We start from the raw sequence: 60,086 nt of genomic DNA on the forward strand, positions 1-60,086 counted from the left end.
ACCACACTGTTACTATTTAGTTGCTTTTAAACTTTGGTATCACACTTTTCAAACTTGACTAAGTGTGGGATTGTTAGCCGCCTTGAGTCCCCACGGGGACAAAGGAGGGATATAAATAAAGACATTGAAATACACATATTAACACATATTTCCACAAAATACATATTAAAATACACATACAAGGGTTAAACATAAGATGCAAGCTTAAAAGTAGTCATTAAAACTGCCTGGAGTTTCATTGTCTTTTCTCTCTCTTTGCCCCTCTTCCTTTCCTTTCCTCCCCTTCTGTCCTGATCCGCAGTTGGGCTGCTTTTGGTCCAGTTGCTCCTGAGTGCTCTTCACCCAACTCCAGTTTGGAAGAGGTCAAGTTGACCTCCTTTTCCTGAGTTATTTGTCACAGGCCACAGAGATTACATTGATGAAGGCCTGCTGATATGAGCAGCAGCTGGGAATCTCTGTGTAAAAAGAGGGCAGGAGGAGGTGCCTCTTTGGGAAGAGTAAGGTGGAATTAAGGGACCTGTATCTTGGCTGGTCCATGCAGTCATGCTGGCCACATGACCTTGGAGGTGTCTACGGACAATGCCGGCTCTTCGGCTTAGAAATGGAGATGAGCACCACACCCCAGCGTCGGACACGTCTGGACTTCATGTCAGGGGAAAACCTTTACCTATCTTGGTTGGTACCCCTGGGTTGGATCTCAACACCTAGACCTTGGTTCTTGCAATCCTGTCTTGGAACTCTGCTGTATCCTGAAACCCTGCTTGATGTCTTCTTGTTCTTGGAAACTTTCAACCTGAATTCTGGACTGATTTTCTGGCTTGACTTATAAACTAAAATTCCTGTTTGTATCTTTGGATTACGTACTTGTTTTTGGAATTCTTTAGAACAGGCATGGGCAAACTTTGCCCCTCCAGGTGTTTTGGACTTCAACTCCCACGATTCCTTACAGATTGTTAGAAAGTGTGTGAGTTGAAGTCCAAAACACCTGGAGGGGCGACGTTTACCCATGCCTGCTTTGGAACGTGGAACTCAACCATGTGCTATATTTCTTTTAGTTGGTCCTTGGCACAACTTTATGTTTGAGTTCTTTGCCTAAGTAAAATACGTTTTGGCATATCCTGGGTTTGTTTGGTTAAGCTCTGCCCTCGTTATCGGGTGAGAGCCTTAGAACACACTATCTCTCTTTTCCTTCCCTCCCTTCCTTTACTGAAAAATTTCCACCTGATTTTTTTTTGTCGTGTCAGGAGCAACTTGAGAAACTGCAAGTTGCTTCTGGTGTGAGAGAATTGGCCATCTGCAAGGATGTTGCCCAGGGGACGCCCGGATGATTTGATGTTTTTATCATCCTTCTGGGAGGCTTCTCTTATGTCCCCATATGAGGAGCTGGAGCTGATAGAGGGAGCTCATCCGCCTCTTCCCCACCTGATTCAAAATATAGAGTGTGCACCCTCAAACTCTGCCCCTCCAGATGTTTGCGCTTCCAAGTCCCAGCAGCTCCTATTGCCTGCTTGTTTAATGGTCAGGGATTCTGGGAATTGGAGGCCCAAATAGCTGGAAGACTGGAGTTTGAGGATGTCTAGTATAGGGACTCAACATCTGTATAAAAATTATTAAAATTATTTGTTTTTAATCCTACTTTTCTCCAATGAGTGGGATTCAAAGCAGCAATACTTGCATGATGGTATGGAGGGCATACTTATCAAATTTGCACTTTGCCCCAAATTGGGAGAGATAGCCAGTACCCCAGAGGACAGGATCAGAATCCAAAATGGCCCTTGGAGAGCTCGGCTCCAGCCTAACCAAATGAATTGCAACACAGAGAAATATAAGGTTGAGCAGAAAAAGGGAAATACAGAGGTATAAGATGGAGATGCCTGGTTCAAGAACAGTTGAAGGAGATCTAGGTGTCTTAATTGGCCACAAGCTGAACACGACCCAACAGTGGGATGCAGCAGCTAAAAAAACCAGAGCTAAGTAAGATGGGTGCTACAGTCCAAGAGTTGCCAGGACACAGCAACTGGATTTAAAGTGGATGGATGCTGTAGTGTGATGAAGTCCTTAGAGGTTAAGCCCCAACCATAACATCATTTCCGTTGCTACTTCATAACTATAATTTTGCTACGGTTATGAATCATAATGTAAATATCTGATATGCAGGATACATTTTTATTCACTGGACTAAATTTGGCACAAATACTAGATACACCCAAATTTGAATACTGGTGGGGTTTGGAGGGGGATTGATTTTGTCATTTGGGAGTCGTAGTTGCTGGGATTTATAATTAACCTCCAACCAAAGAGCATTCTGAACTCTTACCAACAATGGAATTGAACCAAACTTGGCACACAGAACTCTCATGACCAACAGAAAATATTGTAAAGGTTTGGTGGGCATTGGACCTTGAGTTTTGGAGTAATAGTTCACCGACATCTAGAAAGCATTGTGAACTCAAACAATGATGGATCTGGACCAAACTTGGCATGAATACTCAATATGCCCAAATATGTACACTGGTGTAGTGTGGGGAAAATAGACCTTGACATTTGGGAGTTGTAGTTGATGGGATGTATAGTTCACCTACAATCAAAGAGAATTCTGAACTCCACCAACAATGGAATTGAACCAATCTGAGCACACAGAACTCCCATGACCAACAGAAAATACTGGAAGGGTTTGGTGGGCATTGGCCTTGAGTTTTAGAGTTGTAGTTCACCTATATCCAGAGAGCAGGAGGAGGGTTTTTGGTGGGAGGATGTGCCGTCTGTTTCCAAAAAAGGAAGAGAAGGACAGGCAGAGAGATCTTCAGCCTTCTCTGCCAAAGGGGTTTCTAAGACCATCAGAAATGTGTTTTCTGATGGACTTTGGTGACGCCTCTGAGACCCCCTCTTGCGACCCCTGCTAGGAGTCCCGACCCCCAGATTGAGAAACACTGCTCTATAGCAAATCAAGCAAGAACAGTCCTTAAGGAAAATTTGTATTTGATAAGTGGGGATACTGATAATCATGATCTTGAGCTCAACCTATTTACTGGTACTAAATATTGTACACAGTTGTATCAAGGAAATTATATCAAGTGTTGATTTGTCATTCAGCAATCCCAGTTGTTAGATTTACGTATGAGGTCCTGCATATGTTACTGTACTGCAATTTCTAGCAATCCTACCCAGTATTAACAAAGAGGTGGAAGGTGAGGAGCTGTAATTCATGAACATTTGAAAGTCTTGGGATTCACACTGATAGGCATGATTCTCAAATATGGTAGCCACACAAAAATCTCCAACAGTCACAAAATCTTTGCTTTCCATTTGGTTACATTATATCCTAATTTCACAGAATCAACTGAACTGGATATCAAAATAATTTTTTCAGTGTTTATTATAGCAAAATAAGCTCAGCTATATCAATATATACACACACAGCAAATTACACACAATGAAAAGATTAGAAATTCATCTTTTGATTCTGAAGCTCAGGTTGAAGAGTGATTAAAGAAGCTTTAAGGCATATCTGTTGGTATTCTCAGTAATTCTTCAACTTCTTCTTGCAAAGCCTCGGCTTTTTCTGTTAGGAGCATCTGTATCCAAAACACAAGCATTTTAAGTAAAATTATTAAAGGACTAGCCATTTTTTCTGATATATATTTGTGGGAAAAGTAGGCCCTTCCCAAGATGATATATATTTCATTCCCCTGGAGCAAAGGCTGTTTCACAAACAGAAGGAACAGACTAATCCATGTAATTTTTTGTTTCTGCATTCCTTGGAGACTAGGACGCGGAACAATGGCTTCAAACTACAAGAGAGGAGATTCCATCTTGTTTTCTGCTTCCTTGGAGACTAGGACGCGGAACAATGGCTTCAAACTACAAGAGAGGAGATTCCATCTGAACATGAGGAAGAACTTCCTGACTGTGAGAGCCGTTCAGCAGTGGAACTCTCTGCCCCGGAGTGTGGTGGAGGCTCCTTCTTTGGAAGCTTTTAAGCAGAGGCTGGATGGCCATTTGTCAGGGGTGATTTGAATGTAATATTCCTGCTTTTTGGCAGGGGGTTGGACTGGATGGCCCATGAGGTCTCTTCCAACTCTTTGATTCTATGATTCTGTATTTTATTGTACTGTATTGTACTTTTGAGCTCGGCCTCATGTTAGCCGCCCCGAGTCCCCATCGGGGAGATGGTGGTGGGCTATAAATAAAGATTATTATTATTAATAAAAGGAATCCATGTCTCTCTCTGCTTCTTTTGTCACAGTTCCTCAATGCCTGAGGGCATCATAAGCACAGACTAGATTTATGTATATATATATATTTAAAAGAACTATTTCTGTATCAAATCTTGGCTTTGCTGTATTGCAAACTCATACACACACACACTTGCCACATTACTGAAGACTTGTCATTCAGACTCACACAAAAAACACTGCTGCATTGAGAGCAAAACCTGCCATTCAAAAGGAATGCATGTCTGCCCCTCTGCTGAGTGAACAGAAATACACTACAACTTGTAGAGATAGATTCTTTCAATTTACAGTTATTCTACTAACACAAACCAAACATTATACTACCAGCAAAACCCTGTCATTTCATATAAAACTGTTCATTACTCTCCCCCCTCCCCAACCCAAACAGAAAGGAGTTTCTTCCTCCATTATGTCATCACTCCATTTTCTCCTTTGTAGCTCAGGTAGCCAAGAAAACTTTACTGTGGTCTAACTGTAAGTTTGGTTTGATCATGGTAACTATGAAAAAACTCTGGGAAATTGAAGTGTACGACTGTAACAACAACAACAACTTGACTGCGACAAAGAACTGGTGGGATCACAACCCTGAAAAAGTTACAGAAAATGAACACGTCAAGCTACTCTGGGACTTCCGAATTCAGACTGACAGCGTTTTGGAGCATAATACTCCTGACCTCATGATCATGTTAAAAAACAAAGAATGGATTGTCGATGTTGCAATCCCAGGTGACAGCAGGATTGAAGAGAAACAACTGGAAAAGCTGACACAATACGAGGATTTAAAGATCGAACTGCAAAGACTGTGGCACAAGCCACTTAAGGTGGTCCCAGTGGTGATCGGCATACTGGGTGCAGTGCCTAAAGACCTTGGCCTGTACTTAAACACAATCGGCATTGAAAAAATTACCATCTGTCAGCTGCAAAAGGCCACCCTACTAGGATCTGCACATATTATTCGCCGATACATAACATAGTCCTAAACACTTGAGAAGTGTCAGATGTGTGATCCAATACAACAACCAGCATAGTGATCTTGTTTGCTGTGTACTCATCTTGCTGTGTTTCAAATAATAATAATAATAATAATAATAATAATAATAATAATAATAATAATATACTCAAAAGGACCTTATTACTCCTAATTTCCTTCCAGAGCAGGGATAGGAAAAATAGGGACTTTGTTGACTTCTGCAGGAAACTGACGCCTGCATCTCCTGCTGTAGCCATTTTAAAATCCCTAAATGTCCTTTCAGGGATTCGGCCTGAAAAGGACCCAACTCTGCTCTATACCTACTTAATACAGATTCTTATTTAGAGAGCATTTTGTTAAGGATTCACAGCAATTTCGTTCACCTTTGCGGACGAAACTATTTGTCTGGCCTGATTTCTGGACAAATGTTCGATGGTCCTCACCATCACCTGTGGATCTGCATTAGCCAGCTGTGCTAAAGTTTTGTATCCTGAGTTGTAAAGCTGTTTGGCTCGAGCCTGTGGAGGAAGATGACAATTAATTGCAAGAGGAAGCAATCAGTGAAACAAAGCATGCTATAACAACATGGATGTAAAACATTCTTAGAAAGCAGAATGGTTTAATGCACAGCTTTCCAACCTTTTCATGTTGGTGACAAGCTTTATGCATCGTTTCGCAACATGGTATTTCAGTTTTACAAGCAAATTGGAGATTAAACTAACCCCTTGTAAGGGTTTCATCCCCCTCCCCCTTCTACAAACACACACACACACACAGTCTCATATAATCTTTACTGTATAAATGAGGTTTGGGTAGTTTTCCTTTAACACTTCTCAAGTACTACAGTTCATTCTTGTGTAGTTTTCTCTACAGCCACTCAAGTCATTCATCACAAACATCATTGTCAACAGATTTTCTTTTTTTAATTAGAAACTTTAGTGGTAGTTACTGCAACCAAATCAGTAAATTGTGCAAAATATAGAAGTTATAACAGTACCTACACTGTAACAGCACTAGCACTCCACTTCTGTAGTGATTAAAGCTTTCTGGAATATTTAAATGGACGTTGGATGACCATGCAGGGGTGCTTTGATTGTGTGTTCCATACTGGCTTAAGGGGTCTGGGCTAGATGCCCTTTAGGGGTGTCTTCCAGTGGTTTATCTTTCTCTTGAGGTTTCTGAACTGAAACTGTCAGTTGGGAGGTCTTTGACTCTGTCTTCCTGCCTGGCTGAAGGAGGCTGGACTAGATGCCCTTTGAGGGTCTCCTCATTCTCCAGGGGTGGCCAACATGCTCCCTCCATTGACTGGCAGTCAGCTTTTGTTTGTGGGGGCATTTCATGCGACACACCTGTGGGCTGCAGGAGACACACTAGTGTGTTGTGACACGTAGTTTGGAAAGCTCTGATTGGGTTTTGGAGACAGTGAATAATAGAATAGAATGTGTGAATATTATTGTGGATGTTTGCATATGTTTTGCTCCTGTGCCAGACACCTATGAAATCCAGTTATACTAACCTCTAAAACACCGTTCACCTCCATCAGAGGGATGAGCTCTGCCTTAACACAATAGCTCAGTTTCTTGGTAAGTTCTGTCAACAGCGCTTTGTAAACCCAAAATTCATTCAGCTCCTGTAAGTTAATAATAAATAAAGTGGTCAGTGAAATTTCTGTTTATGATTATATTACTTGGAAAATTGCTGACTGAATCACGCTGTTTCTGGATGATACAATATTTTGCATCAATGACTTTAGTCCATCAAATGCAGCCCCCATGTAAAGGGTAGAAAGTCAGAAAAAAGATTACTTGGATGCCACTTGAAACTACAATTATAAGTTGGCAACAGTACAAGCCAACAAAAGAGGTCAGTGTCAATCTATTTGCCACAACTTCACTGAAGTCAAAATAGTTCTTTGAAGAAAGATTTTCAATTGCATTATCACAAAAACTCTATGAACTTATTGTTAATTCTCAATCTGAGGATTCCTGGTAAGTAAGCAAATAAAACAGAAAGGAATGGTTTCAATTTCAGCTATACTTAGAGAAAAGATCCACTAAAAGGAATGAAAAGTAAGTTAGCCATAATCAAGTCTCATTAAATCAAATGCATCTAATCAGACTAAAGTAGGAACCATCCCAGTATACTGAATGAAGATTACCTTTCAAGTAACATTGCATTGTTCAATTTGGGAATTAGAATAGGAATAACATGGAAAATTTTGGAGAATTATGAGTAATGAATGACGTTTCTGTGTTTTAGTCGTGATGCGATCTGCTATGACACATTACCTCACAGAAGTGCAGAACTGAGGAGGAGAATGAAGAAGCTGAATTGAGAAGAGTTTGAATAAATCCTCGTGACAGGTTAAATTTTTCTGCCACCCTCCATATATTGGTCTCTTTTAACAAGGAAAGAAGAATGAAGGACAAGTAGAGTCTAGTGACGGTGTTGCTGTCCACATCCTAAGAAGACAGAAAGTTATAATGTAAAAAACCACAGAAATCCACAAACATGTGGACAATTTCAACAGAAATGAGGAAACCATGAAAATGAACAAAATCTGAATACCAGTATTTAAAAAACCCTCTAAAATCAGGACAGTAAATAAAGAACAACACTCAGAAAACAGAGGAATTCCAGGCATGAAACAATCAAGGCCAGCTAATACTTCCCAACAAAGGATTCCCCCAGGCAGGAAGTAATCAGGCATTGAAGCTGCAAGGCTATTAAATGCTAACTAAGGTGGCCAATTGCAACATTCACACTTGCATCAAACAGACAATAATTATTTCTTCCATGCTGGACATTTCACAGATATATAAATTTCAGGTGCCTACTTTCCAACAGACCTCACAACCTCTGAGGATGCCTGCCATAGATGTGGGTGAAATGTCAGGAGAGAAAGGTTCTGGAACATGGCCACACAGCCCGAAAAAATCACAGCAACCCAAAAAATGTGAGAGATTGAATGAATGATTTCTGGAAACTTATAACTGTTTTACAAAGCAAAGCATGTAATCACAGGAACTGTCTATCTATATTAATAAAAATGTAATGTTTATTTGAAGGATTAACATAACTCAAAAACTACTGGATGAATTGACACCAAATTTGGACACAATACACCCATCAGGCCAACGAGTGACCATCACACATAAAAACACTGAAGAATACAGCAGAAGAGATTTAAAAAGCCAAAAAGTAAAAACATAACATTACAACACAAACTACCCACCCACCCACATACATACATACACACACCCATACACATATATATGCAAACACACATATATACACATATACACAAATATATACACACAATGCACATATACAGAGACTGGGCCACAGCAATGTGTGGCAGGGGATGGCTAGTTAGTCAATATAATGTAAAAACTAGGGTTCAAATCCATAAACCCTAGAGAAACCTACTGGCTGACTTTGGGCAAGTCAACCTCTCTCAGCCTCAGAAAAAGGCAATCTTACCAATAATACTCTGCGATAGGGTGATTTTAGGGTCAATGTAAGTCAATAATTACTTGAATGCACAATACAAAATAAATATCTCTTTCTTTTACCTTTTTGATTCCTTGTCCGGAAGCCTTTTTCATAATAAAGCTCTCAGGCACTCCAACAAGATCAGCAACGTGCTGTTCTACTGGACTTAGCTGACTGTACTAGAGAATACAATTGGGAATTAATCGGCTACATTACAAACCAAACACATGATATGATCCATCTGGACAAAAATATGAGAGGACATTGGCACTCAATAGCACTTAGAGCTGTACATACTTTAGCACCCAAGGAATTACTTGGAATGGGAATGCCTTTAGCCCCAGCAGTAAGTAAGTTGCCAACAAAATGCGAAAGAGAGCTGTTTGGGAAGAGATACCCTCAACAAGGATCTCCCACTGCTAACACCTTCTCTTGTTTACATTCAACTCAGCGTGTGGAAGGGAATAGGCTCTGAGGATCCCTTGTTCAAGAAAAACGCACTGAAATGCATCCTGTAGATATTTTTATAGTCTAAAACAAGATAAAATTCTTAATTTGAAATAAAAAAAACTTGCCTCTTTAAAATACACGATCCAGTCTGGGGTACACTGAGAAGTCATCTCATATGGTGTTGTCAAATATAGTAAATGCAGGCAGCTTTCAAGGATAAGCCCTTCTAGCCCTTTCTTCAAGTCTCCGTAGAGTGCATTGCAATGTGCCAAATCAACAGAACCTAAACAGTATTCAAAAATAAATATTACACGTGTTAACCAACTCAGCAGACTTATATTTTATTGTTTCCATTGCCAAGGAGAAACAGCTTCATGTGGCATCTCAATATGCTACCCAACCTCTAACCTCACTACCTAAAAAGAACTTTCCAAATGTAGAGAAAAACAAGGTAAAGGTGAAGGTGACATGAAGTCTAGTTGTGTCCGACTCTGGGGGGTGGTGCTCATCTCCATTTCTAAGTCGAAGAGCCAGCATTATCCATAGACACCTCTAAGGTCTTATGGCCAGCATGACTGCATGCAGTGCCGTTACCTTTCTGCCAAAGTAGTACTTACTGATCTCACATTTACATGTTTTTGAACTGCTAGGTTGGAAGAAGCTGGTCCTAACAGCGGGAGCTCTTCTTGCTACCTGGATTCGAACCACCAACCTTTTGGTCAACAAGTTCAGTAGCTCAGCAGTTTAACCCGCTGCATCACCGGGGGGCAAACAAACAAACAACTATTTGTTACCAATTTAGTGCCATTAATTCAAAGATATATTCAACCACCACAAACTGGACAAAACTTGCAATTCTTCCTGATCCGTGGCTGTACTGATACTGTAGGGAAATATCTATGACATTCCTATATAATGCTGAACAAAACATTGCAGTTTATTACTAACTTGATTCACAGTTTGTGTAATGGCTACCTGTGATCCTCCTTGTAACGCATGTCTACCTTGGCTGTGCTTTAAATATTAAAAACATATCTGCATCATGCTGCCAATATCAAAGAGATTCATAAGATTTTAGTGTAGTTATACTTTTACAGTTCAGCTGCTGAACAGCTCTCACAGTACAGAAGTTCTTCCTAATGTAAAGGAGATTCCACTTGAACATTAGGAAGAACTTCCTAACTGTGAGAGCTGTTCAGCAGTGGAACTCTCTGCCCTGCAGATTATTTATTTATTTATTTACAGTATTTATATTCCGCTCTTTCACCCCGCAGGGGACTCAGGGCGGATTACAATGTACACATACATGGCAAACATTCAATGCCATAGACACACAGCACATATAGGCAGACAATCAGAGGCTATTTAATATTCCAATTTTCTGGCCACCAGGGGAGCTGTTGCTTCACTGTCCATCTGTGACACTGATGAAGTACTTTCCACATTCCCGGTATACTTTTGCTGGAGATTTTTATGGCCTCGTAAATTTGTTAAATTAGCCTCCCCACACATAGGTGATAACTAAATGTCCTACTTGACAGGCTGCAAAGGTCGACAACAAGCTACACAAATTGACCGGAAGCTCACTCCAACCCGGGCTGGCTTCGAACTCATGACCTTTCGGTCAGTAGTGATCTTAATGCAGCTGACACCCAGCCAGCTGCGCCACAGCCCTGGTGCTTAGGTGTTTTGCTCCAGGATGGAGACAGTTCTACGTCAGAGGACTGTATTTACTTATGTGTAATGTTTGTGTCACTTTACTTCCTTCATGTTCACAGCTGCATGTTGGGAATTTCAAGTGCAACATGCCATTTAAGAACATCATCTCACTTAGCAACCGGAAATGTATGACATGCGACAGGAAATGGAAAGACATTCTGCTGACACTTGGTTCATCTTCCTCATGCAAAATAATTCTTACTGTGCCTCAGTCACAGTTAAGTTAGTGTATTTTGACCAAAGGTCTATAATCATAATCATAATATAATCATCTATTTATTAATTACTTGCCTCTCCATTCAGCTCAAGGTGGGGCACAACACAGTTAAACTGAATACATCTATAAAATTACATATTCAAACATAGTAAAAATGCAACCATAAAGGCATATATGAAAACGTACACATTAAATACCTGAGACAAAGATTACCTTTGTAAGTTGCTTGTCCCAATGGAGTGATTTCTAGGTTATTCTGAAAACTTTGTATGCCATCACAGCTTGTTTTCTCTTTCAAGAGGGCCTTATCTTTCAGCCACTCCAACACCTCCATTGTTACATCACGCAGAGTCTTTTCTGTAGGCAGAAGCTGTGGTTGGACACTAAATAAGGTTATACGCATGAACTGGTAAACCTCTTCGGGATTATTTGCTATCTGTAATGGAACAATACAAATACAAATATAAGGCCACTTAATAGTACTTTAAGAAAGCAAACCAGTGACGAGCAACTAGTTGATACTTTATCTAAGTTTCCCCTCCCAACCAGCCATCTGTGTTCTTAAGGTAGTTGAATTTATTACCATGTCGGAATTACCTTTAATCCAACCAATGATAAGAGTAAGCTTCGGATGCCCTTGTTCAGCTCTACCAAGAGATTGCTATAACAACTTTCAAGAGGACTGTATATTAAAGTTTGGACCTAAAAATGATTAAAACAGTATCAATTGAAAGTCAGGTATCAAACCACATTTGCTTCCAACATTTCCCAAATGAGGCTCTCTCCTTGCTCTCCCATCAGTCCTCCTAACAGCATTCCTTTAATAATGTCATTTTATACATTAAGTGCACTGCTCTAGATTATCCCTACTGCAACTAAGAATTATGGGTTCTCAGAAGTGGCTCCAGATTTATATACTAACTTCTCTCACGAGCTGTGATTGTGTCATCTCCCTTCTAACTTTCCAGTGATGTAATTATACTGATCCAGGAAAATTGCAGGCAGAAATCTCTTTAGTGCTGCTTTTGAGTTTTTATACTGTAGGATGTTTTGCTGATGATTCTGTAATTACAGAAGCATGTTTTTGTAAGTTTTGTGATTTAATGCTGGTTGAAAGTTTGAACCTTTTGTTTTGGAAAGGTGGGATATAAAAAAGACCCAATCTGGTACAGAGGTTTAAGTGTTGGATCAAGGCTCTGGAGACCAGGGTCAGCCATGGATACCCAGTAAGTGATCTTGGCCAAGTCACACTCTCTTGGCCTCAGAGAGAGACAAAGAGAAACCTCTGTGTGATCACTATAAACCAGAAACTATTTGAAGAAACACAACCATGATATAAAAGCTAAAGTGAAAACAAACAAAATGAGCACAAAAAATATCCCAGCTTTGAAGATCTATCACTTTTCAGTCTTTTTTCACTGCTGACTTTAATAATAATAATAATAATAATAATAATAATAATAATAATAATTTTTGTCGTGTCAGGAGTGACCTGAGAAACTGCAAGTTGGTTCTGGTGTGAGAGAATTGGCCATCTGCAAGGACGTTGCCCAGGGGACGCCCAGATGATTTGATGTTTTATCATCCTTGTGGGAGGCTTCTCTCATGTCACCGCATGAGGAGCTGGAGCTGATAGAGGGAAGCTCATCTGCCTCTCCCCAGATTCGAACCTGCGACCTGTCGGTCTTAAGTCCTGCCGGCACAGGGGTTTAACCCACTGCACCACCGGGGGCTCCATAATAATAATAATAATCATAATAATAATAATCTTTATTTATACCCCACCACCATCTCCCCCACCAGGGACTCAGAGCGGCTTACATGGAGCCAAGCCCGAACAACAAATTACAATACAAAAATACAAATTGCAGTAAAATAAACACCATTAGACATTTTATTCTGGCATGCAGAATATTATAAGATTAAAGTCCCCATAACCCCTGACTACTGGTCATGTTGGCTGGACTGAAACATTTAAAAACGTTTTTTAAGGATTTTTTAGGATTAATAATAATAATAATAATCATCATCTTTATTTATACCCTGCCACCATCTCCCCGAAGTGACTCGGGGCGGCTAACATGAGGCCAACCCCAAATGATTACAATAAAGCCAAGAAAGTACATACAAAGAGACAATAACATCAAATAAAAATGCTTAACAATAAACATAATAATGACTAAATAGTGACTATATCATAATAAAAGCAAAATATAAAATGCTAAAGGAATTTAACAAAGGCGAATTGGGCCAAATGCAATGGGTAAAAATTGTAAAACCCATGAGTGAAACTGATAGAAAGTGCATTGTCTAGTGGGTGGTTCGGGTGGGATAAAAAATAAGGTTAATCTCCACTGAGGGATGAGATGAATCTGAGATGAAGATCTCAGATTCTCCACCTGGTTTTGACAGTTTCATGGCTGATATGACTGTATTACAGCTGGAGTGTCACATTGCCTATCACTGCAGACTGTTGCCCTGATGGTTGGTTATCGAGCCAACACCACTGGGAGGAGGGATCGGGTTTTTGCTGGTTTAGTGGATAAAGGGACTATTTTAACAGTAAACACCTTTTATAAACAGATACTTAAACAGATAATTTATAAGCAGGATTTTATTTTTACTACTCTATGTTATCCTGAAACCTAGGAGAAATGAACTATGCCACACAACTGAGGCAAGAGGATCTTCCTGTTATCTCCATAGACTGGAGAAAATATTAGGATTTCTTCACACTGTTTAGCATCTGACTGAGTATATGACTGGAATGGGGGGAAATATTAACATTACTGACACATACAGATATATTGTATCCCTTGGCATACCATGGGAAAATAATTGGTTCAACATGCAGAGAGAGGAATGGGAATTACACTAATTTCACAGAGTGAGACTGGAGAATGCAGCAGAGCTGTTATTGCAAGGAGAAATCTGACTCCTGACCTCCAGAAGATCAAGAGATTCCTGCCCATCTTAGAGTTTCCCATACCATCCCAGGCCCATGCCAACAGGATTAGCATTCTGATTAAACAAACAAAATATTGGAAATCGAGATATGATTATGTAATTATGTACTTTTCAAGGAGAGATACTAAGCCTTGCTATACTTGTAACCAAGGAAAAAGCACCCTAACGTATACTTACTAATAAGAGGAGAACCAAACTATTTCAGGGTAAGCTTGTGTTCTATAAGTTTTGAGTTCCTCCCTATACTACACCATCGACTTATCTTGATGACTTGGAAGTCCCCAAATTATCATTTTGTCGCTTAAGTTACCAGGTGCCTGTCCTTCTCTTGTGCTATAAGAATGCTTTCACCAGCTTTGTCAATGCCAGCACGACCAGCTCGGCCAACCATCTGCTTATATTGATTCTTCTTCAAGAACTCTGTGGCAACATATGGGGCTCTTAAAATCACCCTGAGGAAAGATTGAAAATACATGTTAATTATAGTGCTAACAGTTTCCAAATATATTTACAATACATTGTTCTTCCCACGATAAAAAGGCTTGAAGTTACTCTTATGACTTTTAAAATCTAATGATGTAAAACAATCTTTTGTAACATATAACATGATTTAAAAAATCATTCATTATTGCAATTAGTACAAAGGTCGGCTGCCAGATTACTAATCGGGGCCAGCTATAGGGAGCATAAAAAAGTAGAAGTAAAGGTTTCCCCTTGATAATGGGGGGTGGTGCTCATCTCCATTTCTTAGCTGAAGAGCTGGCATTGTCCATAGACACCTCCAAGGTCATGTGGCAGGCATGAAGCACCGTTACCTTCCTATTGATCTATTTACACTTGCATGTTTTCAAACCGCTTGGTTGGCAGAAGCTGGATCTAACAGTGGGAGCTAACCCCGCTCTCAGGATTTGAATCACCAACCTTTTGGTCAGCAAGTTCAACAGCTCAGAGGTTTGACCCACTGCACTACCGGGGGTCCTATAGGGAGCATACCATACCTCTATTAAAGCAGCTCCACTGGCTCCCAACAAGCTTCCGACCCAATTCAAAGTGCAGGTTATGTTCAAAAAGCTTATTTTCTAATGGGGAAACATGCAATCATATGTGCCCCTCTCTCTTCAGTTCTAGTACTGGACTTCTTTCTCTGGATCCATGACATTAAGTGAAATGGAAGAACGACCCAGTTTTAGTTGTTTAAAGGCTAACCTTCGGGCTGGCAGGTTAACTCCAGCAGCAAGGGTTGATGTACAGGTAAGGAGACAGAGAATCCCTGAAGAATACGCTTCTTCTATCCGTTTTCTTTCATCGCTGGTAAGGTCACTGTGGTGGTAGGCAATTCCAAATGGAATAGTTCGTTTCAGTACTGGACAAAGTCTTCCATTACATATGTTTGTTAAATCCTTAATAAGATCTTGTTTTTCATTCTCCTTGAGCTGTCTGTAGTCTCTAGGGAGAGAAAACATGTTTGCTTATCACATGGCTTCAGATTTGTGTTGACAAGAAACATTTAATTCATAGTGATCATGTTGATCTGCTATAAACATGGCATGTATGATTGAAATATTTATGCAGAACAAAGATATGAGATGGAACTGTGAAGGTCTGATTTAGATCTGAATTACATTTGGGGAATATACCTGTTCAAGTATTTGCATATCATTTCAGCAACATTTTCACAGTTCTTTTTAGTGGGACAGAAGACAAGGCAGGAGTAATTTGGTATAACTTCTGTCACCAATGCAATGAGGTGGTCAGGGTCCATCTTCTGGAGACTACTGGAATACTAAAAAGGGTTTTAAAAAACCAAGGTTATAAAAACTGAAGCAAATTGTGTGACTCATATTCATCCAGATCTTCTACAAGCTGTCACAAAGATACATTATATATTTGTCAATGACTGATGCTTCAAACTTTAAACAACTATATTTTGTGTAAGAGATTTTTGTGCTCTTTATTTATTTATTTATTTAAAACATTTATATTCCACTTTTCTCCCCCCGAAGGGGGCTCAGGGTGGAGCACAGCATATACACGGAAAACATTCAATGCCAGGACACAGATTCACATACAATACATAAACATTAAAAATATTTATCAAAATATTAAAATACACCATTTAAAACCGTCCTAGTCATTTGTGTCAAATCATTGGCCTGGCCATCTTTCCTATTGCCGCTTTATTGCCCTGACCCGAAAGCTTGGTCCCACAGCCAAGTTTTTACCATTCTTCTAAGGGATAAAAGAGAGGGGGCCGACCTGATCTCACCAGGAAGGGAGTTCCATAGCTGGGGAGCAATCACCGAGAAGGCCCTGTCTCTCATCCCCACCAATCGTGCCTGTGACAATGGCAGGATGGAAAGCAGGGCCTCCCTGGAGGATCTTAATCTCTGTGATGGTTCATAGCGGGAGATGCAGGTAATTTGGGCCAGGGCCGTTTTGGGATTTATAGGCCAAAGCCAGCACTTCGAATTGTGCCCGGTAGCAACTGGCAGCCAGTGGAGCTGGCATAACATCGGAGTTGCATGCTCCCTGTATGCCGCCCGAGTTATTTATTTATTTATTTATTTACTTTGCTTATATACCGCTGTATCTCAAGCCCGAAGGCGACTCATAGCGGTTATTAACCTGGCTGCCTCTCGTTGGACTATTTGAAGTTTCCGAGCAGTCTTCAAAGGCAACCCCATGTAGATTGCGTTGCAGTAGTCTATCCTAGATGTAAAGAGAGCGTGGACCACCATGGCCAAGTCTAAGGTATGGGCACAGCTGGCGCACAAGTTTTAATTGTGTAAACGCTCCCCCGGCCACCGTTGCAACCTGGGATTTCAGGTTCAGTGATGAATCCAGGAGAACTCCCTTGGTTTTCATTTGAATACATGATTTATTTCTCCTGCTTGCTGTATCTTGGTTTTATACTTTATTGTTTTTAGGTAATGCTCTACTGAATTACTGTTGCATTTTGTATTTTTAATAGATCTTACATTTCACAGACAAATCTGTGTGATTTAAAAATGCAACCAACCAACTGTTGCTCAATGTGTCACTTTAATAAAGGGAAAAACACATGATTCTTTGTCATGTTATATTAGCATCCATCACACAAAAATATTAGAATCCAGGTCATTCAATCAACTTATGGGGAACATACAACTCCTCTGTTGCATCAGCTCCCTGGCTGCTGGTTTGCTATTGGGCACAATTCAAAGTGCTGGCTTTGGCCTATAAAGCCCAAAATGATTTTGGTCCAACCTACCTGTCAGAACGCATTTCCCCTTATGAGTCAACTAGAGTTTTAAGATCAACTGGGGAGGTACTGCTCTCGGTCCCACCCTCCTTGCAAGCACGATTGGTAGGGACGAGAAACAGCCTTCTCAATGGCGGCTCCTTGGCTGTGGAACTCCCTCCTCAGTGACATCAGATAGGCCCCATCCCTTCTGGTCTTCAGAAAAAAGCTAAAGACCTGGCTTTGTAAGCAGGTGTTTAGAGAACAGAGCATTACTCCCCCCTTGTACAAAGGTATGTTTATTAGACTGTTTCTCTATGAGTTCTCCCATGCAAATAATCTGCTCCTTTTACCTCACCCTGAGTTTTTAAACCATTTTATCGTACATGCGGCCCGCTCACTGTTATGTTTGTTTATTGCTTTCTTATGCTTTGTGTATATTGCTTATTGTAGTCATATGTTTTCATATGTTTTTGTATTTTACTGCGATGTTTGTTTATTTTATTGTAATTTGTATTTTATTTTATTGCAATTTGTTGTTTGTGGCGGGGTATAAATAAAGTTTACTATTACGATTATTATTATTATTACAGATTTCAGCACCTTCTGAACAAGGATTATGGATTACTGAAATTAAGAACTTTATATTTTTTAATCAGTTTTATTGTTCTGTGTTTTAATTATTTTATAGTTTGATGGGGTGTGTTTTATTTTTATGTTTATATGTGGCACTGAATCTGGTCGGAATCTGCAAGCCACCTTGAGTCCCCTGCGGGTGAGAAAGGTGGGGTATAAATGAAGCAAGTAAATAAATAAATAAATAATAAACTTTGATCATAGTTGCCATAGAACACCTAAATTTCTTGAGAAGTGCTCTCTAAGGTTAATTTTTTTCAATTAATGGTTTTTCCACTTCCATGGGGTCCTGCAACACCATTCTTTGCAAAAGTGGAGTGTATACTGGGCTCTGTTCGTAATATTTATGATTGTTATATTCTGTATCAAAAATCTAGGCACATTTATCTGCATTACCTTGAATTCTAGGAGACGACAAAATGTAAGACCATTTTCTGCTTTGCTGTCCACTTCATAGATGCTGTCTTTTATTTTAACAAATTCTTTCAATTCCACCTAGATTTTTAGAAATTAAATTTGTATAAAGATGAATATATTTTGGAAATGAATTTAAAAAGGAAAGGAAAAACATTCTTATTATGACATAATGAATGATATGCTATAAATTACCTATCTGTTAACATTATGCTTAGCTCATGATGCTTTTATTTTAAAGGCAGCTAGATCAAGATACTTCCTGAGCCTGTCATGCTAGTTCATCATTGTTTTATACACTATATTTACTATATCTACTGGTACAAAGAAAAAATAATAGATACCTTCTTTCTTTCTCCCATTGTGACTATAGGGGAAGATTTTTCAAACCTCCGAGTATATCAAAATGACCTAAATATTTATAACCCCTTATGAATGCAATCATCTAAGAGTTAAACATTGCATGCTGATAAAGTTCAATAAAGTTTTTTTAAAATATAAAAATGAACAATAAAAATTATATATAAAAAGTGTTTTCACATACATACTGGCCTGAAATTACTTGTGTAGTAGTCTGCTTTCAGGAACTGCTGCAGATCTTCAACGTTGCTTAACGTTGCACTCATTCCAATTATCTGAGTGGTTTCTATACAAAATGTATTAAAAATATTAAATTGTATCATTATTAATAATTAAGAACCACTTTCTTTAGCAGATTAATTGAAAATGCAACATCCATTTCTGATTCTGTCCCACTCTTTAAAAAAAAATACTGAATTCTAATTGAGGCAGCATAAAAGAAAGACTTGTATGCAGACAGCAAAGAACCTCAAGTGGGTGAGCAGAAGGATCAGATATACAGTTTACATAGACATTATATATAATAATAATAATAATAATAATAATAATAATAATAATCTTTATTTATATCCCACTGTCATTTCCCCAATGGGGACTCAGAGTGGCTTACATGAGGCCAAGCCCAAATAACAATTATAATAAAAAAAAACCAAAACACAAACCGAAAACGCAAACAATAAACAATAACATCATAGTTGCATGAAACAAATGAATACATAACAATGTGAAAATTACAGTAAACACATGTTCAATAACAGTGGGCGGGCTACATGTCATGATTAAAAGACAAACTAATTAAAACTAATTAAAAACTCGAGCGAGATAAAAGAGAGAAGCAGGTTATTTCACACTGACATTATTATAGAGATAATATCACATGAAAGCTGACTGGCACAACCTGGGGATCACAACCAGACACAGTGAAGACATCTGTCCTTGTGCTTTGCTACTCTTCTGCTGAGTATGCATGCTCAGTGTGGAATACATCTCACCATGCTAAAACCCTGCATGAGGAGCTGGAGCTGATAGAGGGAGCTCATCCGCCTCTCCCCGGATTCGAACCTGCGACCTGTCGGTCTTCAGTCCTGCCGGCATAGGAGTTTAACCCACTGCGCCACCAGGGGCTCCATCAAATCATCCGGGCGTTCCCTGGGCAACGTCCTTGCAGACAACCAATTCTCTCACACCAGAAGCGACTTGCAGTTTCTCATGTCGCTCCTGACATGACAAAAAAATCCCATGCTAAAACAGTGGATGTGGCTCTAAATGAGACATGACGCATTATCACAGGATGTCTATGCTCCACACCACTGTTTAGCCGGGATTGCTCCACCTGACATCTGCCGGGAAGTAGCAGCCAATAATGAAAGGACTAAAGCAGTGACATCTCCGTCCCATCTTCTGTTCGGATATAAGCCAGAATGCCAATGGCTTAAATCAAGAAACAGCTTCCTAAGATCTACAGAGATACTCACAGGAACACCTCAGCAAGCGGGAGTCCAAAAGTGGCAGGCTAAAACCCAGCACCTCAATCAGTAGCTGAGACCAGATGAGAAACTCCCCTCTGGGCACATAGAAGACTGGGCGACCTGAAAGGTACTGAATAGACTGCGCTCTGGAACCATGAGATGCAGAGCCAACTTTAAGAAATGGGGCTACAAAGTGGAGTCTACGACATGCGAGTTTGGAGAAGAGCAAAGCACAGACCACTTACTCCAATGCATTCTGAGCCCTACCACATGCACATCTCCTCACTGCGACACCAGAAACACTCAAAGTGGCCAGTTTCTAGTAAAAGGACATTTAGTATAATGCCAAGTTTTAAACTTTGTTTGTGGTTATAAATACACTATAACTGTACCCTCAATTTGCTTCGGACACGATAAATAAATTGACATTTTAAAAAACTTCTGTTAAAATGTCCATAAAGCATACAATAACATCTTTGCAAGTTCGATTCTAAAATCTTGTGCATGTTTACTATTAAAAAGGTTCCATGTAAATTGGTATTTGTTTTCCATAAAAAATAAATAATACAGAGCTATTTATTTCCTGTAAACAAGCACAGGATAGAACAGGCTCAGCCTGTAAATGTGCTTGTTGCTTTTGGTTCTGCCTCCAAACACCCCCAAAGTTAACCCAAATGCCATCTACTTTATTTTGCTGTTCTGAAACTAGTCCTTTCTCATTTACAATCCAAAGCAGGATTCTTTCCCTCTCATTGTCTTACCGTTTATGATTACACACTTTCACACTTTTTTCACTGGCATGTGTAATTACTGTAGCTTATAAAAAGGATGGCACACAAAGCAGATTTCGCAATATCTAAATATACGGTATTAGTGGTTTCTTTGAAAATGCATTGACCCTTAATTTCTTGAAAGAATTCTAAAGCTATTCTTAAGACAAAATTGACCGATGTTGTTTTACAACATTCTCATGCTAACGTATACTACTAAGGTCAATTTCTAAGATTTCAGAACCATTGTAACTGAACTTGTTAAAATGCATTAATTTGATTAGATGAGTTCTGGACTTTATGACGAAATTACTTACTGCTTGTATAGAGAATCTTGGCAAGCACCATTTCCAGAATAGCCCCACGACTTCCTTCTCCAAGCATGTGCAACTTTAGAGAAAAATAAATTATAAAATCATAAATGCATACAAGCAGATACCCTCTAAACTTCCAAAATATTAACTCGAAGTCAGCTTTATTTTGATCCAATTCCACATTATGCTGGAAACAAAGACTCTTCTGTGTCATTTAGTATAGGTCACAATTGGAAATTAAATGCAGTTAAAATAGCTCAACCTTGTGAAAACAATGGATTCTGGATTGTGGTAAAATTGTCATTTCACTGCCAAAGGCTACACACATTTCAAACACCTGTTCCACCAAATTGCACCGATTTGAGCCACTGCTACTACTGAATCAGCAACTACATGTTAGGAAAAATGTAACAAAATTCTCAGATTTCAGAGGCAACACACCATCAAATAAATGTGTAATTTCTCTACAGAATTATTGAAAGCTGGGAGAAAAATAAAAATTAAGAAATATCTATTAATACCAAAGGCATAGAAAATAACAGCACTCACAATAACTGTTGAAAACTATCAAAATTATTTCCCAGTATCACTTCCAAAGCTTTAATTGCCTGTGTTTGGACTGACATGTAATTTAGTGGGTTCAGGAAATGAAAAGCATGTAATCCAGTGTAATTACAAATAAAAATTATTTTTTTAGAATACTATGGCACCTTACATTATAACAACAGCAGCAACATTAATTGGTGCAATATTTCAAAACAAGACTAGACTGACATTGTTAAATATTTCAGAAAAGCTTCAAGAGTTTGATAACTAACCTCATCAACTACAACTAGACCCAGGTCACAAATTTGACCCGTCTCTATTAAGGAATTCACCAGGCTATGTCCCTTTTCAATGGTAGCAACATAAAGGGACTTCTTTTGTCTTCGTTTGATTGGTGGAATCCTTCCTTTGCTTCCTGCATATTCTTCAACCAGAAAGCCAAGTTCCATTCCAAAACCTGATAATCCACCAACCTGTAAAAAAACAACAAATATATGAAGAAAAATTAAATCTACAGTGAACATTAGGAGCCCCCGGTGGTGCAGTGGGTTAAACCCCTGTGCCAGCAGGACTGAAGACCGACAGGTCGCAGGTTCGAATCCGGAGAGAGGCGGATGAGCTCCCTCTATTAGCTCCAGCTCCTCATGCGGGGACATGAGAGAAGCCTCCCACAAGAATGATAAAAACATCAAATCATCCAGGCGTCCCCTGGGCAATGTCCTTGCAGATGGCCAATTCTCTCACACCAGGAGTCACTCCTGACACGACAAAAAAAAAAAAAAAAGGAACTGATTCTTAAATTTACTTTATGTGGATGTGTTAATTTGTACACTAGTCTAAGGCCAGATTATGAACACATACTCAATGTCACAGAAAAAAACCCAAAGAAAATCTTGTAAATGCCCTCATCAAAAGAATATTACACAGCAATGAATATGAAAATAACACCTGCCTTACAAACATTCCATGAAGTTCAATTGATTTTCTTTGTAATTAAATGTGCATAAAATTACAACCTGTCACTATTGCAAAAGGGCTGGGGGTAAATAAAATGCAAGGCTGCCAACAAATATAATACTAATTTTATACCTTCTCCTGCACTATCGCCACATAAGGAAGGATCATCAGAACATCCATTTGTTTGCAAAGTAGTTCTTGAAGGATTAATATTTCAGCAACGAGTGTTTTTCCACCACTGGTTGGCAAGGAGTATATCAAATTCTTTCTCTGTTGCAATGATTCTAATGTCAAACAAGTATGTTGCCAATCTGTGCAAATTAAAAAAAACTATTTAGTTCTCCCATTTTAGTATGTCTAACATTCAAGTCCAAACTAAAGTTCTCTTATAAAATTCTACAAAAGCTCTCTAAAGGATGAGAGTTCAGCAGAATCACACAGCTCTAAGTGATCGACATCCATTAAGTTCCACCATCTGCCAAAGCAGGCATCATTTTTCTACAGTACATCTGAGAAGGAAAATTCAGTTTCAGTTTAGAGTCCATAGTCTGCTGATTTGTGAGTGAACAAAAGCATCAAAATTTGGCAATTTGCTCATACGGACTTGCTTACCCCCCTCACCCAGCATAATTACCATCCAGTATCAAATCGACACATTTTACATTATTCCTGATGTTTCTGTGATCTCACATTAGTTAGTGTAGAACAAGGATGACTCTATAAAAGCTGATTACTGCTCATAGCAAGATTTTTTAAAGAACGGTAAACAATGAGAAATTTGAAAACAAACCACTGCTGGAAATATGCAATGCCTACTGTGTAAACTCAAATGGGACTGGCATTCCAATAATTATAAATTTGGGGTGACATATGAGGATGTAATGGAATACAATGGAAAATTAAGTTTTACTATTTGTTTTGCAATTAGCTTAACTGACATGTTCTTTGACAGAAGGCAGTAAAGCTGGTTATGTTCAGAATGATAGCTGTGATGGATGACGTATTGGAATAGGCAGCCAATCTGGATTCCTGGCTAAAAGAATGGAACTTCCATCTCCACTTCAACAGTTCTTGTTATCTGTGTGTTTTAAAAAGCGTATTCTTGCTTAAGCACACTTCAGATCAATGGTTCTCAACCTGTGGGTGGAGCCCCCGGAGGCGCAGTGGGTTAAACCCTTGTGCCAGCAAGACTGAAGACCGACAGGTTGCAGGTTCGAATCCGGTGAGAGTGTGGATGAGTTCCCGCTATCAGCTCCAGCTCCTCATGTGGGGACATGAGAGAAGCTTCCCACAAGGATGGTAACACATCAAAACATCTGGGCGTCCCTTGAGCAACGTCCTTGCAGATGGCCAATTCTCTCACATCAGAAGCAACTTGCAGTTTCTCAAGTCACTCCTGACACACATACACACAAAACAAAAACCTGTGGGTCCCCAGATGTTTTGGCCTTCAACTCCCAGAAATCCTAACAGTTAGTAAACTGGCTGGGATTCCTGAGAAATAAAGACCAAAACATCTGGGGACCCACAGGTTGAGAACCACTGCTTTAGATTGTGGTTCTGTTAAAATGCATAACAACATAAGAACAACAATCTCATTTTGACATTTTAATAAAATTTCATACCATGTTATATTTTCAATAAGTTTTCTGTCTCAAAAGTACTCATGTTTTTGTCTTTATATTACTTAAATATATAATTCAATCCCAACACAATGAAGAAAGGTACAAATAAAATAACTCAGTTTCATTTACAATGTAAAACCTTTAGCAAAGTGAAACCTTTAGCACAGAATACAGTATAACAATGAGGAAAGTGATATTACCATAAAGTTTCTCAATTTTTCTGAACTGAAGTAGTAGCTCCTTGACTTTGGTGGGTAAACCATAAAAAGGGCCAATATCAACGAAGGGAGAAGTGTTTGTTTTCTCAATAATGCCAATCTCTTCAGAAACAACAGCTTCTTTGAGCTGTTTACTTTTAGATACTAACAGAGTTGAAGTTCTGGCATTTCCAGTCATTGTACTTTTGAGACGGTCTTTGAGACTTTTCCTCCTACTTGCTTCAAACGAAGCACTTGCAGAAGAATCGGTAACTTTGCTCTTTTCTATATCATTGCAATAAAGGAGATCTGCAACCTTGTCAAGACTGTCATTTAAACAGTGGGCCCCTTCTCTCCCATATTCTGCTCTGTGAGGGCCAACAAAACATTCATCTGATTTTTTGAAAAACAAAAGCTGTGATGATGGCAGGCTTTCAAAACTATCATTGAGATGCTTTAAACTTTGATCCTCTTGTTCTGTCACGATTCTCAATAAATCACATTCATTTCTGTTTCCGTCGCTCTTTGCAGTTTTGGCCACATTCTTATCATTCTGCAACTGAACATCTCCACAGACCGGCTTCATAGTTGCATTACGGTCCAGTTTATTGCAATCCCGAACATCATCAGCAGACTGCAGGCAATTTTGCTCCAGATCGTCTGCCAACAAAGAGTCATTGCCAAAGCTGTCATAATCTCCAAAGAGGTCATCTTCGCTGTCAACGCACTGCAAGGAAAGAGAATATATGTATTAGTATTTTTAATATAAACAGGATCAAAATTTAGAAAAGAAATGTAAGCCTGTTAGTATAATGAAACTTCGGCCCTCCAGGGGTTTTGGACTTCAACTCCCACAATTTCTAACAGCCTACTAGCTGTTAGGAATTGTGTGAGTTGAAGTCCAAAACACCGGTAGGGCTGGCCAAAGTTTGCCCATGACTGATCTACACTTTAGAATAAATGCAGCTTGATGCCACTTTAAACTGTCATGGCTCGGTAACACGGAATCATGGGGATCTTTTCTGCCAAAGAGAGCAGGGGCCTCACCAAACTATAACTCCCGGAATCCTTAGCACTGAGGCCTAGCAGTCAGAGTGAAGCCTAACTGTATTAATTCAATGGCTGTTGGAGCCACTGAATGAACTGTTTAGAGCTTTGTAGGCTAAAGTCAGCACTTTGAATTGTGCTCGGTAGCAAACCGGCAGCCAGTGGAGCTGGCGCAACAGGGGGGTTGTATGCACCCTGAATGTGAGCGATCTGGTTACCGCCTGTTTATTATTTATTTATTTACTGTATTTATATACCGCTTTTCTCAGCCCGAAGGTGACTCAAGGCGGTTTACCGTCAGCGGACCATTTGTTGGACCATTTGAAGCTTCCGAGCAGTCTTCAAAGTGCATTGTAGTAGTCCATATGGGATGTAACCAGAGTGTGGACTACCATGATCAAGTCAGACTTCCCAAGGTATGGGCGCAGCTGGCGCACAAGTTTTAACTGTGCAAATACCTCAACGATGAGCCCAGGAGAACTCCCAATCTGCGAACCTGTGTCTTCAGAGGGAGTGTGACCCCATCCAACACAGGCTGTAACCCTTTGCCCTGTTTGGTCTGTATTGTCTGGATTCAATTTCAATTTGTTCGCCCTCATCCAGACCGTCACAGCTGATTTAAGTCGTTGACATGCTGGCTGATACCCATACAAGGGATGAGCTGGAGGTGTCACTGCCTTGGTCCTTTCACTATTGGCTGCTACTTCCCAGCAGATGTCAGGTGGTGCAATACTGGCTAAACAGTGTAATTTCTCCAGTGGTGTAGGGCGCAGACACCCTATGATAATGCGGCATGTCTCATTAAGAGCCACATCTACTGTTTTAGTGTGGTGAGATGGGTTCCACACTGGGCATACATACTCAGCAGCAGAGTGGCATACTGCAAGGGCAGCTAATCACCTCCCAACATCTCCAGCTCATCCCCTGTTTGGATATCAGTCAGCATGTCAACGACTTAAATCAAGAAATAGTTTTCTAAGATCTACAGAGACACTCGCTGGAACACCTCAGCAAGCAAGAGTCTCAATGGCTGATACCAAATGAGAGACTCCCCCCTGGGCACACAGAAGACTGGGCGACTTGGAAGGCACTGAACAGACTGCGCTCTGGCACCATGAGATGCAGAGCCAACTTTAAGAAATGGGGCCACAAAGTGGAATCCATGACATGCGAGTGTGGAGAAGAGCAAACTACAGACTACCTGCTGCAATGCAACCTGAGCCCTGCTACATGCACAATGGAGGACCTTCTTGCAGAAACACCAGAAGCACTCCAAGTGGCCAGATACTGGTCAAAGGACATTTAATCAACTACCAAACTCACATAATTCTATGCAAAATAAGTCTCTCCAGAACTTTGTAGAGGTGGCACAACAGGGAGATTGGTCTATAGCTTTTTGGATCATTACGGTCTTTGCCTGGCTTCAAGATGGCGATGACTCTTGCTTTCCTCCAGATTTTGGGGATCTGACAGGATGCAGTGCAGTTGTTCATCAGCTCCAGCAGCCAGTGCCTTGCTTTTGGGCCAAAGTTCTTGATTTGTTCCATCCATAGATCATCCAGGCCAGCTGCTTTGCCATTTGTACATGCTGCAATGCAACCTGAGCCCTGCCACATGCACAATGGAGGACTTTCTTGAGGCAACACCAGAGGCACTCCATGTGGCCAGATACTGGTCAAAGGACATTTAACCAACTGCCAAGCTTGCAAATTTTGTGTTTTGTTTGTTTGTTTGTAAAATGCAATGCAACTGTTTGTTCTGTCCCTGACACGATAAATAAATAACCTCCCAACAAAGGATTCCCCCAGGCAGGAAGAAGCCAGACCTTGAAACTGCAAGGCCATTAAATGCCAATCAAGCTGACCAACTGAAACATTCACATCTACCTCAAACTGACAAAGAGTTCTTTCTCTCACCCTGGACATTCAGCAGATATATAAACCCCATCTGGCTGGTTTCCAACAACCTCTGAGGATGCTTGGAGTAGATGTAGGCGAAATGTCAGGAGAGAATGCTTCTGGAACATGGTCACATACAGCAGGGAAAACTGACAACAACCCAATGATTCAGGCCATGACAATGAAGGAACACCTCCATAACTCAATAGGTTGTGATTCTTATCCCATTAATGGCTGCCTCACCTCAGGCCTGGGCCTCTCGAAGGCTTCCCCAGAGCCTGACTTCTTGCGGGCTGGAGAAAGAGGAGAGCGGCCCCGTGCCCTCGCCCTGCTCCTCCTTCTCCTCCTCACAGCGATCCCGCCGCCTTCCATAAGCAAAGGCCCTGCCTGGCATAACTCAGGCCTGGTTCAGTCGGTTCCACAGTCTTTACTGAGGCAAACCGGGCGCTCCATTTCTTTTTTGACCCTTTCCCCCCTTTTGGACGAAATGGGACAGTCCAAGACGAGGCACGGTGCGGTTTAAAGAAGAGCAGGGAATGTACCAACTCTTTCAAAGGAGGGGTGAAAGGATTGAGAACAACGCTTCCCCCGCTTATTGTAGTAGTGAGTCAACGTTATACGTCACTTCCTTTTATCCCTGGGAAAAGTCGCCGTCAGCTTCATTCGTTTTGGTTTCTACTTCTCTCTCTCCTCCCCCCCCCCTTTGGATAAAATAGAACAGCCCAATGCTGTTTAATGACAAGGAAGGAATATACCAAATAGGACACAAGAGGGGGGGGGACGGGATGAATGGTAGAAACCAATATACTTGCAGAGCCTAGGTATATAAGACGTCACTTCCCCTTATCGCTTCGAAAACTAGGCGCAGATGAGGCGATCCATTGTTGGACTTCATCTCCCAGAAGCCTCAGCTGCATTGAGCAATGATTTGGGAATCTGGGAATTGAAGTCCAACAACTCGAACGTTGCTCATCTCAGCGCGCCGCCTTTGGAAAGCGTTGGGTTAAACCACGTGATCTTCACAGTGGCTATGAGAAGGGGCGGGGCGTTGAGGGAAATACCCTTTGATGATTGGTGGATTGATTTTGGTTGACAGTTCGAGATGGGTTGGGTTTTATCTCGCAGCCACGGAGCATGCGCGTCACCCTGAACGGAAGTGTTTGACAGAGAGGAAATATGGCCGCCGTAGTCGGCTTGGTTGCCGTGCTGAAGGGTTCAGGAAGGTTTTGCTCTGTCTTTGCAGGATTCAGGAAGTCTTCTTGTGCTTCTGGGGCAGGTAAGGGAAAGCAGGCCTTGCCCAAGCCTTGGAGGCCACTAGTTTCCATATCTTCTGCCTAGTTCTGTCATTTGGGAGAGGAACAAGCTAGCTCTGGAGATAAAACATAAAACTATTGACATTTTAAAATACTACATTATAGTATGTAAAGGCCTATCTATAGTATTCAGTCTCTATATAATGGAAATGGGAACAAGGGAAGCAAACAGCACCTCTGAAACCAGCAAATAGTTTATTGTCGAAGGCTTTCATGGCCGGAATCACTGGGTTGTTGTAGGTTTTTTCGGGCTATATGGCCATGGTCTAGAGGCATTCTCTCCTGACGTTTCGCCCGCATCTATTATTATTATTATTATTATTATTATTTACTTTATTTGTATACCGCTCTTCTCAGCCCTTGGGCGACTCAGAGCGGTTTACAACAGTTTAGGTATACAGGATACAAAATCATTATGCATTTAAAATACAGAAGCATCACAAGTCATTAACATCATTAACATAGGCATCAAAACATCAATACATCAATATAACAAATCCATCCGGTCTAGTCGGTGAAATCAGAATCCAAAACTCGTTGTCCGTTATTCCAGGTTCCAATAATCAGTTAATCAGTCACAGGTCTTTACTTTCCTCCGGAATGCCAGCAAGGAAGGGGCCGATCTAATATCTGCAGGAAGGGCATTCCACTGTGAGGCCGGCGGGATCTGGAGCAGGGCCTCCCCGGACGATCTTAATGTCCTAACTGGTTCATAGGAGGAGATGCGTTCGGACCAGAACCGTTTAGGGCTTTAAAGGTCGGGCCAGAACCGTTTAGGGCTTTAAAGGCTAAAGCCAGCACTTTGAATTGTGCCCGGTAGCAAATTGGCAGCCAGTGGAGCTGGCACAACAGAGGAGTGGTATGGCAAGCATCCTCAGAGGTAGTGAGGTCTGTTCCATATATCTGTTGAATGACCAGGGTGGGACAAAGAACTCTTGTCTGCTGGAGCTAGGTGTGGATGTTTCAACTGACCACCTTGATTAGCAGAAATGATGGACCACTCTCACAACCACCATGTCAGACTACACAGAGAAGCCATTGAAATCCACAAGCATGTGGACAATTTCAACAGAAAGGAGGAAACCATGAAAATGAACAAAATCTGTCTACCAGTATTTAAAAAACTCTAAAACTACAACAGCACAACAACAGAGAGGAAACAAACAAGGACATCTAATCACCTCTCAACAAAAGTTTGCTCCAGGCACTGTCAGGCCATTATATGCTAATCAAGGTGGTCAATTGAAACATCCACACCTAGCTCCACCAGACAAGAATCCTTTGTCCCACCCTGGTCAATCCACAGATATATAGACCCTTTTTCCTAGTTCCAACAGACCTCACTATCTCTGAGGATGGTTGCCATCGATGCAGGCAAAACGTCAGGAGAGAATGCCTCTAGACCATGGCCATATAGCCCGAAAAAACCTAAAACAACCCAGCAAATAGTTTGCTTTTAAAGTAGCTTTTTTGGATGCATTGATGCATTTGGATGAATTGAAGAACAAAATTGAATCTGAAGAAGTGGGTCGATGTCCACAAAAGCTCGTTCGAAAGTAAATCAGTCTCAGGAGAGCCTTTCAGTTCCTTTGTTTGCCTCTTTTATGTTGAAACATATTCAAACTGTTTTCACTTAAAGTATGAAACATTATCTTGTGAACTTTGGTACAGAACAAAATGCCAGTGTATCAGGAGAGAGATATCTCCAGGTAATTTTATTTATGATTACAGTCCCGAGTTAGGATTATTGTCCCCGAGTTACAAATAATAATAATAATAATATAATAATAATCATCATCATCATCATCGAATCGTAGAATCATTGAGTTGGAAGAGACCTTGTGGGCCATCCAGTCCAACCCCCTGCCAAGAAGTAGGACGATCGCATTCAAAGCACCCCCAACAGATGGCCATCCAGCCTCTGTTTAAAAGCCTCCATAGAATGAACCTCCACCACACATTGGGGCAGAGAGTTCCACTGCTGAACAGCTCTCACGGTCAGAAAGTTCTTCCTAATGTTCAGGTGGAATCTTCTTTCCTGTCGTTTCAAGCCATTGCTCCGTGTCCTAGTCTCCAAGGCAGCAGAAAACAATCTTGCTACCTCCTCCCAATGACTTCCCCTCACATATTTATGCATGGCTATCATGTCTCCTCTCAGTCTTCTCTTGTCACAGGAAAGGAGATTCCACCTGAACTTCAAGAAGAGTATTTTATGAAATCTGTTTATAAAATACTCTCCACAGCTTGTGAGATACTTTGCTACCCTGCTGCTGAATACGCATGCCCAGTGTGGAACACATCTCACCATGCTAAAACAGTGGATGTGGCTCTTAACACCACTGGAGAAATTACACTGTCTAGCCGGGATTGCTCCACCTGACATCTACCAGGAAAACTCATTGTTCCCTCTTTTAATAGGCAGTTACCAATTTGTATTTGAAAAGGGATAGAAACATCATTGGGAACCATGTTACCTGTTTTCTTCTGCCAGGAATAGTTTCCTTGTTTACTTTAATGGAATTGTATGCACATGTTTCTTTTCAGTTACATCATGGAGACGAGAGTGTAGTTCCCAGAGCCCCCAGGTGTCCAGTCAGGGAGATATGGTAAGAATTCCTGCATTTTGTAGTTTCTGTGTTAGTAAGTCCTTTCTGATATACTGCACTCGATAATGCAGCTAATACTTATAACTGGAGGTGCCAGAAATGGGCGCAGAAGTGTTTGGGGATATAGTTGGAAACAGTTAATGATGGTAGTTGTTTGTACACTCTTAGAACAGTCAATTTAGTTATATGAACACATGTGCATTTTGTAACTAGTAGCTGGGTACAAAGGGAATTTTTTGTAATTGTTGTTCGGGCCTGGCCCCATGTAAGCTGCTCCAAGTAGTAGTATTATATAACAGCTTGAGACTGAAAAATTAATTTCTAGCACAAGCTTTTGTGAATGTGTTTGTTTTTATAAAAAAAATCTAAAAGCAGAACTTCTGTTTCTTAGTTTTAGAGGCTGAAACAAAGTTACTTTGTAGAGTGAAATAACTCCAAATTGGAAGGTGTACTTGATCGTTTGTTTTTCTAGTATGTGCATGCAAGAAAACAGATAAGTGCTTGTGCGAGTCTGATCTAGTCTTAGTTTTTAATATTGCAAGGTCCAAATGCTGAATAGAATAGTGTCTTGCTTGCTTAAGTAATTGGGTGGGGTTAGCATTGAAAAGGTTACTACAAAATACTGCTTTTGTTTCAGCCTGTAGCAATGGAAAATCCCTATAAGGAACCTCCTAAAAAGTGCATCTTATGTGGGATGACGGTTGACTACAAAAATGTACAGGTACATTCCTTTTTTGTTTTATACTCATGAGGTATGTTACAAAAAGCCAAGGAAAGCTACATTTAGGATGAAGAGGGATAATACTATTTATTTACTATTTCACATACCTGATCTCCTAAAAAAAACAAACACTGATTTGGGGGGGGGGGGGGCACTTATAGGTAACCACTCTGTTCCTTTCATGTACTTCCATTTACAAGTACTGGAAATAATAACAAGATTTTCAAAAGATACAAAGTTAGGAGTAGATCTAAGGAAACCATCCCCAGACCAACCTCTTATCAGATGGCAGAAAAGGTAGGATGTAAAGTGAATACACATCCGATTCATAGGATCTAAAAGTCTGGGAAGTCTGATTTGGTCACGGTGGTCCACGCTCTGGTTACATCCCGTATGGATTACTGCAACGCTCTCTACATGGGGTTGCCTTTGAAGACTGTTCGGAAGCTCCAAATGGTCCAACAGGTGGCAGCCAGGTTGCTAACGGGAGCGGCGCCCAGGGAGCATACAACTCCTGTTGCGCCAGCTCCACTGGCTGCCAATTTGCTACCGAGCACAATTCAAAGTGCTGGCTTTAGCCTATAAAGCCCTAAACGGTTCTGGACCTGTTTACCTGTCCGAACGTATCTCTCCTTATGAACCCTCTAGGAATTTAAGATCTTCTGGGGAGGCCCTGCTCTCGGCCCTGCCATCTTCGCAGGCTCGATTGACGGGGACGAGGGATAGGGCCTTCTCAGTGGTGGCCACTTGGTTGTGGAATGCCCTTCCCAGGGACATTAGATCAACCCCCACCCTCTTAACGTTTCGCAAAAAAGTTAAAACCTGGCTATATGAGCAGGCCTTCCCAAACGCAGTGTAGCTATTAAACTCTGATCTCAGAACAGTTGGATAACGTGACTGGATAATGACTGGTAATTAAATGCGGAGGACTTATGGTTTTTATTGTGTTTACTGATGTTAATTGTAATGAATTTTTTACCTGTGTTAAATGTTTTTAATGTTTAAATTATTTTTGTACTGTTGTGGGCATCGAATTGTGCCGTTTTGTAAACCGCCATGAGTCGTCCTCGGGCTGAGAATGGTGGTATAGAAGCATAGTAAATAAATAGTAAAATAATAAAATGGGGTGAAGACAGGAGCATCAAGCATACTAAGCTTTGAATATATGTGTCTGCCATGCAGCACAATGGCTCCAAACTGAGTAGCCCCACCCTTTCATAAAGTAAATTATCTGACTCCAAGCTACTTGTGGCTATGTAACTTCCAAAGTGTAGGTGAAATGGAGATAATCACACCATGTTCAAAAGCAGCACTGTATTTGGAATAAAACAGTACAATACAATGTGTTTCTTGTCTAACATTTACTGAATTTGAAGACTGAAACATTTTGTTTTTCCAACAGCTTTTATCACAGTTTGTTTCTCCATTTACTGGTCGAATCTTCGGTAGACACATAACAGGTATGTAACAAAGAACAGCTTCAGCAGTGTTATGCTTACTCTTATACCCATTTGATGCTTTTTCATCCCCTTTAAAACTCAAGAACTGTGTGACCTTTTATGTTGTTTTTTCCAAAACCAAACAAAACTTTAAAAAGTAGTTTGAGTTGAACATTTGATATTGTCAAACTGGCATTCAGAATTATTATTTGGTTTCACAGGCTTATGTGAAAAGAAACAATCTGAACTCGCAAAAGCTATTAGAAGGGCCCGAAAGACAGGTATGGTTCCTTTTTATAATATGGAAAGTTTACATTTTTCACAGTCCTTGTCTTTGAAAACTTAACCTCTTGATTATTATTTTGCAGGATTTATGTCGGTGACATTTAAAGACCCAACATTCCTCAGTGACCCTAAGATATGTAATATTAAGTATCCAGAATAAATTGATAATTGTACTTAATGAGTGTGTTTTTGTAGTTATTTTATGCTGATTATTAATAGAACCTCAATAAACAAGCTACCTCAGCAAAGGGATTCCTATTTCCTTTTGTATATTTGATACAAAGGAAAGTATTATTTGTAATATCATCTCACCACTAATGATTTTATACCTTCTTCCAATTGAATAGCCTTATTTATTGAAATTACAGTAAGCATTATCAAAATATAGCTGCTTCATGTGGGGAATTATGGCAAGTGGTCCCCAATCTCATATTTGCATCTTTCCTAAACTAGCTAACATGTAGTAGTTGGGTTCTGATTAAGTCCCTCCCAAATCCACAATGGGGAAAAAGCCTAAAAATATGCTGGGAAAGTTAAAGAAAACTGGAAATGATGTTGTACCATTATTTTGGAAAGATATAGCTAAAGGCTCCTTCCACTCAGCGGAATAAAATACCACATTATCTGCTGTGAACTGGAATATATGACAGTGTGGACTCGGATAACCCAGGGTCCTTCCACACAGCCCTATATCCAAGAATATCAAGGCAGAAAATCCCACAATATCTGCTTTGAACTGGGTTATCTGAGACCACATTCATATAATGGTGTATTTTCTGCCTTGATATCCTGGGATATAGGGCTGTGTGGAAGAGCCCCCAGTTCAAAGCAGATATTGTGGGATTTTCTGCCTTGATATTCTGGGTTATATGGCTGTTTGGAAGGGTCCATAGTTGCTTATTTCTGATACACACAATGAAAAACATGCCATTACACCCAGTGTTACATATCTCTGGAAGTATGTCTGGACATGCCTGGTTTCAACCTCAGTCTCACTTTTAAAATCATGGCTCATCTATATTCTGCATTAATAATGTACAACAATTCAAATATTGGTCCACAACAAAAAAACAAAACAAAACAAAAACGATGCAGTAAATGGAATCTCAGAAGTTTGGTTTCCTTCCATGTTTTCTGGATGGCAAAAGTATAACCACATTTCTTTAAGCATACTCAATACACCATTGTGTTCTCCATACAAAATTTATAAAATAACCTTTCTCAGACTATTCTGTGCTGGTGCATTCATACTGCAATAATCCCTGAGAAGATAAACAATGCAAAGTATGAAGAGACTACTTTGGTTTCCCTGAATTGTAAAGACAATGCTGGTCTGGATTTGGATGAGTGAGTTTTCCTCTTTTACTGATATTGCCCAGGCAGGCATCCTGAGTTACCACAGAATGGTAATTATCTATGCAGCAATTAGAAGGTAAATATAGATGTCTCTAGAAGAGATTACATAGTTGGAGAATGTGCGTATTCATTAGGTTCTCTTGCTTCATCCTCATCTAGTTCAGCGTTGCTTGCATTTCCATCTTGGTCACTGTTGTCAATGTCTTCTCGAAATAGTTTTTGACAGAGTTGGAATGATCGTAGCCTTTTGAAAGGCTTTGTTCCGCTTGTGCTCACTGTCGCTTTTCGCTTCATTACTTGCCTTGTTTCAGTTTCACTAAAACTGCATTCTTTGAGCATTAATGTCAGTTGGTCTGCTACTCGGATGTTGTGGTCAACAGTGCAGCAATGCTTAGAGATCTGCCTTCCTTTTAAAGTAACAACACTTGTCTGCAATCCAGAGTTTGGGAAAAAGCTCTGTAAAGCTTGACAAAGGAAAATATTCTCTCTTGGCTCCTCTGGGTGGCTTTTCTTTTCCTCTGAAATACAAAAGGAAAAACTAAGTAAGGAGATGTAAAACTAGCAGATAGTGTTATGACAGTGACAATAAATTCATTTCCCCAACCACAATAAAATGGATGAGGGATGATTTAAATGAAGATAGCTATTAACCCAGCATGCTTTCCTGATCATTTTTGGATTGTCTCCTAATAATAATTATTATTATTATTATTATTATTATTATTATTATTATTATTTTATACCCCATCACCGTCTCCTGGAGGGAGTTGCGGCGGCTCACAAAGCACTCAAAGGTGCAAACACGCAAAATTCAAAAATTGCAGAAACAATAACAAAACAAAAAAAGCCAACAAATATCTCACTTCACAACCGTCCCCTGGTAAAATCAATAAAAAACAGCAATAGCTGCAGGTATAAACAACTGTATTCTATCTCAGTCATGTAAAGTGCTTGGTGAAATCTATGGGTCCTAAACAGTTGTTTATGGGCCAGGGGAAAGAATTAGCTGTGGAAGGAATGGTCATTTTTGCTTCTGTCCATCATCTCTCTAGGCGGCTAAATAGCAGACTGCTGGACATCCTAAAAGCAGCACACACACCTTGGAAAACCACGTGGCCTCTCTCCTACTACATTCACTGATAGTCCCCCTCTTCCTCAAAAAAAAAAAAAAAAAAGAAAAGAAAGAAAGAAAAAAGGAAAAAGAAATAAAACAACCCAAAAAAGCAGACTAAGCACAGAGTTTGTTGTGCTAAAGGTATTTGCTCCAGAATGTAGGAAGAGGCTTATATGTTTTACAACATTAACTATTTTTTTTGTGGTTTTCAACCCTGATCAACTTCTAAGTGCTCAAAAGCAAAGCTATGTAGGGAGTTTAAGGTAAAGGTTTCCCTGACATTAAGTCTAGTTGTGTTCGATTCTGAGGAGTGGTGCTCATCTCCATTTCTAAGCTGAAGAGTCGGTGTTATCTGTAGACACCTGCATGGAGCGCTGCTACCTTCCCGCCACTCACATTTGCATGTTTTTGAACTGCTAAGTTGGCAGAAGCTGGGCCTAACAGCAGGAGCTCACCCTGCTCCTTGGATTTGAACTGCCAAGCTTTCAGTCAGCAATTTCAGCAGCTCAGCGGTTTAACCCACTGCACCCCCGGGGACCCGTAGGGAGTTTAGCAAAAGAAAAACCTCATTAAAGTGTTTTTAGTGGTAATGTCAGTTAACGAAAAACAAATGTCTGATTTTGAGTTCTTCCCATTTCATATAAATAATATCCTTGCACACTTTGTTACAATACATTTCAGACTTTATCAGAAGACTCCAGAAAATGTAAAGCTGTTGATCTTCCCTACACAGTTCATTTTGCTATACCTCTGTCTTTCACAATAAACAGCAAAAAATTATAAAAACAATAATACAACTGTATGGATTACCAGCAGTTGGCATCTGTTCTTTTTTTCTTTTTACTACTTGTCTTAGTTGATCTACTTCTGTTAACAGATCCTCTACCAGCCTTTCACTGTCCACTACTTTACTGCACAAACTCTGGAAAGAAGAAAAGAGACAGGAATGTGGAATATTGTTGTTTATTCGTTCAGTTGTTTGTGACTTCTTGGACCAGCCCACACCAGAGCTCCCTGTCAGCCCTTGCCACCCCCACCTCCTTCAAGGTCAAGCCAGTCCTTTCAAGGATAACATCCATCCATCTTGTCCTTGGAATGTGGAATACCCTGCCATTAATCTTTAGTGTTTTCAGCCAAGCCATGGAATTAGCATAGAAGTGTCATAATATACAAACTGTCTTGAACTCTACCAAAGGTGTATAGAACATGTGCATTTCCAAATAATGGAATAACGGTTGTGCAGATGTACCTCATTTTTCTAAGGAAAAACAATTTTGCCAGGGAATATAGCTGCAGAAAAAGCATGCACCCATCTCTAGACTAGACAGCATATACTTAATTCTGCAGTTGCTTTCATTAATTAGTGGGTAGTAGTCCTGTTTCATAATACTGGCTATGCTAATTCAGCACATGCCTTAATTAATAACCCTGCGGATGTGTTTTTAGAAACTAACGCTATGTTAGACTACAGAATGTATGTAAAATCATTATGCATACAATGCTTTATCTACATATTTACCCAGAATACTTCCAAGACGTATAATATTGCATCTGAAAGGAGGGTATTGGCTGTTTATAATATTTTACTTTTCACCTTTTAAACTTTGTTTGAATGGTGTTGCCAAACAATGATTTCAAGTTTTGCATTGCTCATTATAAGATACAAGAGATGTTTTCCAAAAGCGTGTAACTTACCTTCAGTTCCTCCTGCAAAGTAGCATACATTTCATTAATCTTATGTACCTCTTTTAGAGACCCATCTTCATTAAAAAATTCTGACCTTTTGATACAAAAAGAAACCTACAATGTACTATTTGCATCTGTCACTTGAAATAAAGTGGATTTTGAAATATCTCAATTTCATTATTCTGTAAGTATGTATGGATATTTTCACACAACCTAAACAGACACCAGAATTGTGGAAATATTTAATACAGGTTGAGAGCCAGTGTAGTGTATTAAATAATGGACTACGATTCTGGAGACCATGGTTTGAGTCCCCATTTTTCCATAGAAACCCACTGGGTGACCTTGGGCAAGTCATACATTCATAGCTTCAGAAAACCCAGTGATATAAGTTTGTCTTATGGTCACCATAAGTTGGAAATGACTTGAAGACACACAATAATGTACAAAGTACTGAATTGCTACTTATTAGACCAGACATGGGGAAACTTTGGCCCTCCAGATGTTTTGGACTTCAGATTGAGGCAAAAGTCTATTCCAGATCTGCTGCTGGCTCTGAATAAAGGATGTTTGGGACTGGATTTGGGATTCTGCTTCGTATAGGAGGAGAAACTCTTTCTGCCAACTTAAGAAGTACTTAAGGCCCTTTCACACAGCCATGTAACCCAGAAATATCAAGGCAGAAAATCCCACATCTGCTTTGAACTGGGCTATATGGCAGTGTGGGCTCAGATAACCCAACTCAAAGCAGATATTTTGGGATTTTCTGCCTTGATATTCTGGGTTATATGACTGTGTGGAAGGATCCTTAAAGGGCCAGGTTCCATTAAGCAGAAAGCTGGCTGTTAGGAATTGTGGGAGTTGAAGTCCAGAACACCTGTAGGGCCGAAGTTTGCCCATGGCTGTACTAGACAATACTACTACTTATGATATTACATGAGACACACATTCCAATTAGGTACTGAGGCTTTTAGCGGTTTCAAAGTGTGTAAGTATACATATTTCCTAAGTGTTACACAGCCTCCCATTCCATGCTGAAGATTTTTAATTGCTTCCTCCAATAGTGAACTTAATTTAAATGAGGCCATAAGGGCACAAGAGGGGATATTATGTACTATAACAAAATAATTAGATTTTATTTATATCCCCAAACTAGGACACAAGATCGTGCCAGCATGCTATAAATGCTCAGGTTGGCAGAAGTGTGTGTATGTGTGTGTATGTGTGTGTGTGTGTGTGTGTGTGTGTATGTGTGTGTGTATATATATATATATATATATATATATATATATATATATAATACAGTATGTAAAGCTGTTAAGAAATGTTGCTGTACTGTTTATGAGGCAAGTAGCTATGGGTGGAGTGCGTACATGGATGCTAATTATTTAAATGTTGGGGCAGATGAATGGCAGATTGAGTTGAGGCAGTTAAGTCAGGGGCTTAAGGAGATGGTAGGGGAAAGGAGCTTGAGTTGAGAGCTTGGCAAGGGTGTGATTTAATTTGAGAGGAGAGTGTTTCAAATGTTATACATAAACAATATGCAGTTTGATATCTGCAAATAAACTTGTGTTGGAGACAGAAGTATTATAAATCCTCACAGAAATGCAGAGGAGGATGAGAAAATGGAGCGACTGTTTTCTTCTGTCTATGCAGCATTTCTCAGTCAATCAATTTGATGTACCCAGCTACATTTTAAATAAAAGTTCCTTGCTTTTCAGTTTTGTTGTCTGTCAATTCTCTCATGCCAGGAAGGGAAACGGATGACTGTGGGATAAAGGGTGGAACCCTCACATAAAGAGATGGAAACATCCATATTTGATGTAGATACTGGAGGGATATAAATATGAAATGTCCAAAACTTCCATTTGGGGGGTGGAAAAAGAACAGGTACAAAGAAATGGGAGTATAGTCAGTCAACTGGAACTATGTAATGAAGAATGTTACCTGGAAAATATTCCCCAAAATTGAGAGAGCATGGTGAACTGGCTTCCTTGACTTCCACCCAGTTTACAGTATCACAATTCCACAATTTACAGTATTGCAAAGGGGAGTACAGCTGAAATCCTCAACTTTTACCCAGGTTTGTGAGAGACAGACAAACGGCCACTTTTTCCTGCTTGGGAATCAAATGAAGTCCAGGGAGAACGACTGAAAAGTCATACAAATTATGAAAGTATTGCCTTACCTGTGTTTTTCAATTGCTCTATAAAATCCAGAAGAGATACAAGACCCAGATACAGTTCTGTAACCTTGCTGCTCTGCCATTCCCAGATTGGCCACAACAAGTGGAACTTTCTGGAAAAGACTGGAAAAGCAGACACACAAGAGTCAAAAGGAAATACAGAAGTGCTTACTGAATGCTTTCTATAATGCACAAACAGAATGCCATTCCATTACTCATTCTTAAAAGAACCCAATGAACTCAAGAGCCTCCTGAAAGTCAAAATTAATGATCTGAGACTTGTTAAGTCTATTGGAAACAGCAACTTTCTCACACCTACTCTAGTTGTTCATTATGTATATAATTCAGATTGTTTTGTGCATTGTATATCCGTGTATTAGTATGCAGCTTTCCTTAACTCTTTGTGGTAGGAGGGACTACGGACCATGTGATCAGATCTGGGCTTGTTCAGGACTCAGACTCCATTTTTAGCAACAGTATGCCTTAAACACCAGTAGGAACTGTATGCCTTTAGACTTCAGTAGAAAACTCTATTAGACTCTAAGAACAGAGAAATGCTTTATATCAGTGGTTCTCAACCTGTGTGTCCCCAGGTGTTTTGGCCTACAACTCTCAGAAATCCCAGCCAGTTTACCAGCTGTTAGGATTTCTGGGAGTTGAAGGCCAAAACATCTGGGGACCCACAGGTTGAAAGCCACTGCTTTAAACTATGGATTGCTGATTTTGAGAAAAATACCCTGTGCCATCTGCACAGAGAAACTACTTCAAATCTTATGTGTAACTGGATTGATATGCAAAGTACCTGTATGCTGAATACATGAAGTTTGTGAGTAAACCAACTATGTTACTTTTTTAAAAGTCCACTTATTTTGTCTCTTGAGAGTATGATTTAAACCAAGATGTTTAAAAAGAGAAGATGTTTTTGGGCAACTGAAAAGAATACTTCTGAAACTCTGCTCTATCTATCTATCTAATGTATTTGTGCATTGGCATATCTTTGTCCCTAGCAGTTCAAAGAGATATCTAGGTATATCAGTTTAATAGCTGAGAAACCTAATTGCCTTGCATGAATCTTAAGTGGATATTATTTACCACTAAGGAGAAGGTTGACTCAAGCGAGTTTTTAACTTCTCAGGGAGATTCCTGATTTGCCCAAATGGTAATGAATACCATTTTTCCAAAAAGGTTGTAACAAGGTCATACCTTTCCAAAGATCATAATTCTGCAAAAAGGTTATGGAGATTTCCCTTCCCAAAAGGTTATGTATGGCATCATTTTTCAAAAAATAAAATAAAAATCACTGTATTTGTTAGGTAAATTGAGAAACCAGGGAATCTTTTAGCATTTCAGACCATGATTCCTATAACATGCAAAAGCTTTCACACTTGTTTGGAACTGTAGGTTTTTTTTTAATTTTGTTTTTTTGTCTCAGGAGCAACTTGAGAAACTGCAAGTTGCTTCTGGTGTTAGAGAATTGGCTGTCTGCAAGGACGTTGCCCAGGGGACACCCGGATGTTTGGTGTTTTACCATCCTTGTGGGAGGCTTCTCTCATGTCCCCACATGGGGAGCTGGAGCTGACAGAGGGAGCTCAACCCGCTCTCCCCAGATTCAAACCGCTGACCTATCAGTCAGCAGTCCTGCCAGCACAAGGATTTAACCCATTGTGCCACTGGGGGCTCCGGAACTGTAGGTGATGTTAATGTATATTTTGTTGTATTTGTATAGGTTAACATGGCCAGCTTCATGTTTAGAAAAGGATTTACTAGACTGGGTCCTTTTAAAATCAGAATTTATATGAAAGTTAGCAGAGGAAAAAATAACATCACATAGGATCACATCTTACTTACCCTTCTTGTGGTTTGTGCAAGGCATACTCAAGTCTGTAAGTGGATGAACTTGAAGAAGTGACACTGGAAGTTAGCAACAGAAAAACCAGACCCTGATTTGAAAAGTGTGACTGTAAATGTCTATGAAGGAGTCGCTCTCGGAAAGTCATTGCCTGGTCAGTATTACGCCTGAGTTTGTACCAGCCGACCACAGTCTGGGAAGACAAAGAGAAAAATCATGCCGTCTTAAAATCACTTTGTTTCAAAATATGAGAGTTAAGGAAAAGCTTCGAGGGAAATACATTGCTTTCCGATCCTTTGACATGCTGCAATGAACAATAAATCGGAGAGCCAGGACTCTAAGTGTGATCTTGTACTAGCAATGTATCTAACCCTTGCTAATACAAGATCATGAGTTGAAAATGCAGGAGAAAACAAACCAGTGCCCCTCCCATTGAAAGTACCCTCTGTAGCAAATGGGGCCTATTACTAAGGGCTTACACCAAGTCTTTCTCAACCTGGGGGTCGGGACCCCTGTGGGGGTCATGAGGGGGCGTCAGGGGGGTCGCCAAAGATCATCAGAAAACACAGTATTTTCTGTTGGTCATGGGAGTTCTGTGTGGGAAGTTTGGACCAATTCAATCGTTGGTGGGGTTCAGAATGCTCTTTGATTGGAGGTGAACTATAAATCCCAGTAACTACAACGCCCACATGTCAAGTCTATTTTCTCCAAACCCCACCAGTGTTCACATTTGGGCATATTGAGTATTCATGCTAAGTTTGGTCTACATCCATAATTGTTTGAGCCCACAATGCTCTCTGGATGTAGGTGAACTACAACTCCAAAACTCAAGGTCAATGCCCACCAAACCCTGCCAATATTTTCTGTTGGCCATGGGAGTTCTGTGTTCCAAGTTTGGTTCAATTCAATCATTGGTGGAGTTCAAAATGCTCTTTGATTGGAAGTGAACTATAAATCCCATCAACTACAACTTCCAAATGACAAAATCAGTCCTCCCCAACCACATCAGTATTCAAATTTGGGCATATGGGGTATTTGTGCCAAATTTGGTCCAGAGAATAAAAATACATCCTGCATATCAGATATTTACATTATGATTTATAACAGCAGCAAAATTACAGTTAAGAAGTGGCAAGGGAAATAATTTTATGATTGGGGGTCACCACAACAGGAGGAACTGTATTAAGGGGTCACGACCTTAGGAAAGTTGAGAACCACTGGCTTACAGGAATACAAATGTGCCTGTCAGTAGAAGTATCCATTGAAATAACTCTCTCTCTGTCTTCCAGATTAGACAGAAGGTTCAACCTCCTCAAAGAGATACTCCACTCCCCGCTCCATAATTGAATTTTGCCTTCCACAGCAATACCTTTTTGCATCCTGATAATATTTTCTTCAGCAACGCCTCATTCAGTTTTCCGGCTGAATTGTAAAAGCTAGAATATATAAAGACAAACCAGAATTGATACTGAAGCAAATAAACAGCCATTTTAGTGCTTCATTGGTTTACCCATCTACATAATCACTGGACTGTCAAAGGCTGTCTGGCCATGTTCCAAAAGCATTCTCTCCTGACGTTTCCCCTGCATCTATGGCAGGCATCCTCAGAGGTTGTGAGGTCTGTTGGAAACTAGGAAAATTGAGTTTATATATCTGTGGGATGTCCAAGGTGAGAGAAAAAACTCTTGTCTGTTTGAGGCAAGTGTGAATGTTATTATTATTATTATTATTATTATTATTATTATTATTAAACTTTATTTGTACCCCGCTAGCATCTCCCGAAGGACTCGATGCGGCTTACAAAGGCCAAGGCCTCAACACACATATACAATAAAACCTAAGGCAAATTAAAACAATTAAAGCAATATAAGCAACAAACAATAAACAATACACTAAGACACAATAAAACTGGGCCGGGCCAGAGTAATGGGTACAGGATTAAAAGTGCTGATGTGACAGGTGGTATATAAGGCTTATACAGCAAGTGCAGTGTGCGATGTGCAGCAGTCTTAGTTTTAATAAAGTGCTCATGGGACTTGGTATTGGAGATTTCCTATTCTGGGAAGGCACATCGGAATAGCCAGGTCTTCAAGTTCTTTCTAAAGACTGTTGGTCTTGATTAGCATTTGTATTCCTAGCAGTTTCAAGGTCTGGCTCCTTACTGCCTAGGGAATCCTTTGTTGGGAGGTGATTATCTGGTCCTGATTGATGCTTGTCTGGAATTCCCATTTTTTTAGTGTTATTCTTTATTTACTGTTATGATTTTGGAGTTTTTTAAATACTAGTAGCCAGTATTCCACAGATATATAAACATCACTTGCCTAGTTTCCAACAGACCCCACAACCTCTGAGAATGCCTGCCATAGATGCAGGCGAAATGTCAGGGGAGAATGCTTCTGGAACATTGCCATACAGCCCAAAAAACTCACAACAACCACATTATTTATTTATTTATTTGCTATATTTATATACCGCTCCCTCAAAGTGGTTTACAAATTGGCAACAATTCGATGCCTCAACAATTATAACAAGTAAAAATAATCAAGAAATTCTGTTGAAAACAATAGTATAAGATTTAAAAAATATTAAAAACTGTACAAAGCCTTAAAATATTATCGTGAGCGTCTCTATGTCAAATCGTTATTCCATTGCGTTATTCCATAATCACTTCTTCTCCTTCTTATATTTATATGACACTTTCTCTCTCTTCAAAGAGACCCTTTAAGGTATCGTATTTACTGAACTTCATATTGTATAGCTAATCAGATATCAAGAAAAATAATAAAGAAATGACTAATCAACAAATATTATCACCCTTAGGTAATTGTGTTATTTCATCATTTATTAAAAAAAGGTATACAAAACATAATTATATATTTTAAAGAAATAACATATAATACTTACCTGAAGGGTTGGTAACATGGAATGTGTTTCTGTATATCTGAAATGAAATATCATTAGTTTGTCTTCAGTGCTTGGTGTAAATATATTTCTTCATATTCTAAGAATTTTAAAAAGAGGAATTACATAAAATGTAGGAATTATTATTCACTGTCACATGTTTTACTACTCCCCCATTGAATGGTGTCACATCTATTTTTGCAAGATTGTTTTATTGCTTGTATTGTTGTATTTGGGCTCGGCCTCATGTAAGCCACACCGAGTTCCTTGGGGAGATGGTAGCGGGGTACAAATAAAGTGTTGTTGTTGTTGTTGTTATTATTATTATTATTATTATTATTATTATTATTAAGACTGGATTTAACATTCTTCACAGTTTTGAATGGCACACACTCCCAATTTTAATAGCAACACAGATAACAGAAAAGGACAATTATCACAGAGTGTCAATAAAAACAGAACACATAGGGTTATTAGATCTACCCAGAACTTCAGAAATAGGATACACTTTTTCTCCCTGTATATTAAATGACCATGTGGCATAATTGCTGGCATTCAATCTTTCAAAAGACAGTCCACTTGCTTGAAATGCCATTGCCATATTTCTTCAGCTTCAATATAGTCTCTACTGGTCTGTACTGGGCTATACTGGGCCCATAGCCCTTCTTGGGCGAGTGGGCTTATTAACAAAAGACCCTCCTCATAAATATACAGCAGAGTAACTTATTAGCAGCAGCATGACCCAGCACCAGTGGCCAAAAGTGGTAAAAAGAATAAAAACACAAAAACCAATGTTATATCTTCTTTAGAAGGCTTTTCTTTATAGCAAAATAATATGGTTGCACTATTACAAGAACAAGGTTTCCATAACACAAATAAAGTTATTTATATTTCCTTCTTTGCTTCCACGCTGGGCTTCTTTCTCATGCAGATGAAAAGCTTTGCTCTCACTGAGCCTCTTCTCACACTAAACTTACACAGGAGCTTCACACAGGAGCCTTTCACTCTCAGCAGCCTCCGCACTGGAGTTTTACACACAAGGCCTTCAACCTGGGGCTTCTCTCACTGAAGCCTTCTCACACCAGGCCTTCCTCACACTGAGGCCTAGCTCACACTGAAGCCTATTAACGCTGAGGTTTAGCTCACACTGAGGCCTCTCTCAGACTGAAACTTATTTATACTGAGGGCAACTAACACTGAGGTGTACTAAGCTACAGGCACACCTGCTTATATTGTACTGCAGCTTTTGCTGAGTTATTATGTCAGTGCTTGATTCACATTTTTGTAAGTAAAAATATCTAGCTAATTTTTAATATTTTTGACATAAACATCTCTAAAAATGGGTTGCACCTTAGAATTGGAGGTGCATTTTATGTATTTTGCTGTTGTTGTTGGTACTGAATCTTACAATTGATGGTGTCTTACAATTAAAAGAGCTCCCGGTGGCACAGTGGGTTAAACCCCTGTGCCGGCAGGACTGAAGACCGACAGGTCGCAGGTTCGAATCCGGGGAGAGGCGGATGAGCTCCCTCTATCAACTCCAGCTCCTCATGCAGGGACATGAGAGAAGCCTCCCACAAGGATGATAAAAACATCAAATCATCCGGGCATCCCCTGGGCAACGTCCTTGCAGACAGCCAATTCTCTTACACCAGAAGCGACTTGCAGTTTCCCAAGTCGCTCCTGACACGACAATTTTTTTTGGTAAAAAATTGGTAATGATTAAAGATCTCTTCCCTCTACTTTTGAAGCACTGGTAAAATTAAAATAGAATTTTTCTTCCCCGAAACACAATCAACACTGTATCTCATCTGCCAAATAGAAAGAAAATTATAGTCATGTTTGTACCTTTCCTTTGAGTTGACTTGAAGACAAGGATTAGTATGATGCACTTTGGAAGTGGAAAGGGGAAAAGAGCTGAACAGGCTAAATTTGGTGTGGATAATATTCCTTTGAATGAACAGACAAGTATTATTATTATTAACTGTTTTTTATTCCCCGTCTTTCTCCCCGTGGGGACTCAAGGCAGCTAACAGTCCCACTCTTTAGTCAAGTTTCAAAAACTCAATATAAACATTAAAAAAAACAATTAAAAGTACAATGTGTAGTACACATATCTCAAGTGGTACCAGTCAATTATCTAAAAACATCAATTCAAAAACTATATACCTTATGAGAAAGGCAATTTACTTGACTTACCAATTGTATAAATAACTTCAACGTCATCCATTTGGGAGTCAGTAATACTGTTTTTAGCTTCACCCTTCACATCTCCAAGGAGGAAACCTTCCTGTGTAGACGAAGAAGAAACAGAAATCAATACAGTGGCCACAAAATATCAGGATTGTCAATTGAGGTCAAACAAAAACTGACCTTTTGGAAAAGGATGAGAAGACAGGCTGTTTAGAAATAAACACAATGGCTGGAATTCATTTAAAAATGGTAAGGTTTCCCCTGACATTAAGTCGAGTCGTGTCTGACTCTGGGGGGTGGTGTGTTCATCTCAATTTCTAAGCCGAAGAGCCAGCATTGTCCGTAGACACATCCAAGGTTATGTGGCCAGCATGACTACATGGAGCGCTGCTACCTTCCTGCAGAAACAGCACCTCTTCATCTACTCACACTTGCATGTTTTCAAACTGAGAGGTTGGCAGAAGCTGGGCCTAACAGCGGGACCTCACCCAACTACCTGGATTCAAACCTCCAACTTTTTGGTCAACAACAACAGCAGTTTATCCCACTGCATCACCGGAAGCTCCAAACTGCAGCCTATATCTTTGGATAACCCAGGAAAGGATTGACATCTTGGTGGTGGTAACATGGCCAGCCAAATCAGTATAAACATGTAATTGGATTATATGAGTCTACACTGCCATATAATCCAGTTCAAAGCTGATAATGTGGATTTCATATGGCAGTGTAGAAGGAAATGTCATTTATTATGGTAGCTAGATCTCTTACCACCACATTTTGGATGGGCTTCCAGTCCTCTAATGTGCACCTGGTATAAATAATAATATTTTTTATAATGATAGGTTTCCTTTCCAATATTCTCACCACACCGTACAAGCTGCCATTGGGGGACTCAGAGAGGCATATACACACACACACACACACACACACACACACACACATATATAAGCATTGTACAATATCAGTACTAAATATTACTATACTGTATTATACCATTATATTATAATATTATTAGAAATATTACATGTAATCTATATAAATAAAAATGTAATGTTCATTTGTGGAATTAACAGAACTCAAAAACCACTGGATGAATTGACACCAAATTTGGACACAATACACCTAACAGTCCAACGAGTGTCCATCATCCCTAAACACACACACACACACACACATAAAATCCCAACGGACTTAAAAAACCCCCCAAAACACCATATATACATAGACACATAAACTCATAAACATGCACACATTCATACACACACATGTATATATATATATCCACAAACACACACAAATATGCATACACACATATATACATATACACATGCACATGCAAATATACATATAGACACACATATACACCGTACAAGCTGCCATTGGGGGACTCAGAGAGGCATATATATATATATATATATATATATATATATACACACACATACATACACACACACACACACACACACATATATAAGCATTGTACAATTAGAAATATTACATGTAATCTATATAAATAAAAATGTAATGTTCATTTGTGGAATTAACAGAACTCAAAAACCACTGGATGAATTGACACCAAATTTGGACACAATACACCTAACAGTCCAACGAGTGTCCATCATCCCTAAACACACACACACACACACACACACATAAAATCCCAACGGACTTAAAAAAACCCCCAAAACACCATATATACATAGACACATAAACTCATAAACATGCACACATTCATACACACACATGTATATATATATCCACAAACACACACAAATATGCATACACACATATATACACATACACATGCACATGCAAATATACATATAGACACACATATACATATACACATGCACGCACACATACATATACACATACATACAAACATGTATCTCATCCTTCTCATCCTTTGGGGTGAGAAGGGCGGCATATAAATGTCATAAATAAATAAATATGTTTTAATATGTGTATTTTACATAATGTTTATGTGTTTTTAGCAGTATCGAACCACGAGGAGAGGCGGGTCAGAAAAACAATTATTTTTATCATTGCACTCTGTAACAAAATTTGAAAACTAAAAAACTGTTCCTGGTTGGAAAGTGTTGTTTCCTATTTAATCGTGTGGTGCTTACTTTGAAAGTCATTGTTTTTCTACTCCAGAAACAAACATATAGACACACAAATATGCATATAGACAAGCACACACATATACACAATATGCATATATATACACACATATATACACCCAATATATATGCAAACACACATATATATACAAATATATACACACACAAAACACATATACGCGGACTGGACCACAGCAACGCATGGCAGGGGACGGCTAGTAAATATATAATTATAATATCTTATTATTTATTATTAGTATTATACATCAAATCATCTGGGCGTCCCCTGGGCAATGTCCTTGCAGATGGCCAATTCTCTCACACCAGAAGTGACTTGCAGTTTCTCAAGTCGCTCCTGACACGACAAAAAAAAAAAAGTATTATATTGCATTATATCTCTACAAAATACCTAAAATACACTTTGAACTGCCCCGACTCACTGCTATGAGGATCCTGGGAGTTCTAGTTTGCAAAGAATTCTCTCTTGCAAAGAAAACTGCGACGCGGAGCCATGCTGCCTCCGTTCATTGGTACGTATAATCCGGTTCAAAGCAGATAATCTGGATTTCATATGGCAGTGTAGAAAGAAGCCTTACTTACCGAGTCGGAGTTGGGAATTCTCGTTCGGGGAGGCACAAACCGAGAAAACTGCACAACGCGGAGCCCCGCTGCATCTGTTCATTCGTATGTATAATCCAGTTCAAAGCAGATAATCTGGATTTTATATGGCAGTGTAGAAGGAGCTTTACTTACCGAGTCGGAGTCGGTGCTGAGATGGTGGAAGGCCAAGGCGCCGAAGACGAAACCTGGCAGGAGGGCCGTGGTGCTCTCGCCTTCTGTGGCCATGGCTGTGGCTTCAGCAAGAGAGCAGGCTGCAAAGGAAGGAAGCAAGCAAGGAAGGAAGGAAGGAAGTAGGCCTGATGAGAAGAGGAATGGAGCAAGAGCCAGGCAAAAGCGAGGACCTCTAGTGCCAGGAGACAGAAGCACAACAAGGCACATTGCTGGCCTGTTTCCGCCCAGGAACCAGAGTCCAGACAAAGGGTGGAACTACACTGCCATAATAAAACATAGATTAGCAAAGCAGACAGTCCACATTATCTGAATTGGATTAGATGAGACCACAGCAGGCAGGGGCCAACTTCATAGAATCATAGAATCAAAGAGTTGGAAGAGACCTCATGGGCCATCCAGTCCAACCCCATTCTGCCAAGAAGCAGGAATATTGCATTCAAAGCACCCCTGACAGATGGCCATCCAGCCTCTGTTTAAAAGCTTCCAAAGAAGGAGCCTCCACCACGCTCCGGGGCAGAGAGTTCCACTGCTGAACAGCTCTCACAGTCAAGAAGTTCTTTCTCGTGTTCAGATGGAATCTCCTCTCTTGTAGTTTGAAGCCATTGTTCCATTGCGTCCTAGTCTCCAGGGAAGCAGAAAACAAGCTTGCTCCCTCCTCCCTGTGGCTTCCTCTCACGTATTTATACATGGCCATCATATCTCCTCTCATCCTTCTCTTCTTCAGGCTAAACATGCCCAGCTCCTTAAGCCGCTCCTCATAGGGCTTGTTCTCCAGACCCTTGATCATTTTAGCCGCCCTCCTCTGGACACATTCCAGCTTGTCAATATCTCTCTTGAATTGTGGTGCCCAGAATTGGACACAATATTCCAGGTGTGGTCTAACCAAGGCGGAATAGAGCATGGGGAGGCTGACTTCCCTAGATCTAGACCAGTGGCTCTCAACCTGGGGTCTCCAGATGTTTTTGGCCTACAACCCCCAGAAATCCCAGCCAGTTTACCAGTTAGGATGTTAGGATTTCTGGGAGTTGAAGGCCAAAAACATCTGGGGACCACAGGTTGAGAACTACTGATCTAGACACTATGTTCCTATTGATGCAGGCTAAAATCCCATTGGCTTTTTTTGCCGCCACATCACATTGTTGGCTCTTATTTAACTTGCTGTCCACGAGGACTTCAAGATCTTTTTCACACGTACTACTCTCGAGCGAGGTGTCCCCCATTCTGTATCTTTGCACTTCGTTTTTTCTGTCTAAGTGGAGTATCTTGCATTTGTCCCTGTTGAACTTCATTTTGTTAGTTTTGGCCCATCTCTCTAATCTGTCAAGATCGTTTTGAATCCTGCTCCTGTCCTCTGGAGTATTGGCTATCCCTCCCAATTTGGTGTCGTCTGCAAACTTGATGATTATGACTTCTAGCCCTTCATCTAAGTCATTAATAAAGATGTTGAACAGGACCGGGCCCAGGACGGAACCCTGCGGCATGCCACTTGTCACTTCTTTCCAAGATGAAGAGGAAGCCTTGGTGAGCACCCTCTGTGTTCGTCCATTTAACCAATTACAGATCCACCTCACCGTAGTTTTGCCTAGCCCACATTGGACTACTTTCCTTGCCAGAAGGTCATGGGGGACCTTGTCGAAGGCCTTACTGAAATCCAGACACGCCACATCCACGGCATTCCCCGCATCTATCCAGCTTGTAACTCTATCGAAAAAAGAGATCAGATTAGTCTGGCATGACTTGTTTTTGATAAATCCATGTTGACTATTAGCGATGACCGCATTTGTTTCTAAGTGTTTGCAGACCACTTCCTTAACAATCTTTTCCAGAATCTTGCCTGGTATCGACGTGAGGAGTTGAAGTCCAAAACACCTGGAGGGAGAGCCGAAGTTGGCCCGTGGCTGTTAGGAATTGTTGGACTTGAAGTCCCACACACCTGGAGGGAGGGCCGAAGTTGGCCTGTGGCCGTTGGAAATTGTCGGAGTTGAATTCCAAAACACCTGGAGGGAGGGCCGAAGTTGGCCTGTGGCCGTAAGGAATTGTGGGAGTTGAAGTCCAAAACGCCTGGAGGGAGGGCTGAAGTTGGCCTGTGCATGCTATAGCCTCATATAATCCAATTCAAAGTAGATAATCTGGATTTTATATGGTCTTGGTTTTCAGGGTAAGATTTAGTTTCTTGGAGGCATAAGTGCGAGGAAAGAGATTAGGAGAAAACAATTCGCTGCAATGAAATAATGGTTTCTGGGCTGATTTTATCCCCACAAGGTCATCTGAACGCAATACTTACGTCCCTCCCAACGGCCAGATGTTACCTTTAAGCAGCTCAAGAGGATTATGGCATTGCAGTCAACAAATAAAGCACCAGGAAGAGATATTATTGTAATGGCTGCTTGTAGGGTGTGGTGAGAATATGGGAAAGGAAACCTATCATTATAAAAATATTATTGTTTATACCGCGTGCACATTAGAGGACTGGAAGCCCATCCAAAAATGTGGTTATAAGAGATTTAGCTACCATAATAAATGACCTTTCCTTCTACACTGCCATATGAAATCCACATTATCGGCTTTGAACTGGATTATATGGCAGTGTAGACTCATATAATCCAATTACATGTTTATACTAATTTGGCTGGCTATGTTACTACCAAGATGTCTATCCTTTCTTGTGCTATCCAAAGATATAGGCTGGAGTTGTGGAGCTTCCGGTGGTGCGGCGGGTTAAACCGCTGAGCTGCTGAACTTGCTGACCAAAAAGTTGGAGGTTTGAATTTGGGGAGTGGAGTGAGCACCTGCTATTAGCCCCGGCTTCTGCCAACCTAGCAGTTTGAAAACATGCAAATGTAAGTAGATCAAAAGGTAACACTTCAGCAGGAAGGGAACAGCTCTCCCTGCAGTCAACTGACCTTGGATCAGTTCAAAAACATGCAAATGTGAATGGATTACTAGTACCATTTCGGCAGGAAGGTAATGATGCTCCATGCAGTCATGCTGGCCACATGACCTTGGACCAGTTTGAAAACATGCAGATGTGAATAGATCAATAGATATCGCTTCAGCAGGAAGGTAACGGCGCTCCCTGCAGTCATGCTGGCCACATGACCTTGGAGGCGTCTACGGACAACGCCGGCTCTTTGGCTTAGAAATGGAGATGAGCACCACCCTCCAGAGTAGGACACAACTAAACTTAATGTCAAGGGAAAACTTTTACCTTTAGGCTGGAATTATACTAAAAATGTACTTGTTCTGACTTCCAAACAAATTCAACTTAAGAACAAACCTACAGGACCTAGCTTGCTCATAATCTGGGGACTGCCTGTACTTTGAAAAGAGCCAATTAAAATATGTCACTAGGGGGCAGCACTGACAGGACAGTAAATAAAGAAATTCTAGACATGAAGCAATCAGGGCCAGCTAACAACTCTCAAGAAAGGATTCCCCCTGGCAAGAAGGAGCCAGGCTTTGAAGCTGCAAGGCCATTCGATGCTAATCAAGGTGGCCAATTGCAGCATTCACACTTGTCTCAAGCAGACGAGAGTTATTTCTCCCTCCCTGAACATTCCACAGATATATAAACCTCTGAGGATGGCTGCCATACATGTGGGCAAAACGTCAGGAGACAATGCTACTGGAACATGGCCATAGAGACCAGAAAACTCCCAGCAACTCAACACACCATTCTTTGTAAATCTTATTATTTTCTTAAAAGCAGTCAAATTCATGAACCAATCAATGACAAACACCACTGAATTTCTGTTGTTCCAATTTCAACAATGAATGAATGAATGAATAACACCCGAGTCACTAATGTCCAACGTGACTAAAATTAATTTTCAAACCTAATGTTCCAAATTGTGTTAGGAAGAAGATGAGTACATTCTTAAGAGTAAAGACCTAACACAGCTAACTTAAAAGATGTATTCAGTTGGTAATAATAATAATAATAATAATAATAATAATAATAATAATAATAATTGTTATTATTTTTATTTCTTATCCTCCTTCCCTCATGGTTCAAGATGGGGCACAACATAATTAAAACACATTATCATAAACAAAAGCCATAAAATGCATATATTACATAGCCAAATCCTATAGATAAATAGATAGATAGTTGTCTTGGTTTTTAGACTTGTTCCTGGCATTATTTGGGGCACTGATACAGAAAAGTGCATTGGATAGACCACATCAGCTCTTTTTAGTTAGATATGGTTGCTCTGATTTTCTATGGGTGAGCAGATGGTGACTAGTAGATGGCATAAGTTCTGTATCTCAAAAACTAGAGCTGATAGGGAAAATTTAGTGCCATTTTTGGAATTAGCTGGTCAAATATACCCAGACGCCAGGCTAACATTTGAGGACCCAAAATATTTGTTGACCAATGTTAGCAGTAAAATGCCTGCATTGACAAAAACATCATAGGGCTCAGGACTTTTCATGAATGTTATTAATTTGTCCTTTTTTAAAAAACACATAGTTGCAAAGCTTCAACAAAGTACCCACATTGGATCAAACTCAGAATAGTTATGGAACCAATATTTGAATATGCCATACATTTCAACTAACATTTGTGTATACAGAGGATGAAACAAAGGATTCTCAGAACTGGCAAATTATACAGCAAATGTATTGTCGAAGGCTTTCATGGCTGGAATCACTGGGTTGTTGTAGGTTTTTCCGGGTAATATGGGCATGTTCTAGAGGCATTTTCTCCTGACGTTTCGCCTGCATCTATGGCAAGCATCCTCAGAGGTAGTGAGGTCTGTTGGAAGTAGGAAAATGGGTTTATATATCTATGGAATGACCAGGGTGGGACAAAGGACTCTTGTCTGCTGGAGCTAGCAGCACACGCCTAGCTCACGCCTCGCTCCAGCAGGCAAGAGTCCTTTGTCCCACCCTGGTCATTCCACAGATATATAAACCCATTTTCCTAATTCCAACAGACCTCACTACCTCTGAGGATGCTTTCCATAGATGCAGGCAAAACGTCAGGAGAAAATGCCTCTAGAACATGGCCATATAACCCGGAAAAACCGATACAGCAAATGCTTCTTGAGCACTGTATGCTAACACATTATATATACCATACATTTAGGGTTGATTTCTGCTGTGTTCAGCAGATATAAATGTAAGTTAAAGTGTTCCCATTTGTACATCTGATGCAAGCTGGTTGTGCTGGCAAAATCTCAAACGTGAAGAAATTCATTCCTTTTTGAAAGCAGAGTCCAAGGTGCAGGAATAGTATCTTAAGTCAGCATTTTGATGTTCTTGCTACTTGACACCCAGTAATTCTTTGATGAACAGCAAGCAATGAACTTTAGCATCTTTTATGGCAGAAAATTGCCAACAACTGGCTCATTTAAAAGCCATGATAAATTTCTCAGTTAGCCTGAGTGATAATGTAACTGTTGTCATAATAGATTTTCTTTTTCTTATTCTATCTTTACGATCCAAGCCACTTCATTATATATTTTTATTTATGTTTACCTGGTAAAAGTGGATTTTCCTCCATCACCACTATAGCAGCAAGGACTGGTAGAGGAGAGGTAGCAAATGTTTGAGAGAAATATATGCGATTCGCTGGTTGTGTATTTCCTACCCATATTTCCATAGAAAGGCCTCTGAAGCTGGTAATAAGGACTTGGATTGAAGTGGCAGCTCTTCTAAGAACATGCATTTGAAAGGATATCTAATGACATCTACATTGCATGCTAGGCTATTTTAGACAAACATATCAGAGTTTTGTCGAAGGCTTTCGTGGCCTTCACTGGGTTGTTGTAGGTTTTTTCGGGCTATATGGCCATGTTCTAGAGGCATTCTCTCTGACGTTTCGCCTGCATCTATGGCAAGCATCCTCAGAGGTAGTGAGGTCTGTTGGAACTAGGAAAATGGGTTTGTATATCTGTGGAATGACCAGGGTGGGACAAAGAACTCTTGCCTGTTGGAGTTAGGTGTGAATGTTTCAACTGACCACCTTGATTAGCATTTGATGGCCTGGCTGTAGTTTGGTGTGGCTTGTTGGTGCCTGGGGCAATCTTTTGTTGGGAGGTGATTAGATATCCCTGATTGTTCCCTCTCTGTTGTTTTGCTGTTGTAATTTTAGGTTTTTTTTTTAATACTGGTAGCCAGATTTTGTTCATTTTCATGGTTTTCTCCTTTCTCCCACAACTCCTAACAGGTGGTAAAATGGCTGGGATATCTGGGAGTTGAAGTCCAAAACACCTGGAGGCCCAAAGGTTGGGAACCACTGCATGGCTGCTGCTGAATGTGCCGTCTGAATCAAAAATTACTGAAGAGTTACCAAGTACAGTATTACAATACAAAACTCAATGCATACATAGAAAAATAACAGTAGGTGCCAAAAGTTAAAGTATGATAGACTGTATTGTATAATATGAATCTGCTGTAAAATAAACAATGTATAACAAATGTATTGAACTATGTTAAAATAATAAAAAATATTTTTAAAAACCTCAATGCATACAGGACAATGATGAGGTCTGTACAAACCCAGTACGCAATACACTTGAGAATTTAGAATCGGTTATAATGCAGAGAGGGTTTCAGGCTGATACACTCAGAGAAGAAGCATATCTCAATAGAAAATAACCTGCACAATGGTTCCTGGACAATAATGTGCAAATCATCCGCCTTCATAAAAGTCTCTCCGAATTAAGTCAGAGCCTTGCCCATCATAGGTCAGATTTGTCTTTTTTCAGCCAGCATGACCAGTACCCATTGGATTGGTTTTCAAAGTTTTTAGTCTTTTCTGCCAAAGAGTGTTGGTGCTTCACCAACCTACAGATCAATTATAGGATTCCATATCATTGATTCATTGCTATTTAAGAGGTGTCAATATTAATTAATTCTATAGTGTAGATACACGCATAGATATTTAATCAGCATACTACACAGTCATCATGATCATTGTTAATATGATTGTGGAAGAATCTTATTTCATGTTATGTAACTTATTAACTGTTCTCTTGAGCAATGAATCACAGTAGAAGTTGCCACAGTATTTAGTTCAGCTAAAACCTGCAGTAAGTAGGTACCATAATTAAAAGATGACTAATACCTTCTGCATTTTCTGAAAATAAGTTCACCAACCTTTTTTATTATCAATTTCCTGGTGAAGGATGGAGTACAGAAATACTGAGATATTTCTGTCCTTCATCAGTAAATTTATTTATTTATTTAATTAATTTATATACAGCTTTTCTCAGCCCTCAGGTGATTCAAAGCGGTGAACAACATCAATACAAAACATCACGAGACAAGTATAGAGCAATTAAAAACAATTGTAACATAAATAATTAAACATCCGTATAACAATCATTAGCGCCTCAACAGTAAAATCAGAATCCAGTCTCATCATCCATTATTCCGTATTCCTATGTTCAATTACACTGTTTAATCAAATGCTTGTTCGAACAGCCAGGTCTTCGCTTTCCTCTGAAATGCCAGCAGGGAGGGGGCCGATCTGATATCTGCAGGCAGGGCATTCCACAGCCGAAGGACCACCACTGAGAAGTCCCTGTCTCTCGTCCCCGCCAAGAGCGCCTGTGATGCAGGCGGAACAGAGAGCAGGGCCTCCCCAGATGATCTTAGTGTCCTGGCCAGTTCATAGGAGGAGATGTGTTCGGAGAGGTAAGTAGGGCCAGAACCGTTTAGGGCTTTATAGGGTAATACCAGCACTTTGAATTGTGCCCGGTAGCAAACTGGCAGCCAGTGGAGCTGGCGCAACAGAGGAGTAGTATGCTCCCTGAGTAAAAGCAAATTTGTCATGAAATACGATGGATGAAAGATGTATGATTGGCATCTATATAGTCTAGAGATGCCAACCTAAGAGTGAGGCCTGGAAAACTACAAGAAGTGAAGAATTAATGGACTATAATTAAAAGTTGCTGATGAGAATTGTGACAATGATTAATTGTTGAACTTTTGGTGAAAAACAACATGTTTACATTATCAGAGACAATGGCTCTTTAAGTTAAGGAAATGTTTACAGGGTTCCTTACGTTAAGAAGGAAGTCAACACCAGGCTCCTTACTTTTACCAACACCAATTAAGAAGAGATAACATCCGCCAGGAACTGGGGAGCCGGGATGTTTTAGGCTGGGAAAACATCTATAATTCATTTACAACTTTGGAACAGCATCAGTAAGAAATATTGCTATATAAGAGACCTTATTACATTTCCAAAATTGTGGCAGACCAGAGGAGTCTGGCCCACCCACCGCTCTTCTCCATGGGAAGGAAAGAGAGTTGGTGTATTTGGGAGTGTCAGATCTGCAATGGAAAGCAGACGTCTGGTCACTTGCTTCTTTCTCAGGGAAAAAGAAAAGATGTGTTTTGGCGTTTTAGAAGTTTTTGAAGTATTGTAAAAGTAGATGATTTGCAGGGAAGCAATCTGGCCTAAGAAGTGTACTTCTTCATGAGATGACGGAAGAATAATGGTTATGTATGAATGATGATGAGTAACTGTTTATATGTTCATTTGTTTGTTAGCCAATGTAACTGTATGTTGTTTGTGAATTCAATGTAGTTATAGATAGAATCTGTATGCCTCAATGTCCAATGTTGTTCTTTCTGTAAAAGTTTTGATTTCCTTTCCCATACTGGAAAATTACAATAAAAGAACCTATCTTTAATGTTATTGAAAAGTTATTCATAACAAATTGGTATGCTATTACAGTTGTTTACTTATGTATCTATCAAATTCATGGGGTTGCCATAAGTTAACAAGTATAGACACATATACATATAAAACCAGAAAAACCCTAAAACTAATAATACACAAACTTATTAAACATTGTACATGTCCAAGGAAGCCTTTCCATGCATGTACATCTTTTATGTTGCAGGACTCACCTTTGGCATATCTATAGCTGTATGTGAAAATCCATTCTGAACTTTGACCCATATGCTGACATCATACAGGCATTCAGTGCTACATCAGATAAGAGCAAGTTTAGCAATCCTGGGTTTTGAGAGCAACATATCTGAAGGAATTCCCAGGCCCCTTCTACACTATGCCATATAAAATCAAGATTATCTGCTTTGAACTTGATTATATGGCAGTGTAGACTCATATAATCCAGTTCGAAGCAGATGTGTTTAATAGCATATCAATTTGTTATGAATAACTTTTCAATATATGCATGCCCAGTGTGGAACACATCTCACCATGCTAAATGTGGCTCTTAATGAAACATGCCGCATTATCACAGGATATCTATGCTCTTCACCACTGGAGAAATTATACTGTTTAGCCGGTATTGCACCAGCTGACATTTGTCAGGAAGTAGCAGCCAATAATGAAAGGACCAAGGCAGTGACATCTTCGGCCCATTCTCTGTTCAGATATCAGCCAGTACGCCAATGCCTTCAATCAAGAAATAGTTTTCTAAGATCTACAGAGATACTTGCAGGAACACCTCAGCAAGCGAGAGTCCAAAGTGGCAGGCAAAAACCCAGAACCTCAATCTATGACTGATGCCAAATGAGATACTCCCCTTGGGCACACAGAAGACTGGACGACTTGGAAGATGCTGAACAGACTGCACTTTGGCACCACAAGATGAAGAACCAACCTTAAGAAATGGGGCTGCAAAGTGGAGTTCACGACATGTGAGTGTGGAGAAGAGCAAACCACAGACCACCTATTACAATGCAACCTGAGCTCTGCCACATGCACAATGGAGGACCTTCTTGCAGCCACACCAGAGCCACTCCAAGTGGCCCGCTACTGGTCAAAGGACATTTAATACATGTATAATCCAACGTGTTTAAACTTTGTACTTTTTGAATATTTATTTTATTTATTTCCAACATCTGTACCCTGTCCTTCTTAACTCTCAAAGGGGGACTCAGGGCGGCTCACAATGGCAACAATTAGATGCCAACATATACAGAATACATACACATCAGAACATTACGCATTAAATAAAACCAGTAAGTTAAAATCCATTTAAAAACATTATTAACAACCATGGGGCGTCCAATTCAGCATTCAGT

The 60,086-nt window shown here is 40.0% G+C and overlaps 3 protein-coding genes across 4 annotated transcripts; 1 reads left to right on the forward strand and 2 right to left on the reverse strand.

The window, feature by feature from the left end:
* Positions 1 to 3,358: 3,358 nt before the first annotated feature.
* On the reverse strand, positions 3,359 to 28,114 carry HELQ (helicase, POLQ like). Of its 2 annotated transcripts, XM_060779301.2 has the most exons (18): positions 27,750 to 28,112; positions 24,565 to 25,288; positions 22,872 to 23,050; positions 22,055 to 22,255; positions 21,240 to 21,312; positions 18,872 to 18,969; positions 18,306 to 18,404; positions 15,691 to 15,836; positions 15,260 to 15,499; positions 14,364 to 14,505; positions 11,684 to 11,788; positions 11,300 to 11,522; positions 9,276 to 9,433; positions 8,781 to 8,879; positions 7,494 to 7,667; positions 6,722 to 6,835; positions 5,589 to 5,723; positions 3,359 to 3,575 (listed from the first exon to the last, which is right to left on the reverse strand). In XM_060779301.2, exons 1-18 carry the CDS (start codon positions 27,876 to 27,878, stop codon positions 3,498 to 3,500), a joined length of 3,117 nt encoding a protein of 1,038 aa, XP_060635284.2. In that variant the 5' UTR covers positions 27,879 to 28,112; the 3' UTR covers positions 3,359 to 3,497. The 2 variants fall into 2 exon arrangements, 1 of the variants encoding a protein (XP_060635284.2); XR_010909991.1 differs by lacking the exons at positions 3,359 to 3,575; positions 5,589 to 5,723; positions 6,722 to 6,835 and having other exon boundaries at positions 7,580 to 7,667; positions 8,781 to 8,874; positions 27,750 to 28,114.
* A 543-nt stretch (positions 28,115 to 28,657) lies between these two features.
* On the forward strand, positions 28,658 to 34,048 carry MRPS18C (mitochondrial ribosomal protein S18C). The gene is made up of 6 exons (XM_060779300.2): positions 28,658 to 28,782; positions 31,364 to 31,425; positions 32,063 to 32,146; positions 33,549 to 33,606; positions 33,807 to 33,866; positions 33,954 to 34,048. Exons 1-6 carry the CDS (start codon positions 28,683 to 28,685, stop codon positions 34,028 to 34,030), a joined length of 441 nt encoding a protein of 146 aa, XP_060635283.2. The 5' UTR covers positions 28,658 to 28,682; the 3' UTR covers positions 34,031 to 34,048.
* Positions 33,493 to 50,199, reverse strand: ABRAXAS1 (abraxas 1, BRCA1 A complex subunit). Its single transcript, XM_060779299.2, has 9 exons — positions 50,031 to 50,199; positions 47,161 to 47,251; positions 44,965 to 45,001; positions 43,430 to 43,496; positions 42,060 to 42,253; positions 40,215 to 40,334; positions 38,036 to 38,120; positions 37,151 to 37,262; positions 33,493 to 35,744 (listed from the first exon to the last, which is right to left on the reverse strand). The coding sequence occupies exons 1-9, from the start codon at positions 50,121 to 50,123 to the stop codon at positions 35,329 to 35,331; spliced, it is 1,215 nt and encodes a 404-aa protein (XP_060635282.2). The 5' UTR covers positions 50,124 to 50,199; the 3' UTR covers positions 33,493 to 35,328.
* Positions 50,200 to 60,086: the final 9,887 nt, after the last annotated feature.

Source organism: Anolis sagrei, chromosome 5, assembly GCF_037176765.1.
Source record: "Anolis sagrei isolate rAnoSag1 chromosome 5, rAnoSag1.mat, whole genome shotgun sequence".
Taxonomy (NCBI): Eukaryota; Metazoa; Chordata; class Lepidosauria; order Squamata; family Dactyloidae; genus Anolis; species Anolis sagrei.

Bases quoted from the DNA above. Each gene is read 5' to 3' on its own strand.
- ABRAXAS1 (XM_060779299.2), bottom strand. From the start codon at position 50,123: ATGGCCACAGAAGGCGAGAGCACCACGGCCCTCCTGCCAGGTTTCGTC. The intron at 47,252-50,030 runs GTAAGTAAAGCT...TCGTCTACACAG, and splicing joins TCAGCACCGACTCCGACTCG to GAAGGTTTCCTCCTTGGAGA. The intron at 37,263-38,035 runs GTAAGTTACACG...TCTTCTTTCCAG, and splicing joins CTTTGCAGGAGGAACTGAAG to AGTTTGTGCAGTAAAGTAGT.
- HELQ (XM_060779301.2), bottom strand. From the start codon at position 27,878: ATGGAAGGCGGCGGGATCGCTGTGAGGAGGAGAAGGAGGAGCAGGGCG. The intron at 25,289-27,749 runs GTGAGGCAGCCA...CTTTCCTTGCAG, and splicing joins TCGAGAGGCCCAGGCCTGAG to TGCGTTGACAGCGAAGATGA. The intron at 6,836-7,493 runs GTAATGTGTCAT...ATTAACTTACAG, and splicing joins CAGTTCTGCACTTCTGTGAG to GAGCTGAATGAATTTTGGGT.
- MRPS18C (XM_060779300.2), top strand. From the start codon at position 28,683: ATGGCCGCCGTAGTCGGCTTGGTTGCCGTGCTGAAGGGTTCAGGAAGG. The intron at 28,783-31,363 runs GTAAGGGAAAGC...GTTTCTTTTCAG, and splicing joins TTCTTGTGCTTCTGGGGCAG to TTACATCATGGAGACGAGAG. The intron at 33,867-33,953 runs GTATGGTTCCTT...ATTATTTTGCAG, and splicing joins TAGAAGGGCCCGAAAGACAG to GATTTATGTCGGTGACATTT.